Source organism: Topomyia yanbarensis, chromosome 1, assembly GCF_030247195.1.
Source record: "Topomyia yanbarensis strain Yona2022 chromosome 1, ASM3024719v1, whole genome shotgun sequence".
Classification (NCBI taxonomy): domain Eukaryota; kingdom Metazoa; phylum Arthropoda; class Insecta; order Diptera; family Culicidae; genus Topomyia; species Topomyia yanbarensis.
In genome coordinates, this window is record NC_080670.1 from 99,254,055 (window position 1) to 99,326,143 (window position 72,089).

At 37.7% G+C, this 72,089-nt stretch overlaps 1 protein-coding gene and 1 long non-coding RNA gene across 2 annotated transcripts; one reads left to right on the top strand and one right to left on the bottom strand.

Moving 5' to 3' along the window:
* Positions 1–14,350: 14,350 nt before the first annotated feature.
* LOC131696416 (uncharacterized) lies at positions 14,351–19,257 on the top strand. Its single transcript, XM_058984959.1, has 2 exons — positions 14,351–14,909; positions 14,954–19,257. The coding sequence occupies exons 1-2, from the start codon at positions 14,351–14,353 to the stop codon at positions 19,255–19,257; spliced, it is 4,863 nt and encodes a 1,620-aa protein (XP_058840942.1).
* Positions 19,258–47,010: 27,753 nt separating this feature from the next.
* LOC131676347 (uncharacterized) lies at positions 47,011–47,673 on the bottom strand. The gene is made up of 3 exons (XR_009303144.1): positions 47,610–47,673; positions 47,413–47,538; positions 47,011–47,277 (listed from the first exon to the last, which is right to left on the bottom strand). It is a non-coding gene; the product is annotated as an uncharacterized LOC131676347 (long non-coding RNA).
* Positions 47,674–72,089: the final 24,416 nt, after the last annotated feature.

A 72,089-nucleotide genomic window follows, 5' to 3' on the forward strand; every position in this document is an offset into this window, starting at 1 on the left:
TACTAAATATTCAGAAATTGAAAAAGTTCAATAAGGTCAAAGATTCAAAAATTCAAGAATATGAATTTTTTAGAAATTTCAATAACCAAAAATTCAATATTTTGAAAATTCAACCATTCAAAAATTCTAATGTCTAAAATTAAAAACCTCGAAAATTTATAAAAATCCGATATTGAAAAATTCTTAAGTTCAAAAATTCAAATTTCAGAAAAAAAACGTTTTTAATCCACCTAACAGTGTGATGAGACATTTCTTATAACTCTTATCACTCTCTTCGGATATTATATCGTTTGAGAACATTTAGAACTTGATGCTTCGCGATGTTTTTGATAACACATACTACATGGGATAGTGGCAGGACTCAGAGAATCGTTCAAATCAGCATATGACAGCATCAGTGCTAGAAATCTCAAACCAAATCAATGGGAAAGCGAAAAAATGCCCCAAAAAATAGACATACAAACGAATTATTGCTAATGCTCTGTTAATAAAATATCTAAATTCCTCAATCAATGCATTGTGGTGGGAAAACTGAATTTTCCTAAAGGGGTTATGTATATTGTACTGAGCCAAAAAAATCGAATTTTTCTTTGAATCGATTTGAAATTTATACTTTACTCAAATTTCCAACGCGACTGAGAACTAAGAAATCAACGCTTTTTCTTGAAAAAAGCGATACTAGCAGTAATACCATTCAAAGAAAATCAACAGTGAATATTTCCAGACTTGGTTTTATTTCCTATTTAAGAACTATTGTGTTTTTACATCCTAGATTGCATGATTCAGTGATCGAAACCCAAAACTTCATGAAGTATCTGAAATTATTAAATTAAAATTTGTGTTTGCTATTGAAATTGACAATATGATAGTATCGCCCCTTTGGCGATTGTTTACTTTTTCGGTACCACCTATCAGCATTCAAGTATCTCCCTTACGTTTTTTTTTTTCAATACCAATTTTACAGTTGGTGGGGGTTTGGTGAAAATCGATCTTACTGTCCAAACGGCATAATTCCGAAACCGTAATTTTTGAAGTTTTAAATTTATGCAGAATTATTTTTGAGAAAATAGTAACAGAGTTCGTGTCTTTATCGAATTTGTTGAGACTTTATTGTAGTCATGAATATTAACCTGAGAAAATTCACCATAAATACTTCTTGGATGGTATACCGTCAAAATTATTTTATTAAATGGTGCGCTGTTTAACGTTTGTAAAACTCATCGAAGATACTAAACCTCCGAAATTGGCGGTTTCAAAATGATGTTATCTTGACCTTAAATTACTGTTTTTGAACATTTGACCTATACATATAATTGGTCATACAACAAAAATCAAATGCTCATCAAAATCGATCAGGACCTGCTAGAGTCGAATGGAAATCGTCATTTTTCATAAATTTGTCTCTACATTCGGAAAGTGTTATCCTCGTTATTAATCATATTACGTTTTCGTCTCAACTCGACGCATTCCCAAAATAAAAACCTGTTTTAATCTACCTAGTGGTGTAATTGTGCTTTTCTCATTTTTCCAGACTACGATTCCATGGCTGGTTATGTTCAATACAATGGTGGAAATGAATATTACATGTTCAGTACGATTTGCACATACGTACAATGGATCGACAGCCACGATCTTGAGATACTATGTGATACTGAAACATCGCTTAAAACTAGCGGCGGATCATGGAGAAAGATCCGGGAGGTCCGGGTCCTGCCGAAAATTTTTAACTTGTTAAGAAATTTTAAACTAGTTTTAATTTTAAAGTAGCAACCCCTCACTGCATACTCCCTCCGGGCCGGTATGATTGACGATTTTTAGAGTGATTGCATAACCTTTCTATATGAGAAAGGCAAAAATGTACCAAAGTCCAAAAAAGTCAATTTTTGTCAAACATTATTTTTTTCGAGTTTACATCAAATCGCAATGTTTCATGCATTATAAAGTCATTTGGCATCAAAAATACAAATTTGATTCTGAAAATTTTTCATTTCATTTGTGAACATCGATCCTGCCACCTCTGATTAACAGAGGTCACATTTTTTTCCACATACACACATACACACATACATACACAAACAGACATTTTCCGATATCGACGAACTGAGTCGATTGGCATATGACACTCGGCCCTGCCGGTCGGGATTAGATTGACGAATTTTAGAGTGAATGAGAAAGGCAAAAACATTTTTAACAAATGTTGAAAGTTATGCATTTTTTTTTTGGTGAGCAGTTCTATGTTTCATAGACATTAAATCAATTTTAACTTCGCTTCCTATTAAATAAAGACCCTTATTACAGTACATCTCTACAAAAACGAGCTCGATTTGAAAATAAATCTGAGGATTATCATTGATTACAGAACTCTGAAATTTTCTATTGGAATGTTTTCAGGCAGGAATTTGATATTGATGCTATTAGACAACTGTGAAATCAAGACCAATAGATCAGTTACATATCAGGACCCCATTCCGACAATTTATCAAAAGTCCTCATGATGTTTACAACAACAGGTTATCAATCTACGGATCAGATAATTGTTATTGTAATATTGAATTAAATCAGTCAGCATCAATAAATTATCAACTTCAATCCAATATTTTTTTGGCTGATGCGGGGGGGGGGGGTTGTATGGTGTTAAACCCCAAAACCTTCTCTTGGCTACACCGTTTCTTGGAGTTATTTACTTCGCTTTCATTTTCCGATATGTTTCAGATCGATCCGATGGTTATAAGTTTGAAAAATTGCAGTCAGAAGGTTCGTACAAAGTTCCTTCCAGACAACTTGGAAGGGTTCGGCGATTATTTCTAGCGGTTGTAGATAGAAAAATGAAATACAAAATTCGTTTTATCGTAATAATATTTGGCTTATTTCAATGCATTATTACTATATTGAACAAAAAAATAGGCGACAAAGAGTAATCCACAAACAACAAGCCATAACTTTTAAAGTATTCAAAATAGATATTTGAAGTCTTCACTAAAGTTATTCGCAAAAGTAAGAGCTACAAATTTGCTGAAGGCATCATTTCGATATAATCACTTCCAAGAAAATTTGTTAAAATATCTCACTCATAGGAGGATTAATCTGAAAAAGCACAATACCAAAAGAAAGGGCATATTGCCTCCATTATATTCTCCGAAGATACTATTGACCTAAAATAAGCCGTTTTGGCGTTAATAATAGATTACATGTTTTTGGTCATATTTCTGGCAATGGGAAATGATAAAAATCTTTCGTCCGCATTTAATGTTAAATATCTCTTTTGATAATGGTCCGATTTCAACAATCTATAGCTTGTTCGAAAGGTATTCGTTAAAGCTGTCTAAAAACATATACATTGTTAATCTATGTTGTCAATTTCGACAGATAATTCAAAAAAACTGCAAAAACGCCATTTTTACGCATTCAAACATTCATATCTTGGAAACTAAACATCAGAATCAAAAACAAATTAATAGCATTCATAGTGTTTTTTAGTTCTTTCATTTAAAATTGGTTTGGATAAGATCGGTTCAGCCATTGCTGAGAAACACGAATGAGAATTTGTCCGTTACATACACACACACACACAGACACACACACACAGACATTGTCCCAAATCGTCGAGCTGAATCGATTGGTATATAAGACTCGGCCCTCCGGGCCTCGGAAAATTTTTGAAAGTTTGAGCGAATTCTATACATTTCTTTTATAAGAAATGTAAAAACAAAATATATAAATCCAGAAATTCAAAAACACAATAATGCAAACATACTAAAATACAGAAATACTAAAATTCTAAGAACATAAAAATTTCAAAAATACAAGAATCCATAAACACAAAAAATATAAAAATACAGGGATACAAAAAGTACAAAAATGCTAAAAATACAAAAATATTCAAATACAGAAATACAACAATCCAACAATGAGTAAAGCCATGTCAAGTGATCCTCGATTTTTTCGCAAAATCACCGATCTTCTTAAGGTATATTTTATTGTATAGGGATTATGGTGAATAGCTTTTGGTATTAATATTTCGTTACAATTCCTTTTTTTCTTTAAGATATTAACCCTTAAACTTTATTGCATGATAAAATTGAAAATTTTATATCTCAAAAACTACTAAAGATAATTCAATGAATTTTTGCACACTTATGGCATGATATTTGCACTATCTTATAAAAATATTTTTACTGTATAATTGCATCTATTTAAAATTTTCAATTGTATTTTTTCTTGTGTTCTTCACGCTAAAAAATTTCAAAACGTATGTTAAGTTATGCGGCAATCTTTCACCTTCAATAATCTGTATTTATAATTTTTCATTTTTGTTCCTATCGAGAGTTATGGAGGATTTTGTAACAGTGCGCTGTTTCAACGCACGGCCCACTTTGATGCAGCCCGCGAGAACGTTCATATTGGCAACGTCGCACGTCACTACGTCAGAAAGCGCATCGTGTAGGAAGTGCGCATCGCATGACTAAAAGAAACCATATCTCTCGATTAGCGCAAAAGGGCAAACTTTTCAATACGAATTATCGAAGGTAATTTTTTCCGGATATTTTGAGATGCGTTAAATTTTTTTGACTGAAGTGCAACGAAAATTATAGTTGTTAAATATATTTTTTATTATTATAATTTAACGCTACTAACGATTAACATCTTTAAAAACACTTTTGTTAGTCAAAATACATCTACGTTATATCCAAATTCTTTTTTAGTCTACAACATTACTATATGAAAGTGGAAAATCTTATGCCAACAGCATTTTATTTCACGTTTTTATTTTCACCGAGTGAACAACGATGTGTCTTTTGAAAAAAGTTTACGTAAAATCTGTTGTTCAATCGCATCGATGTTGGGGTTTTTTATCACTATTGTTTCTGTTAATTCTGTTGATTGGTGGTTCTCCAAGTTCTGGCACGATATTATTTATTTTTGTCGAATTTCAATTATTCATCAACGATCTTTATTTCAAAATCCTCGTTACAGTTTTCCGCATGTACTTGTTGAGTCATCGAATATTCCAGTTCCATTACTTTGGCAAACACTATAAGAAGAAAAATTAAACGCGTAAATTTTCCTATATTTTAAACGCGTTATATTATTCCAGTTCCATTACTTTGGCAAACACTATAAGAAGAAAAATTAAACGCGTAAATTTTCCTATATTTTAAACGCGTTATAGAGGATAAACATTGGATGTAAAATCGAAAATTTAAGGAAAATTGTGTTTTGTTCATGTCCATATTTATTTTCGTTGTATTTTTTGCGCCCATTACGACATATGCTACACATGTGTTGACCAATATAATTTTTAAATTTATCACTCCACATGGATGCCATAAAAACAAGATACGACGAATATATTTATGATTTTTTTTAACGGAATACATCATTCGTGTGATCGACCCATATTTATAACATAAATCAATCGAATGTTTTTTTGAGCAAATATTGTATATCTTGAGATAATATAGCATTTCGTCCAGTTCTCTCTATATGGGAAACACCCAAGTGCGATCGAAACAAAAACAAACGTCAAAACGTTTTCTCACTCGCACTGATGCAAATTAAATGAGCGCGTAATTTAACGCACGACCCGATGACGCATGGCTGAAAAGGAGCTATGTGGATTTAAGAAAAGATTCACAATCTACCTCTTAGACAGAACCAAGTGAAAATAAAACGTGGTGAAGTATGTCAATTTGTGAAAAATATGCTAACGCAGATTAAAACATGCCCACTGCTCAACTTTGCTCATCGGCTGGCAATAACCGAGCGCACTTGTCCGAGGTATTGAGTGACAGAAAATTAAATAACTCTTGAACAATATAATAACGCTAAAGAGCATGCAAATTACTCAGAAAAAAATCACTTTCAATTATCCATAAAGAAAAGCTTGTCTTTTTGCTTTAATCTCAGAGATGCCATTTTTGAACATGAGATACGCTCCTTCAAAGCGATGCGCATTAGGACGTTGCGACGTGCGGCATTGCCAATAGGTACGTTCTCGCGGGTTGCATCAAAATGAGCCATGCGTTGAAACAGCGCACAGTTACAAAATCCTCTATAACTCTCGATAGGAACAAAAATGAAAAATCATAAATACAGATTATTGAAGGTAAAAGATTTTCGCATAATTTGACATAAGTTTTGAAAATTTTTAGCGTGAAGAACACAAGAAGAAATACAACTGAAAACTTTAAATAGATGCAAAGTACCGTTATTTACACAATTATAAACCAAAAACATTTTTATAAGATAGTGCAAATATCATTCCATAAGTGTGCAAAAATTCATTGAATTATCTTCAGTAGTTTTTGAGATACAAAATTTTCAATTTTATCATGCAATAAAGTTTAAGGGTTAATATCTTAAAGAAAAAAAGGAATTGTAACGAAATATTTATACCAAAAGCTAATCACCATAATCCCTATACAATAAATTATACCTCATGAAGATCGGTGATTTTGCGAAAAATTCGAGGATCACTTGACATGGCTTTACTCCAATACAAAATTACTAAAATTCAAAAATGAAACAATACAGAAATACAAAAACCCATACAAAAATATAAATAAAAAATAGAAAAACTCAAAAATACCATGGTACAAAAATACTGAAACACAAAAATACAAAAGCACAAAAATACGAAAATGTAGAAATACAACAGATAGATAAATACTACAATATAAAAAAATCAAAAATTCGAAAGTACGAAAATATTGTGTATTTACTCGAAAGCTGAAAGCAAATATGTATTTGGCTGAAAGTAAGTGTTCGAATACAGGGGATGTGTGAATGGTGTCTGCTGTTTCGCGCTGTATGAGGTATTGAATCATTACAATTCACATATATGCCTGTAGAAAAAGCAATACTTTCAAAATGCTTACAATGAAATTTAATGTGAATATAATTTATTTCCTAGAATAATGCTTTTATTGATGCTTCTCATAATTGCCGGTATTGTCACCCCCGTGCGGTAGAAGTCAAACCACTGGCGGCTGTTTCATTCATTTCGTATAGTCTAATTCATGCGTGGTTGTGTTAGTGCGACAGTTGAGGTTAAATGTTGTTGGACCTTGGGGGTTGAGGTTAAGTTAGCTGAAGGATAACATACTCATTCCACGCTTTTATGCATTATATCTGTGTGCAATTCACAGACAGTGAATGACTCGATTAATTTTTGACAAACTGGTTGACAATGAAGTGTCAGCGACTATTCTCGCGACTACTCGACCGAACGAATACTTTAACCGTCCGTGTTCAGAAAGAGATTAAACGCACAATACAAAGATTCAAAAATACAGGAATACTAGAATACAAAAAATGCAAAATACAAAAATACAAGAATACTATACCACAAAAATACAAAAATACAAAAACACAACAATACAAAAACACAATAATATAAAAATACGAGAACACAAAAATACCAAAATACAAAAATACAAGAGCATAAAAATATAAAAATACAAAAAATTCAATGATACAAAAAAACTAAAATACTAAAAATATAAGAATACAAAAATACTCAAATACAGAAATACTGAAATCCAACAATACAAAAATACACATATATATAAATACGAAAGTGCTAAAATAGGCAAATACAAAAATTTTAAAATACAAAAATAAGAAAATGCAAAAATACAAGAATGCAATAATAGAACACATACAAAAACACAAAGATACAAAATCACAAAAATATAAAAACTCTAAATTACAAAAATACCAAAATACAAAAAACAAAAGAGTAAAAAAACGGAAATACAAATATACGAAAATACAAAAATACGATATTACTAAAAATGCAAAAATACCAGAATACAAAAATACTGAAACACAAAAAAACGAAATGCAAAAATACGAAAATATGAAAATACAAAAATTCAATAATGCAAAAATACAAGATTACAACAATACAAAATGCTAAAAATCCAAGAATAAAATAATGCAAAAATACTCAAATACAGAAATACAACAATCCAACAATACATCAATTTAATAATACAAAAATACCAAAATACGAATATACTAAAATACAAAACTACGAATACGAAAATACAAAACTTAAAAAATACAAAAATACAAGAATAGAAAAATTCAACATACTGAAACCCAAAAATACAAGAACACAAAGATACAAAAACACAAGAATATAAAAATACAAAAACACAAAAATTCATAAATGCAAAAGTTCAAAGGATCAATAAATAAAAAATCAAGAGATGAAAATATCAAATATTCAAAAATCCATAAATTAAATTATTTAGGAATTCAAAAAGTTAGATTCAAAAATTCAATATTTCAAAAATTCATGAATTTTAGAATTTTAGAAATTTCAAAAATTCAATAATTCGAAAGTTCTAACATTCAATCATTTAAAAAATTAAATATACAAAAATTTCAAAATTCAAAAATAAAAATTTCAGAAATTCACCACAATAAAATACAATAAAAATAAAAATTCAAATTTGAAATGCAGAAATACAAAAATGCAAAAATTAAAAATACAAAAATATGAAGAAACAATAATACAAAAATACAAAAATTCTATAATACAGACAAAAAATCCAAAATTACAAAAATATAATAACAAAAATGCAATAATTCGGAAAGGTAGAAATACAGAAATACAAAATTTAAAAATACAAAAGTACGAAAACACAAAAATATAATAATACAAAAATAGGAAAACACAAAAATGCAATAAAACCTGTTTCAATCCACCTAGTGGTGTAATTGTGTCTTTCTCATTTATCAAAGCTGGTTACGTTCAGTATAACATTGAGGAAATGGCTATTACATTCTTATTACACTTGGTAAGTATATATGAGTGCACGACTGCTACGAACCTGATGAGCAACGTGTCGACGCTGACACACTTGAGACAAACAAAAATATAATATTTAATTAGCTTAACAGCGCGAGTTCAATTTTGTCTTTACTTTAACATATTTTGAAATGCGCAGTGGTGGGAAAGGGTAGGGGAATAATTAGTGGGAGGGGGGATGGATGGGAAAAACCTAACATATTTGGGGTGAAGGGAATGCAGGTGTGAAGTTGGTCAAAGAGAGGGGGAGGGGGGTGAAGGTAAGAGAGTTGGAAAGGGGTGTGAGAGGAAGGAGGGGTAGATGGGGGGTGCAACTTCATACTATGCCTTCCATTTGAGACTAGGTTAGTGAAAATTGGTTCAGTCATCACCGAAGTGGCTTTAGTTCTGAAATATGTCCGGAACCCGGGACTTCCGGAATTATCGATAGTGGACAATATATTCCAAGAATCTAGGCCAGCGAATCGAAGTATTTTGATGTTCATTTCAATAGATTTTTAAACTATGAGGTGTTACGATTGTACCGGTTTATATGAGAAATTCCTTTGTAACCGCAATAACCAAACTGTAACTCCGGAACCAAAAATCAAGACTGAATGAAATTCAATGGCAGTCAATGGAAGTATTGTGTCTTTAATTTGAAATCAAGTTTGTTAAAATCGGTTAAGAGTTCGCTGGAAACTAGGGGGATATTAGCTTAGGAACTTGGCGGGCTCCCCGGGGGCATCAATAACCGTCATAGGTGGCCAATGTGGTCAAAACTACTTTGATTGGTTATTGATATAGAACCGGAAATCCAAGTAATGTTGAACCTATTTGAATATGTATTATATCATTCGGGCATCATGGTGTTACCAGTTTATAAGGGAATTTGCTGTGTGACCGTACTCTTCAATTCGTAACTCCGGAACCGGAAGTCGGATCAACTCAAATTTATATAGCAGCTTATGGGAGCATTATACCGTTTATTTGAAACTAAGTTCATGTAAATCGGTTTAGCCATCTCTGAGAGAATTGAGTTAAATTATTTGACACACACATATATACACATACGCAGACATTTTGCTATCTCGAACTGAATCGAATGGTATAAAAGACTCGGCCCTGCTGGCCTCGTTTAATAGGTCGAAGTTCCGACCGATTGCATAACCTTTCTATATACAAAAATTCTAAATACAAAAATATACAAATACAAAAATACAGCAATACAAAAATTCAATAATGCAAAAATACAACAATACGAAAATTTGAAAATACAAGAATGCAAAAATAGAAAAATATAAAAATGCAAGAATACAAAAATACAAATATACTAATATACAAAAATATAAAAATACCAAAATACAAAAATGCAAAAATACGAAAATAGGAAAACACAAACATACAAAAATGTAGTAATACAAAAATACAAAATAACAAAAATGCGATAATACCATAATACAAAATGGTAAAGTACACAAATACAAAAACACAATTATGTGTTATTAATTACTAAAATATAAAAGATACGAAAATGCAAAAGTCCAAGAAAACAAAAAAATTAGAAATACAAAAATACAAATTGATAAAAATTTAGAAAAAGCAAAATTTTCAAAAAAAACAAAAATTCAAAAATTTTAAAATCAAAGAGTTTTAAGCAAAAACTCTGAATACAAATATTCAAAAATACGCAAATAAATTGAAAATTTCCAAAATTCAACAGCTCGAAATATCAGAAATTGAAGCTTTTAAAAATTTTAATACTCAAAAAAATTTAAAATGATGGATTCAAAAATTCCTTACATTATTATATTTTCAAATTCTTGAATTTTTAAACTTTTAAATATTTTTTCTTAAATTTTTAAATTCCTGATAAAATGTTCACAAATTTTTAAATTTTTAAATGCTTAAATTTTCAAGATTTGAAGCGTTTAAATTTTTAAATTATTAAACTAGTACCTTTTTAAATTTTTGAAATTTTTTTTTAAATGTTCGCATTTTAAAATTCTTGAATTTTTAAATTTAAAATTTCTTAAATTACTTAATTTTTAAATATTAAAATTTATGAATTTTTAATGTTTTAAACTTTTAATTCTTAAATTTTTAAATTCTAATTTGAAATTTTTTAATGTTGAAATCTTTAAATTTCAAAATATTTTGATATTCAAATTTCTTAAATATTTGTTTTTAAACCTCTACATTTTTGCATTCCTTAATATTGAAATCTTTTAATTATTAAATATTTAAATTTTTAGATGTTTAAACTATTAAATTTTTAAAATTTTTAGGTTTCTCAATCTTTAAATCTTAAAATTTTTAAATTTTCGAATATATAAATTTTTAGATTTTTGAATTTTTAAATTTTTAGTATCCTTAAACTTTTTAAATTCAAATTTTTTTGTATTTTTGGATTTTTTTACTTTTTAATTTTTTAATATTTAAACTTCAAATTTTTTAAATTCATAATTTTTTTATTTTTTGATCCTCAAATTCTTTTAAATTTTGATTTTTTCTAACTTTTAAATCTTTGTTTTTGAAATTACCTTTAAATTCAAAAATTTCAAAAAATTTAAGTTTCGAAATTTTAAACATTAAAATCTTTAAATTTCTAAACTTTTAAATTAAAAAAAAAATTAATTTCAAAAGTTTGAATAGTTAAATTTTTACATTCCAAAATTTTAAAATTTTTGAATTCCCAAATTTTTGAATTCCTAAGTTTTTAAATTTCTAAACCTGTAAATTTTTCCAATCCTCAAATTTTTGCATCTCTAAATTTTTAGGTTTTCAAATTAATAAATTTTCAAATCTAAAAATTTTTGAATCGGTAAATTTTTAGATTCACATATTTTTAAATTTATGAAACTGAATATTTCCAAATTTTTAAATTGATTGATTTGAAAATTTCCAAATTTTTAGATTCTTAATTTTTTTTTGCCGAGTTTCTATGTACGCATTTGAGTAGAATACGTGAGTATGGAATTTAAGGAAGTCGCAATAATTGGGATTGGTTCTGATAGTCATTTGCATAAGTACCTGGTAATGAGTATGTATTAGGTTTGGATTCTCCTTAATTATGTGATGCTACTTAACACTTACAAATACTTCATCACATGTGTATGTGTCACAATTCTTCTTATCGTTTGATTTGCCTTGAAGCGGAGAGTACTATGCAATATTAGGAAGCTTTTCCTCCTGACAATTCTGATAAACTATTTCACAATTGTACATGAAACCCTTCACCTTGACTAGGACAAAAAAAATATTAGATTTGTTGCACTACACGAAAGTTGCTCCGGAGCAAAACATACTTACTCCTTTTTACTCCGGTTTGCTAGCAGAAGAAGAAAAAAGAGAAAAGTAGTTGTCTAGTTTAGTGACTATAGTGATAGAGGTCCATTTCAATGAGGTTTTTTGCCAATAGGGTGTATTTTAGCCTGAATAAACCGAATCCGAGAGCGGAAATGTGAAATTTTTAACCAATGTTCAATAAACTGAAAAAATAAGTTGTGATTAATAACACTCATAACAATAACAGTGCTTAAACAAGTGAGCTTATACAGTGGAGCTAGTGTGATATGGCTTGGTCGCATACCCGAGGCGAAGGATCCGAAGAGGCGCAAAGCCACTGAGAATCCGCCGGACGAGGAATTGATTAACCCGTTGCTGGAATTGCAAGCAAACCTGTGATCCTCTCGTTTGACAGGTTTACTCAAACATAGGGGCTATAGTTAGTTGAAAGCTCGTACACCAGAAAGTGATGTGGCATAGCCACATTAGTCAGTATTCGGTTGACTAATGTGGCTACCCCACATTGTATTCTGGTGTATTGTCAAACTTCGCTGCCGCTCAGTCGGCTTTAAACTACCTACAACCAAATACAAATTATTTTGTATTTGCTATAACCCTTATGTTTAAGTAAACCGGACAAACGAGATGATCACAGGTTTGCTTACAAATCCCAGCAACGGGTTAATCAATTTCTCGTACGGCGGATCCTCAGCGGCTTTGAGCCGCTTCGGATCCTTCGCCTCGGGCATGCGACCAGGCCGCATCACACTAGCTCCGCTGTGTATGCTCACTTGTTAAAGAACTGCTATTGTTAAGACTGTTATTAAGCACAACTTATTTCTTCAGTTTATTTAACTACGGTTGAAAATTTCACATTTACGCTCTCGAATTCGGTTTATTTAGATTGAAATACATTCTTTTGGCAAAAAACCTCATTAAAATTGGACATCTTTCACTTTCTAAACTAGATAATTATCAAGAGAAAGAAGAGACTACAGGAACGACTTTCTCATTGTTTCCTCCGGAGTACTTCAAGTTTCTCTTGGCATTGGAACAAACCTAAGACTTTCTACGCAATATTACTCACCGGACAAAAAGGCGTGAAACGAGAAATTTCCACAATACATCGTGCAGCACCTCCAGCGAGGGTTGCTGATGTACGAAGCAGCGCGGTGGAACAGTCCACCCTCCGGGTACTAGATCACAAATCCTCAAGGTGAATATTTGAGAGCAAAGCATATGACAAACGAATGCAATAATCAGTGGATACAATTTAGTTTGCAACACTCCGTGAACTAGCAAGTCCCTAGTAACTAGTAAAGTCCCATAACAAAAAAATCGAAAAAAACTATGTCCCGAAAAAACACAAGTCCCGAAAAAACCGCGAAAACGGCTAAGTGTCAGCCGTCGATGAAAAAAATACAAGTCCCAAAAGCTGGCTGCGCTATTACAATGTTCGCCCGCCGTTTACCTGGCCATGGCGGACGAAATCAAAATTTCATTAGCCATCATGCCTCAGCAGAAAGTGGGCACTGTTAGCGCCTCAAACGCTAATCAACGGTAGGCAAGTTAATATACTAGTAAAATCGCGCAGCATCACAAACGATCAAGAACATTCCCGCATTATATATTTTGCGCGTATGGTCATAACACATAGGTAAGCAAGCAGCAGTAGCAGCAATAGCAATAATAGCAGCAGCAGCAATACATGATGTGCGGTATTGCATCATCGTCAACAAGCGTGAACGAGCCAAATATACAATCACTCGATGCGGAAAGGAGACGAAAAACAATTGATGTGTGACATGGCATCGACAAGCATCGCGGATGAGCCACGCGTTTCTAGAACGTGTGGCTTGTAATATAAATACGCGCGTTCTGCGCATCGCAGCAATCAGTTTTATTTCAACAAGTGTGAAGTACAAGTGAAGAGTGAAAATAAAAGAGTAAAGTGTGAAATGCAAAAAGTGTTTTTCCTTCCAATAAATCACATCCAGTTGCAAGTGGTTTTCCTAAATACAGTCATCATAAGTTGTTTGCGGTTTGTTTTGAGTGGTCCATCCAAGAGTTTTATTTGTCTGCGGACAAGTGTAAACATAACCAGCCACCAACAGCAAGCTGCAAATTTTCTACACCAAGGGCCACCCCTAGGCCCAAACATTGGTCCGTAGAACCGGATATTAGGTCCATCGTTCCTATTGCCACCGTGACTTCTGCTGTGATTACTGAGTGATTAGTGATAATCAGTGATAAACAGCCAAAATGCCGCCCAAGAGAACTCCAGTGAAAAATGCTGATGTTGATAGTGATGAAGATGTCAGTGCGCTCATTCACTTCCGCGAAATGGCGCAAGCAAAAGTGCTCCGGATTGAATCCATACTGCAGAATGCCAGAGTGGAGCAAACCGAGCTCACTCTTCCACAAATAAAAACATTTGTGAAGAAGTTAGAAGCAGCCTACGCCGAGTTCACTAGCAATCATCAGCGAATCATTGAAAGTATTCCTGCAGCCAAAAGAAAGGAACACAGTCAGTGCTATCTGCAATTTGAGGATCTTCACGACAGTGTATCCATTTTGCTCGAAACATGGCTCGAGGAAATTTCCAAGACACCAGTAGTTCCGCCACCCTCACAGTCCATCGTCAATCAGCAGCTGGTGATTGTCCCACAGCCACTCCCACGTGCTATACCTACATTCGATGGAAAATATGAGCACTGGGAGAGATTCAAGATGATGTTCCGGGATGTGGTGGACCAATCCAACGAATCCAACCGCATCAAACTGTATCATCTTGAAAAAGCACTCATCGGAGATGCTGCAGGTATAATAGACGCAAAAACTATCAACGATGGAAACGCTTCGAAGATAAAAGAAGCATAGTTCATCTACACATTGGAGGTCTCATTAACACGAAGAAGTTGTCCAAGGGGAGCTACGATGAATTACGAACGCTCGTCGAGTCTTTTGTCAGCCATGTGGAGAACCTCAAAGTTCTTGGCCAGGATTTCACTGGAGTTTCAGAGCAGATGCTGATTTATATACTGGCTAGAGCGCTGGATGACGAAACCAAGATACACTGGGAGTCAACAATCAAGCGTGGGGAACTGCCTACCTATGACGAAACCATTGCATTCCTGAAGCACCGTGTTTCCATTCTAGAGCGATGCCAAAGCAGACCACCACGCAACGAAACTCCGATAAAGCAACAACGCGGCAATCCTCTTCCAGCAACCATCAGGACATCGTTTCATAGAGCCAATGCAGTTACAGCACCACCACAGACGCCTCAGTGTGACTTCAGCAACAAGAATCATCTTACCTTCAAGTGTCCGACATTCAGAAACTTGTCAATCTCCCAGCGATTCACACTGGTGAAAGACAAAAACATTTGTTTCAATTGCCTCCGAGTTGGACATCGATCGACAGAATGCAACTGCGAAAAAACGTGTTTGAAATGCAAAATGAAACATCATACCATGCTGCACGATGAAACTTTGAAACAGAATCTAACAGAGCAGGAAAATTGTGTGAGTCGTCCAAACAACACGTCGATGGTGCCCAGACCAATCAACGAGTCTTCTTCGACCAGCAGCGAACAATCCCGTAATAAGCTTGCGTGTAACCATTCCCAGGCAATTAAAACTGTCATGCTTCTTACGGCTGTCGTCAATGTGCGAGATCGCAATGGAAGTGTTCTTCCTTGTCGAACCTTGCTGGATAACGGTTCCCAGGTAAATTTGATATCAGAATCAATGGTGAACCGTTTGGGTCTGGAACGAAAGCCAGTATGTATTCCTATTACTGGTATAGGGTCATCCAAAACATATGCCAGAGACATCATCCTCGCGGAAGTGCGATCCAGAATCAACAATTTCACCATGGAGATAGAATGCTTGGTCGTTCCCAAAGTAACTGGAATTATTCCCACAACAAAAATCGATACATCATCTTGGCCGATACCAGCAGATTTTCAAATGGCAGATCCGCAATTCAACATACCAAACCACATTGATATGCTAATTGGTGTATCCAAATTCTTTCGTTTACTAAAATCGGGATTCTTTCAAATAGCCGACGACTTGCCGGACCTTCAAGAGACTCACTTTGGGTGGGTAGTCGCTGGTGATGTAAGAGATTCCTTTTCTGGTCAGCAGTTTGCGCATTCTGTAACGATTGATCAAATCCTTGAAACAATCCAACGATTCTGGGCGCTGGAGGAAGTCCAACCAGAATCATCCCTCGATAGCGAACAGGAAGAGTGTGAAGCATTATTCCGGTCCACTCATCAAAGAGACAATTCGGGGAAGTACATCGTAGAACTTCCGTTTCGTGAGTCAGTAACCGAGATTGGCGATAATCGTTCGCTAGCTCTACGACGATTTTTATCTCTGGAAAGGCGTCTAAAAAAAGATCCAGAATTGAAGTCGGAGTACACAAAGTTCATCGAAGAATATGAAGCAATGGGGCATTGCAAGGAAATCAACGAGCGCAATGATTTACCTGACCAACGTGTTTACTACATACCGCATCACGCTATCCTACGTCCATCGAGCACCAGTACCAAACTAAGGGTGGTATTCGATGCATCGGCGAAATCGCACCCATCACAAATTTCGCTAAATGAAGCATTGAAAGTTGGACCTACTGTGCAAAGTGACCTCTTCGAGATTCACATCCGATTTCGCCAGCACAGGGTGGTTTTCACGGCCGATGTAACAAAAATGTACCGGCAAATCTGGATTGCGCCGTTCCAGACGTGCTTTCTTCGAATTTTTTGGAGAACCAACTCAGCTGACCCTCTGCGCGTACTTGAATTGACAACCGTCACGTATGGTACTGCCTCCGCTCCATTTCTAGCTACACGATGCTTGGTTCAGCTTTGTGAAGATGAAGGTGCAAAGTTTCCAATGGCAGCTCAAATTATTCTAGAAGATTGTTACGTTGACGACATCCTATCTGGAACCGACAGTTCAGAAAAGGCTATTGATTGCATCAACCAAATACAAGGCTTACTACGATGTGGAGGATTTCCTGTTCATAAGTGGTGTTGCAACGATCCGACTGTATTACAACACATTCCTGATTGCGATCGTGAGGAACTAGTATATCTCGATCCATCATCCGATGATGGAGTGATTAAAGCGCTGGGAATAATTTGGAGTCCTGAAGAAGATGAATTCCGATTTCAAGCCATTCAATATACTGAACAAAACATCACAAAGCGTCGTGTGCTGTCCGAAATAGGAAAACTGTTCGATCCACTAGGACTCCTATCATCGGTAATAGTGATTGCAAAACTGTTAATGCAGCAGCTGTGGGCCGCTGGTGTTTCTTGGGATGATAACCTCAATGGAGATTTGCTTTCTTCCTGGCTACAATTTCAGCGATCTCTGCCGGAAGTAAGAAATATTGCAATACCACGTAACGTTTTTTTCTCAGAATCCATTGCTCTCGAAGTCCATGGATTTTGTGACGCTTCGACTGTGGCTTATGGTGCTGCTGTATACGTTCGAAATATTCTTTCGAATAATACTGCTATTCTCAGGCTTTGGTGCAGTAAATCCAAAGTTGCTCCAATGAAAGAATTGAGTATTCCACGCAAGGAATTGCTCGCCGCCAGATTGCTTTCCAAGCTCATCGTCAAAGTTCTTCAAGCATCCAAACGTCAATTTCGAGAAGTAGTCCTTTGGTCAGACAATCAAATTGTGTTAGCCTGGCTCAAAAAACCGTTGGCCATGCTTCAAGTTTTTGTTCGCAATCGCGTAGCTGAAATTCTGCAAGAGACGGGAAGATTTCAATGGAAGTATGTGCCATCAAAGGACAACCCCGCAGATATTATATCACGTGGACAGTTTCCAGCAGCATTGAAAATCAACGATTTGTGGTGGACTGCTCCAGCATTTTTGCGAGTAGTGGACTATCAAATTGAAACACCTGATGAGTTACCAGATAGTCACATTCCTGAGTTAAAGCAGAGTAAAATACCACGAGCATACCACATTGAAAATCTTCATGTTGGGCCATCTATGCTACTAGCGACCTTGCGGACAAAATTTTGGTTACTTGATGGCCGGTCTTCCATCCGCAAGATAACAAGAACTTGTGTCACCTGTTTCCGTGCCAGACCAAAGCAATCAAGTCAGCAAATGGGTCAACTACCCGCCTGTCGAGTTGTACCATCACACCCATTCGAGGTTACCGGCGTCGACTATGCGGGACCAATTCTGGTGAAATACGGCACCCGAAAACCGCAAATTAAAAAAGCTTATTTTGCAGTCTTTGTTTGCATGACAACGAAAGCCATCCACCTAGAGCTAGTGTCGGATATGACAACTGCAGCATTTTTAGCAGCTCTTCATCGTTTCGTCAGTCGGAGAGGATTACCACGAGAGATCCATTCCGATAATGGATCCAACTTCAAAGGAGCAAGGTCTGAACTTCATGAGCTGTTTCTACTGTTTAATGACCGAACCACCGTCAGTCAGATCGCCGAGTATTGTCAACCGAGAGAGATATCTTGGAATTTCATTCCTCCTGAAGCTCCCAACTTTGGTGGCCTTTGGGAGGCAGCAGTCAAGAGTACCAAGTATTATCTAAAGCGTACCTTGAAAAACGCTTTGCTTACCTTTGAGGAGTACGCAACAGTCTTAAGCCAAGTGGAAGCTGTATTGAACTCTAGACCGTTATTTACACAGTCAACAAACCCAAATGATCCAGAGGTTCTAACACCGGGTCATTTTTTGATTGGTCGACCACTGGTTGCAGTCCCACAGCAGTCTTCCGAGGGAGTAGCTATCAATAGACTATCACGATGGCAATATTTGCAACGATTACGAGATGATTTCTGGAAGGTATGGAAGCGAGACTACCTTTTAGGCCTTCAACCAAGAGGAAAGAACCGTAATTCTTCTCCGAACATTCAACCTGTAATGGTGGTAATTTTAGAAGACAAAGATTCTCCACCTCAATCCTGGAAACTTGGACGCGTAATGCGAACTTATCCTGGACCGGACGGGTTAGTGAGAACTGAGGACATTAAGTTAGGAGATTCGATTTTGAGACGTCCCACATCGAAGCTATCCATTCTCCCGATTGAGGACAACCGATTTGCTTATCCTGAACATCAAAATAATTCTGGGAGTTCATCCCAGCCCGGGGGAATATGTTAGCGCCTCAAACGCTAATCAACGGTAGGCAAGTTAATATACTAGTAAAATCGCGCAGCATCACAAACGATCAAGAACATTCCCGCATTATATATTTTGCGCGTATGGTCATAACACATAGGTAAGCAAGCAGCAGTAGCAGCAATAGCAATAATAGCAGCAGCAGCAATACATGATGTGCGGTATTGCATCATCGTCAACAAGCGTGAACGAGCCAAATATACAATCACTCGATGCGGAAAGGAGACGAAAAACAATTGATGTGTGACATGGCATCGACAAGCATCGCGGATGAGCCACGCGTTTCTAGAACGTGTGGCTTGTAATATAAATACGCGCGTTCTGCGCATCGCAGCAATCAGTTTTATTTCAACAAGTGTGAAGTACAAGTGAAGAGTGAAAATAAAAGAGTAAAGTGTGAAGTGCAAAAAGTGTTTTTCCTTCCAATAAATCACATCCAGTTGCAAGTGGTTTTCCTAAATACAGTCCACATAAGTTGTTTGCGGTTTGTTTTGAGTGGTCCATCCAAGAGTTTTATTTGTCTGCGGACAAGTGTAAACATAACCAGCCACCAACAGCAAGCTGCAAATTTTCTACACCAAGGGCCACCCCTAGGCCCAAACAGGCACAATCTGACCTTATGGCGATTCTAAGAAAACAATAGAATTCGAGTAATGGGGCTCAGAGTGTCATTGTTTACATCTGCAATAACTGCTTCGATTTCTTTGACAGAACGTATGGGTTAACACACAAAGCGTTGAATTTGATTCTACATATGCCCAGCCACAATCTGACCTTATGGCGATTCCAAGAAAATAGAATTCGAGTAATGGGGCTCAGAGTGTCATTGTTTACATCTGCAATAACTACTTCGATTTCTTTGACAGAACGTATAGGCTACCACACAAAGCGTTGAATTTTATTAGCTAGATTGGTTCTACATATGTCCAGCCACAATCTGACCTTATGGCGATTCCAAGAAAATAGAATTCGAGTAAGGGGGCTCAGAGTGTCATTGTTTACATCTGCAATAACTACTTCGATTTCTTTGACAAAACGTATAGGCTACAATACGAAGTATTGAATTTTGTTAGCTAGACTGATTCTACATATGCCCAGCCACAATCTGACCTTATGGCGATTCCAAGAAAACAATAGAATTCGAGTAATGGGGCTCAGAGTGTCATTATTTACATCTGCAATAACTGCTTCGATATCTTTGACAGAACGTATGGGCTAACACACAAAGCGTTGAATTTGATTCTACATATGCCCAGCCACAATCTGCCCTATTGGCGCTTCCAAGAAAATGGAATTCGAGTACTGGGGCTCAGAGTGTCATTGTTTACATCTGCAATAACTACTTCGATTTCTTTGACAGAACGTATAGGCTACCACACAAAGCGTTGAATTTTATTAGCTAGATTGATTCTACATATGTCAAGCCACAATCTGACCTTATGGAGATTCCAAGAAAATAGAATTCGAGTAAGGGGTCTCAGAGTGTCATTGTTTACATCTGCAATAACTACTTCGATTTCTTTGACAGAACGTATAGACTACCACACGAAGTGTTGAATTTTATTAGCTAGACTGATTCTACATATGCCCAGCCACAATCTGACCTTATGGCGATTCCAAGAAAACAATAGAATTCGAGTAATGGGGCTCAGAGTGTCCGTGTTTACATCTGCAATAACTGTTTTGATTTCTTTGACAGAACGTATGGGCTACCACACAAAGCGTTGAATTTTATTAACTAGACTGATTCTACATATGCCCAACCACAATCTAGCTAGTGGAACTGGAATGAGTTGAGCATAAATCCTTCAACAAGGATCAAGTGGAGGGCAAGTCTGGTGCCAGCAGCCGCGGTAATTCCAGCTCCAAAAGCGTATATTAAAATTATTGCGGTTAAAACGTTCGAAGTTTAGTCTTGTCCAACACGGGTGCTACTCCTAATAGTGGTAGTAAGTCACTGGATTGTTGCGACTATAAGACTGGATGTGCGGCCGCGCGGCCCCCCGGGTTCGTGTGTGTCATTGTGGCGTCTGTTGCCTTTTATCGGGTGCTGGCGTTTCCCACAAGCCCAGCTGCTATTATCTTGACCAAATTAGAGTGCCCTAAGCAGGCTATCACTATGGCCGAGAATAATCTTGCATGGAATAATGGAATATGACCTCGGTCAAGAGGTAATGATTAACAGAAGTAGTTGGGGGCATTAGTATTACGGCGCGAGAGGTTAAATTCGTAGACCGCCGTAAGACTAACTAAAGCGAAAGCATTTGCCATGGTTGCTTTCATTAATCAAGAACGAAAGTTAGAGGATCGCTGGCGATTAGATACCGCCCTAGTTCTAACCGTGAACTATGCCAATTAGCAATTGGGAGACGCTACATTATGGTGCTCTCAGTAGCTTCCGGGAAACCAAAATTAGGTTCCGGGGGAAGTATGGTTGCAAAGTTGAAACTTAAAGGAATTGACGGAAGGGCACCACCAGGAGTGGAGCCTGCGGCTTAATTTGACTCAACACGGGAGAACTTACCAGGTCCGAATTTATTGAGGTAAGACAGATTAATAGCTCTTTCTCAAAATTAAGGGTAGTGGTGCCTGGCCGTTCTTAGTTCGTGGAATGATTTGTCTGGTTAATTCCGATAACGAACGTGACTCAATCAAATTAAATAGAACGCTATCAGCAGTCAAATGATGATACCGCTCGGTTGGCGGCCGGTGTGGCTCGTGTGGGTCGCTGTGGCGGTGGGTTAACCCCCACGCGGTTGCAGTGTCTGCCCCTGTTCGCCGGTTCCGTCCGGCCGGCGGTGTAGTGTGACCTGATAATACGTCAACTCATCGAGGTTGACTTCTGCTTAATAGGACAATTTGTGTTCAGCAAAATGAGATTGAGCGATAACAGGTCCGTGATGCCCTTAGATGTTCTGGGCTGCACGCGCGCTACAATGTGAGCAGCAGCGTGTACCCTATTCCGAAAGGAACGGGAAATCACTGAAATGCTCATTTAGTCGGGATTATGGATTGAAATGGTCCATATGAACCTGGAATTCCCAGTAAGTGCTGGTCATTAGCTAGCGTTGATTACGTCCCTGCCCTTTGTACACACCGCCCGTCGCTACTACCGATGGATTATTTAGTGAGGTCTTTGAAGGTAAACATTTGCTAGTCCTTCCGAAGGATTAAGTTTGAATCGCTGAAGTTGACCGAACTTGATGAATTAGAGGAAGTAAAAGTCGTAACAAGGTATACATAAACGTGTTCGATGAGGTTCGATGACGAGGGGATCCACAGTGATTGGATCAGCACATACCCTAGGTAACGTTTTTAATTTTTTTTATTATTTAGGGCGAGTTCAAAGCTATTCCACGAATGACTAGATTTTTCGATAGCGCGCGAAAAGAACTTTCCTTGGCCGTATATGTAATATACGTAACCACAAGTAAAATTTGTTTTTTTTGTTTGTTTACTTCGGAATTTCACCTGAAAAATTTCGAAAATTTAGCTTTTGAATACAAATTGTGCGCCGAAATTAAAATGCAGGAGCATTGAGGCTGAAAAATAATAACGAGTATCATTGATTTGTAGTTTTATTCAAAAAACATCCCACGCGATCCTTACTTTATCATCAAAAGTGGCCAGGTGGCATCATTGTGCGTATAGTCGTAAATTGGCGAGATTTCCGCGTCACATATTTAAAATTAGGTAATGCAGACAACAGTCCGCTCTTTTATGCAACGCATTCGCTTTTACACGATCTTCTTAAATTAAAAACATAAAACATGATAAGTGAAACCATCGCCAGCAGACCCTGGACTCCCCTACTATAAATTAGAAGTCAATAATTAAACAACCAAAACACTAGAGAAATACTCCTCACAGTTTAGGTATTTAGCGTTCTGATGGAGTCCAAAATATAAGAAACAATCTGTATTCGCTTATGTTGAGGTAACTAGAAGAAAAAAAAGTTTTTGTTTTTTATTCGCCCAGGTGCCCAACACCGCCTCTACAACTATGTCGAAGACAGCCAAGCGCTATCTCTTTCGGTTCAAAAGTTAATTTTTTTGTAGCCTACTGTGATCAACTTTTTAAAAAAATAATATTGCCAAAAGATGGCGATTTTTACACACACAAACATTGTAGAATATGTGAAATCGCTAATATGGACAGTTTTGACTCCAATGAATTATGTACCTCAAAACGCTGTTTTGAGCCACTGTGCCATGTCATCATCGGTACTGCTTTCTTGCTGTTCACGGTCAGAGGTTCTTATATGTTTCTTGTTCCTGTTGTTTCTTGCTGGGGTCTGCTCGGGATATGTGATCAGCGTTGTTTGCTTATAGGCCATCCTTCGGTGCTTTGCATTCGATAGTCATGTAAGAAGGGATTGGTTTAGTCGCTAGCATCATCACAATACGAATACCGGTGACAATATTTCTCAAAGTGTCATTCGTAATAGATTCCATTTCTCCGTATTGCGACATAATTCGTTTGATGTAACCTACTTTAGTGCGCGTCCCAAATCATGAATACGAACGACGTTTCCCATATACACGGGGATCTTGATTTTGGCTTGTTTCATTGGTACATCTAAAACACGAACCGTATGATTTACGTGCGACTAAGCATGATTCTAATGAGAGTTTTGCATTGTAACTGGTATAAAGCGATATTGATCCGGGACAAAAATGCATGAAATGGTGATTACGCCGTAGAAACATACACAAACCCACAATTGGGAATATATTCGTGAATTCAGCTATATCGGAGTATTAGTTAGAGTTAGAATCAAAAACAAATTAATAGCGTTATGTCTGGGTGATAGACCTTTCATTTGCAATTAGTTTGGATAAGATCGGTTCAGCCATTGCTGATAAACACGAATGAGAGTTTGTCCGTTACATACACACATACAAACACACACAGATGTCCCAAATCGTTCAGCTAAATCGATTGGTATATAAAACTCGGCCCTCCAGGTCTCTAAAAAAATCTTGAAAGTTTGAGCGAATTCTATACATTTATTTATAAGAAATGTAAAAATCGTTCTAGTCATAGGGTTAAATCTCAACCATTGCAGAGTTATTGAACTCTTTCTTCTCGAACGCCTCCCCTTCAAATACAATCAATTATTTGTCTGTTAACGCAGTACGATGCGAATGACTTGTAAATAAAATGGTTTTATAAAATAGATTTGCCCTGTTTTTCTACTTCTCAGAATGGCTAAATCACGGAAGTTGAAGGAATGTCAAAAGCAGCGTTTTATTGGCCACTTTTCTAAGAAATTTGGAAAAGAATGGCTAAACCGAGAATACACTAATAATGCCGAATAATTCAAAATTTTGGGTATAAATTTCAACCCTTTGAATCGTTTTAAACTGTACAATTTCATTAAGAAATTGAGACAAAATGCTTCGGCCCCATCGGCAAGTAGAATAACAGAGATTTGTGATAATACCACAATGATCAACAATTCTGTTAGCAAGCAACAGAATATAATATACCCCGAACCGGCCACTCTTGAAAATTTGACCTCAAAGAGCATTGAGATTGGTTTCATAGTGAAAGAAAACATGCAACAAATTGGCGATCTAAAGGAACAGCAGCAACTGATCACTGTGTCAATCGCTGAGCATGATAACGTGGATGTCAGTAACGATGATGCTAAGACAGTACAGAATATTACTGCAATTGGCTCGCGACACGATTATGTAGTGGAAGTGGATAAAAACATGCAACAAATTGGCGATCTAAAGGAACAGCAGCAACTGATCACTGTGTCAATCGCAGAGCATGATAACGTGGATGTCAGTAACGATGATGCTAAGACAGTACAGAATATTACTGCAATTGGCTCACGACACGATTATGTAGTTTTATATAATGAGGATTTTGAGGACGAGTTTTCTCTGGAAAATAGAATACCCATAATGATAATGATCAACAGATTGGCGGGTTGCAGGATGAGCAGATACGGAAAAATGATGTACAGATATCTATTAATCCAACGGTGGTTCACACAGAAAACAACCGTACAGACGAAAATACTAACAATCTAAATCATGCACAAGACTATATAGTTTTGTATGAACAAGATTTTGAAGAACAATTTACGCTAGAACATAGGACACCCGTTAAAGAAGATGATCATCAGCAAATTGACGACTTGCAAAAACGAAATGTACCGGACCCGGCAGTGGAGGAAGTGACCAGTATTTCAAGGGATAACAGAAAAATTCCATACAATACAACAGACTTTTTCGACTCCGGAGAGAGGCGCTATTGGAGTCGAGAACAATTGCAAAAAGTCCTGAATAAAGAGACACATAAATTAATACGGTATAAGGAGGGACATAATCAAAGAATTGCTCATAAAACCCTCGAAGAACAAAAAGCGTTTACAACATACTACGATTTGATCCGTCAACCCAATGCAACATGCAAAGCGTATTTCAAAGACATAAAAGATTATGTACCCACCAAAAAATCGGTACGAACTGAGGGATGATTCCATGAGAAACCGGCCGACCGCAAAATATGACCATATGTAGATTCGAACGAAACTTTGCAGGTGTGTTCGGTGTATGAATCTCCATGATATTCTCTGGCAATTGGAATATTTTGATACAAGAGCAATTTTTCAAAAGGGCGTAAACGTTTCTACGTGTATAAATTTCAATTTTTTTGTTCGTTCACTGTATTTTATACAGCAAAACTATCTGAGAACGAGTTACAAGGTATAAATACTTCTATCCAAAAAAAATATGCATTGAAAAAAATGTGTCATTTAAAAAAAAAACAAAAATTTATGATAAAAATTTAAATTGCGAAAAAACCCATTTTTTTAAAATTTTCTTGTTTGTCTGCGAAAACCTAAAGAGAAAAGAAACATTTTGAATGTGATTGCATGATGGAGAACTTATCGGTAAAAAAGTTTTTCTAACAATAACTTCATACATGTTTTAAAATTTTATACTAATGGACATACAAAATTGTAATTTTATTACAGAATATAATTCTAAGAATCATTTAAAATCAAAATGTATTCAACAAAAATCTTCCAAAATCCGATAGTTTTCGAGATATTTGGAATTTTGCTCCATCAAAAACAATCAATTCCTGTAATTATGCTCTTTTCAAAAGTTATTCGCGTTACCCCATCATAAAATGTCAAAAATCTAATGTTTATCGTTTTAAAGACGTAAAAGCAAATTTTTAGTGTATTTGGAGCATGGAGAAGCTTTCAATAAAAAAGTTTACTTAACAACAACTTTTGACATATTTTTATAATTCATACTATTTGCAGTCAAAAATACAATTTTCTTTTTGAATATGATTCTAAACGCCTTTTTAAATCGAAATGCTCATAACAAAAATTTTCTGAAATGTAGTATTTCTCGAGATATTTTAGCTTTTGTTTTAACAACACAATTATTTTGTTTTATTACGACCATTTCATAAGTTATTCGCGTTTCTCCATCAACAATAATAGGTTTTTCAAAAGGCCCATAAACTTTCCTACAACTTTTCCTTTGACATCAAGGCGATATTGTAAACCATTTGAAAGCTACATGAAAGTAACCAAAATATTATTTAACCATAGGGTCTGATGATTAAACTATATAGTTTTTTTTTCAATTTGTTTATTTGATAAGGCACGTATGCGTTAGCTTAAAGGTGCCATTTTTTCATTGTTTTACATTTTGAATTTCTTAAAACTAGAGGGTTACACATTTCAATATTATTTTGTTTTATATAATGAAACTAAAAAATAAACTTTACAGCTAACTAATACATATAAAAGAGGGTATAATATAATATTCGTAAGATTAGGGGGACGGGTCATTTTGTGTGTTCTTTGTATAGTAATTCACTTTATGATTTTTAGAAGGGAGATTGTAGGAGAAATTAATTATTAACTAAGCGGAACATTTTACAAGCTTATTAACTAGAAATAACTAGAAAGAGTGGTTCAAGATTAAGGGGAATTAATTAGGGCTATTTTAAAGTAGTGGTACTGTTGGGCATTTCTTAACGAGATTAAATATTGATCAACTAAAACTAAGCACTTAAGTTTTGGGAATATATTCAAGGGTAGAAGGGGGTGAAGTCATACAGCTGTGTATCAGAGACATGGGAGGGAGAGCGGACAAGGCTGAAGGGGGGGGGGGGGTGAGATATAAACTTTCAGTTTCCGGCATCAGGAATTAACGGCCAGGATTACAGATTCGAACGGATTGATCAACTAACACTAGAAGATAGGGGGGCACATAAGTTTTGGGAAGATATTCAAGGGGAGAAGCGGTGAAGTCATACATCTGTGTATCAGAGACATGGGAGAGAGGGTGGACAAGGCTGAACGGGGGGGGGGATATAAACTTTCAGTTTCCGGCATCAGGAATCAACGACCAGGATTACAAATTCGAACGGATGTATCAAGTATTGGGACGCCGGGCGGTTTTCCTCGAGCCGGCAGGGGTTCCTCCAGACGATTACGTAGTACGGCTCAGATACGGATCGGAAACACACCGCGCTGCGTGTGTGATGTTGTACTGTAGATCTCGTGTTGTTGGTTCATTCGACAGATGTTTTGTCTCGTCTTGGAGTCGTATCAAACCATCGTTGGGGTACGGTAGGCGGAAGAGGGCACTTCTGGGAATAATAAGAGAAAAGATAGGGGCATTTAAATTTGGATATTGATGGTTTTGAGGAACGTGTATATAAGGGACATGTAGAGAATATCGCGGCTTGCTAGTACATCTCGAACCGGGACATTGGGTGATCTTCCTCGGGCCCGAAGGGAATCGAATAGTTGAGATCTGGCAGAACAGTACTCGGCGCATGCCCAGACAACATGTTCGATTTCGTGATAACCGTTGCCACAAGCGCAGATACCGCTATCCACGAGCCCAATACGCCGGAGATGTGCGTCCAGCGTGTAGTGATTGGACATGAGCCGAGACATCACGCGAATGAAATCCCGACCCACATCCATCCCTCTGAACCAAGGCTTCGTCGATACCTTAGGGATTATCGAATGTAGCCACCTTCCCAGTTCACCATTGCTCCATGAAGTTTGCCAACTTTCGAGGGTTCTCTGATGAGTGATACTGAAAAATTCGCTGAAGCTAATTGGTCTTTCATATATGTCACCTTTTAAAGCGCCCGCCTTAGCTAAAGAGTCCGCTTCTTCATTACCTGGAATGGAGCAATGCGAGGGAACCCAAACTAAGGTAATCTTGTACGATCTTACAGACAAAGCACGCAGGCGCTCCCAGATTTTCCCCAGAAAATATGGAATGTGCTTTCTAGGTTTCATTGAACGGAGAGCCTCGATTGAGCTGAGGCTTTCCGAGACAATAAAGTAATGATCGGTGGGCAAAGTATCAATGATCCCAAGGGTATACTGAATAGCAGCAAGTTCTGCGACGTAAACTGAAGCAGGATCATTGAGTTTGAATGAGGCGGTGAGGTTTTGATTGAATATACCGAAGCCAGTGGAGCCGTCGATGCTTGACCCGTCGGTGTAAAACATGTTGTTGCAGTCGACTTCTCGAAATTTACTATGAAAGATGCTTGGGATCACTTGCGGACGTATGTGATCCGGGATTCCACGAATCTCGTCTTTCATGGATGTGTCGAAGAATACAGTTGAATCAGAAGCATGAAAGAGATTGACACGGTTGGGATAGTATGAAGAAGGATTGATATTTTGTGCCATGTAATCGAAGTACAAGGACATAAATCGGGTTTGAGAATTGAGCTCGACAAGCCTTTCGAAATTTGCAATTACTAACGGGTTCAAGATATCGCATCGGATGAGCAATCGATATGAGAGTTCCCAAAATCGATTTTTCAGCGGAAGGACGCCCGCCAGCACTTCTAAACTCATCGTATGTGTCGAGTGCATGCAACCCAAAGCAATACGCAAACAACAATATTGGATTCGCTTTAGTTTGATGAAATGTATGTTCGCAGCGGAGCGGAAACAGAAACTCCCGTACTCCATCACCGACAATATTGTTGTTTGGTACAACCTGATCAGATCTCCTGGGTGGGCACCCCACCATGTTCCGGTTATTGTACGGAGAAAGTTGATCCTTTGCTGGCACTTCTGTTTCAGATACCTAATGTGACATCCCCAGGTTCCTTTAGAGTCGAACCAGACCCCGAGATATTTGAAAGTTGAAACCTGAGCAATAGTTTGACCCATTAATTGAAGCTGTAGTTGCGCTGGTTCACGCTTCCTTGAAAATACGACTAGCTCAGTTTTCTCCGTGGAGAACTCGATACCTAGCTGGAGGGCCCAAGCAGACAAATTGTCCAAGGTATCTTGCAATGGTCCTTGCAGATCGACGGCTTTGGGACCTGTAATAGAGACCACACCGTCATCTGCAAGCTGTCTTAGCGTGCAGGAATTGACAAGACATTCGTCAATGTCATTCACGTAAAAGTTATAGAGAAGGGGGCTTAGACATGAGCCCTGGGGAAGACCCATGTAGTTAATTCGTGATGTCGATAAATCACCATGCGAAAAATGCATATGTTTTTCAGATAGCAAGTTTAGCAAAAAGTTGTTTAGAGTCGGTGAAAGACCATGCTGGTGCAGCTTCTCAGAAAGAATTTTGATAGAAACTGAATCAAAAGCCCCCTTTATATCTAGGAAAACTGATGCCATCTGCTCTTTGCTAGCATAAGCCATTTGAATTTCTGTTGAGAGCAACGCAAGACAATCGTTCGTTCCTTTGCCTTTGCGGAAACCAAATTGTGTATCTGACAGTAAGCCATTTGCTTCAACCCAATTATCGAGGCGAAACAAGATCATTTTCTCGAACACTTTTCGGATACAGGACAGCATTGCAATCAGTCGATACGAGTTGTGGTCGGAGGCTGGTTTTCCTGGTTTTTGAATGGCGATGACCTTCACTTGCCTCCAGTCATGAGGGACAATATTACCCTCAAGAAACTTATTAAATAAATTCAACAAGCGTCTCTTGGCAGAGTCTGGCAGATTCTTTAACAAGTTAAATTTGATTCTGTCTGGCCCTGGGGCTTTATTGTTACATGATAAGAGAGCAAGTGAGAACTCCACCATCGAAAACGGTGTTTCGTTCGCGTTATTGTGAGGGGACGCGGCGCGGTAGATCTTCTGTGCCGGGGCGGAATCCGGACAAACCTTCTTGGCAAAATCGAATATCCAACGGTTTGAATATTCCACGCTCTCATTGGTACTGTTTCGGTTTCGTAAGCGCCGGGCCGTACTCCAAAGAGTGCTCATCGATGTTTCTCTCGTTAGTCCGTCGACGAACCGGCGCCAGTAGCTACGTTTTTTGGCTTTTATCAAACTCTTCATGCGCGTTTCCGCCATCGCGTACTGTCGGTAGCTAGCTGGCAGCCCGTCGTCCCGGAAGGTCTTATACGCAGCGGCCTTCTCCGCGTACACGTCTGAGCACTCTTTGTCCCACCATGGATTGGGAGGACGCCCGCGTGAATTCGCGTCTGGTACGCGTTTAGTCTGAGCTTGAATCGCGGTATCGAGAATCAAGCCAGCCAGGAACCCGTACTCTTCCTCCGGAGGAAGCTCTTGTGTCGATTCTACTTTTTCGGATATCGCGGACGCGTAGCTCTTCCAATCAATATTTCGTGTGAGGTCATACGAAACATTGATTGTATTCGGTGGCCCTGAACCGTTAGCAATATTAATTACGATTGGCAGATGGTCGCTGCCGTGGGGATCAGAGACTACCTTCCACATGCAATCTAACCGCAGCGATGTCGAGCAGAGGGACAGATCTAAGGCGCTCGGTCGCGCTGGAGGGGCAGGAATCCGTGTCATTTCACCCGTATTCAAAATAGTCATATTGAAGTTGTCGCAAAGCTCATGGAGTAGAGTAGATCGATTATCGTCATGAAGGCAACCCCATGCCGTGCCGTGGGAGTTGAAGTCACCTAAAACTAGCCTCGGTGCGGGGAAGAGTTCCGCAATATCGCAAAGCCGTCGGTGGCTAACTGAGGCTCTAGGGGGGGGATGTAGGTGGAAGCAATGCAAAGGTCTTTGCCTTTAATTCTGGTTTGGCAAGCGACAACTTCAATGCCTGGTGTCGAGGGGAGGTCGATCCGATTGAAAGAATAGCACTTTTTGATCCCCAAAAGTACTCCTCCGTAAGAGTCTTCTCGATCCAAGCGAATAATATTAAAATCGTGAAAGTGTAGGGTTATTTCTGAAGTGAGCCATGCGTCGCATAGGGCAAATGCATCGCATTTCAAATTATTTAGTAAGATTTTAAACGAATCGATTTTCGGGATAATACTTCTGCAATTCCACTGTAGAACAGTGATTAAATCCTTGACCTCGTTCGATGAATTAGCCATCGAAGGATACAATCGCTGAAAGGAGGGGCCATTTCGCAGTGAACTGCATCAAGAATGTTTTTACTGCGGGGAGAAAGCTTATCAAGATACTTTTAAGGGGGTCAGAAATGTTCAACGCTGTAAGAATACGGTCCACAATGTCAGAGAAATTTATTAAGTCAGCACTGTTTTCTTTCTCTGGCTGAGATATGGAAACACTTGGGGTTTTTGATGTTCCTGGAAGTGCTGGGAACTCCTTTTCTGAGCTCAGATTACTGAGACCGGGAGCGACTTGCTTCGGTTTTACGACAGTACTTCCTTGAGTAGTTATTTTAGGGGGACCATGAAGAGACACCTTATGGCCTTTACGACGAAGCTTGGAAGAGGAAATGTTCTTCCTTTTTCTACTACTTCTAGGCACAGCAGAAGATGTTCCCTCCTGGGGTTCATCACAGTCGCCTTCGTCAGTAGACAAGTTGGTAAAGATGTTCGTAGAGACAGGTGGCGTAGCTATCTTAAGCATTTCTGCAAAAGATCGCTTAGAGCGTCCCTGAAAGGAACGCTTAAGATTTTCCTCGCGCTGTTTGTACGCGGGACATGAAGGGAGATCATGTGGGTTTCCCCCACAGTAGAGACACTTTTCGACATCTCTACCACAGGAATCATCCGCATGATTCCCACCGCATTTCCCACAGCGGGCTTTATTGCTACAATGGGAGGCTGTGTGTCCCAATTGTTTGCAATTAGTACAGTTCATGACCCGCGGCACAAAGAGGCGAACAGGTAGACGAACCTTGTCAAAGAGGAGGTAATTGGGCAGGGCAGGGCCGGCGAAGGTCACCCGATAAGAGTCTGAGTTGACGTATGTTTTCTTCCCGTCAGCTGCGACTGATGCTGAATGCAAACGTTTGCATTCCAGTATCTTCACTGGCTTAAGCATGGGGTCTTTGATACAGCCAGTCCCATATTTTAGCAGGTCCTCGCAATTCAGACTCGAATCGGAAACGACCCCACTGACTTCAACCCTGCTAGCTGGAATAGACACCCTGTACTCTCTCGTAAAGGGCTCGTAGCCAGCAATATCATTTGCCTGAGTTGAACTGTTAACAACCACCCGAAGCTTATCAGGGCGAATTTTCGATATTTCTGTCACGGCCGAATACCGGTCTGTCAGAACGCGAGAAATCTGCAACAGATTCAAACACTTTTTCTTTGGTCCGAAAGAAGATCACAAATGGCCCGGTGGCCGAGCTCGGATATACTTTGAGCCGGGGAGCCGATTTTATTTCGACGTCCATCTCACCTTGAGATGAACCGCCGTCAGGGGAAGTCATTTTTGCACGGGCCTATTGCCCAGTGCACGTTATTAAGACAACCAAGAAGGGGAAACGAAAACTAATACTTAGCTTGTGTAGGTAACGGTATCCAGACGGCTTACTAGAAGAACACTGCTTCACTTCACTGACCGGCTAACGGTACAGAAACAGAAAAACAAAAGAAGGGAAAAAATACTGAAACCTCAACTAGGCGTAGAGTGTGCAAATAACCTTGAACGCGGATTAACACTATTTGTCGCTATAGAGTGTACGGACCGATGACAAAAGACTTCTATCTCGACTGAGTGCTCGATAACGAATGTTAAACTATATAGTTGAATCATATTTTGGTTGCTTTCATGTAACTTTCAAAAGATTTACAATATCGTCAAAGAAAAAGTTGCAGGAAAGTTTATGGGCCTTTTTAAAAACCTATTATTGTTGATGGAGAAACGCGAATAACTTATGAAAAGATCGTAATAAAACAAAATAATTGTGTTGTTAAAACAAAAGTTAAAATATCTCGAGAACTACTACATTTCAGAAATTTTTTGTTATGAGCATTTCAAATTAAAATGGCGTATAGAACCATATTCAAAAAGAAAATTGTATTTTTGACTGCAAATAGTATAAATTATAAAAATATGTCAAAAGTTGTTGTTAGGAAAACTTTTTTATTGAAAGCTTCTCCATGATCCAAATACACTGAAAAAGTTACATTTACGTTTTTAAAACGATAAACATTAGATTTCTGAGATTTTATGATTGGGTAACGCGAATAACTTTTAAAAAGAGCATAATTACACGAATTAATTGTTTTTGATGGAGCAATATTCCAAATATCTCGAAAACTATCACATTTTGGAAGATTTTTGTTAAATGCATTTTGATTTTAAATTATGCTTATAATTATAAAATTACAGTTTTGTATGTCAATTAGTAGGAAATGTAAAAACATGTTTGAAGTTATTCTTAGAAAAACTGTTTTACCGAATTTTTCTCCATCATGCAATCACCTTCAAAATGTTTTCTTTCTCTTTAGGTTTTTGTTGACAAAATATAAAAATTTAAAAAAATGGGTTTTTTCGCAATTTAATTTTTTAACAGAAATTTTTATTTTGTTGAAAAATGACACAACATTTTTTTCAGTATATATTTTTTCGGACAGAAGTATTCATTCCCTGTAACTCGTTCTCAGATAGTTTTGCTGTATAAAATACGGTAATCGAACAAAAAAAATTTAAATGCATACACGTGGGAACGTTTACGCCCTTTTGAAAAGTTGCTCTTGAGTCAAAATAATCTTATTACCTGTGGAAAATGTTTAGTCTTCCATGCCGGTGAAATGTGTAAAGTTTCATCGGAATCTAAGATGGTCGGTCACGATTTTAAAGATTTTCGGACGGATCTTCGTGGAATTCCTCAACTATCAAAATATTTTGTCGATGCATGTTTCATACGAGCAAGCGATTTGTATTTATCGCTACCTTCGATATGACAGCAAGAGATGATATCGAATTCAAAATTCTTCATGATATGAAAGAATTCAAACATTTGGACAAATTGGTATCTCAAATGCGAGGAAAAGAACGCATAACTGTTCAAGAGCAGATATTAAAAACAGTTCCTCGCTTATTCATCCGAGAACAGGTACGAGATCTGTCAAACAACATTAAAACTTTCGACATAGACAAACATTTAAGAAAACGTGTTTCCGATGGAACTGCAAGACAGATTGTAAGTTAGGCTAGAAACAAATTGCAAGAAGATCATGATGTGTTTACAGCACTCATGAAAATAGCAGACAAGCCCGATAGTTCTATAATAAACTTGTGTTATCAACCATTCAACGTCATCATTATGCAAAAAGAACAACTTGATTTGATATTACAGATAACAAAACGCGATGTACCGTTAGATTTCCATTTAGATGCAACTGGAACTCGATGGTTGAACGTTAAGAAAAGTGTTGTGCTGCTATACAGTATGGTGGCGGACATCAAAATCGTGGATACGGATAATACTATGAAACCGTTTCCAATAGCAAGCTTTTTCACTGACAATCACTATACAGCTAACATAGAACTAAACCTGAGATCAATTGTCAGATACTGCACTGACCGAACTCAACGAAAGTTAGCATCAATGTTTAGAACAATAACTACAGATTTTTCATTAGCAGAGATAAACTCTGTAGTACTATCATTCAACATGATGACTTTAATACAATATCTCAAGCAATGTGACATTTGGATTGCCGATTTAAAAAGTAATATACCGATTGCTCAAGTCATAATAAAATTTTGTAGTTCGCATTTAACTAAATTAATATATAAAGATGTAGAAAAATGCATTCCAAAAACACAACCTGGCAATCAAATATGTAAAATTGTCCTGGCAGCGCTATTTAATATCAAAGATACGGATGTGGTGTATTACTTATTGAGGTTGCTCTTTCAGTATCTAGAAGTTATTACTAGAGATAAAAAAAAATAAAAGCATATAATCATTTAAATATGCAAATTGATTTCACGAGGGACCCGATATTTGAAGAATATGTTGAACCAAATATTGAGGAAAGCAATTTGCCGCAACCCGCCAAGGATAAAAAAGAATGCAAAACAATATATGAATCTAGTCCTTTTTACAAGAGAGGCTCTTTGAGTATAATGCACTATTAATCAAAGAGCAAGTAGATGTTGATAATTTAACAACGGAAGCCTTTGCAATTCATGTATTCATTCAAACTATTTAAAAAAAATACATAGCTTATCTTCCTATGTGGACACCTATATTGACATACAGAGAATTCAAAGGAGTTACTGAACACCAAGATGTGCGAAAATGCAATAGTTCAAATAATGGTGTAATTGAGGGATATCACAGAATCATCAAAAAAGGAATTGATGAATGCAAATTTGTCGGTGACACAGCCAGAGTTCGAATTGAAGATTACATTATTCATGTTCATGATGAATTCATCAAAGACGCTTTATTACAATTTAAATTGCAAATACCTTCCAGCTGTAATACAAAAGCTGATAAAGGACTACGAAGCTCAGCTAAATCTAATAAAGATTCTCATTTAAAGGCAACGTCAACACCAAATAAGCGAAAACGAAAGATATCCGATGCTAATGAGAAAGCAGAAAACAAGCAACAGAACACACCAACATTCATATCCAGCAAAATATGGGGCACACCGAAATCTTGGAAAAACGGACGTCTTTCAGGAGCGAAATCCCCTAGTACTATGTCAAGTCAAAGCTCGGGAAATGGTACTGTAAAACCATGGAAGCTTTCAGATATAAAGAAAGCAAAAGAAACATTTAAAAAAGGAAAAAGCAGAAGAAAGTTCCCTTTTTGCGATAAACAGTTAAAATCCATAGATGTGATGGATGCACATTGGTTGAATGACAAAAACTTGAATCCTCAACCCAACAATTGTGCATTAAGCGTAATATACGAGATAGAGGAATTGGAATCAGTTAATGCGAAAGAACCAATGAATGTTACATTTTGGAACACTCAAGCAGTAACAAAAGAATCATTGTGTCTTGGATTTGACTCCACAATTATGAGAGGGTTTAACGATAATAGAAATGACACTCCTCGTGATAGTACAGAACAAGTGTCTAGAACAACGTTGTCTTTAACTAATAAAAAATCTGAGGAATCTGAGATTGCATTTAGAGGATTTAGAAAATTGGAGAATGGACTTTTGAATGATTTCACCCAGGAGCGGATCCAGAAAAAAAATTTGGGAGGGGTCCGAAATTTTTTATTTTGGAATGTACATTGTACAATAAATTATACGTCAAAAACTAATTTAATGAAAATCAGTTTTGGTGGTAAAATTTGGTTTCAAATGATTTTATGTTTAAAACTAGTATAAAATTAAAACTAATTTAAAATTTCTCAAAAGGTTAAAAAATTTCGGAGGGGGTCCGAACCCCCAGGACCCTCCCCTTGGATCCGCCACTGATTTCACCTATTATACGTTGCAAAGAAACGAGCAATGCGACCAAGTAATAGCGGTAAGCTTGAAGCTAGTTGGTACCGCCGCACGGTACTATCTTTCATTTTAGGCCTGAGTTTAGTCCGGTCTAAGACGTTAGTACCTGTCATCGCAGAAATGGCTGCATCCTGAAGCCAAATGAAAACAGTGTAAAGGGACGCCATATTCTTCTTGCATACATCTCAATAATTTGAATCAACTTTTCGATCTTTATGTGCAATATTATGGCCCATGTTGCACACAAACCATATGAAGGCAAGTAAGCAAGTTTTATCCAGTACGAAAAAACAGGTATAATCGAGTTTTAAATCCATTTTTTTATATTCTTCATCGTCCTATCCACCCAGTAAAGTTCAGCCGGAAATGAACCGGAATTCTGGCTGGTTCCAGTTCGTATTCCGGCTCCAGTGACACAACCGATTCTAACTAGAATCGGTTGTGTCACTGGAGCCGGATTGCGAACGGAAACCAGCCAGAATTCCGATTCATTTTCGGCTGAGCTTAACTGGGCATAAGGTGCTGCACGCTTATTTGAAAATGTCATGTCGAAGAGTTATATTGCAGGTTAGCAGAAGTCGAATCATTTTGAAACTAATCGTCGAACGAAATTTTATAACTAGATGCAGAGCTGCATTAAATAAAAATTGTTTTCGTTTGTTAGTTTACTTATGGCTATCAAAATGAGTGAAGCTGTTTAATTTACCCACAATATTTTTTAGTTAGTTTAACTCAACCCTCCCGCAACTTGACGTTTAACCTAAGTTGCTTGAAACCACCGTGTTTCGAATGATGTCGCCACCATAGAACGCCGTCCACTAATTGCGATACTGTAAATTTCTATGCGAGAAAATAATTTCGTGACGTCTTTTACGAACTTGTTTTCTTTATTTACATTCGGAAGAGATAATCAAGATGATCATTTCAAAACAGCGTAATAATTTAAGATAAATACAAACAAGTTAAGGATTACAAATTGTGCCGAATGTAAAATATAAAATGTATGATTTGATTTAATTTCTAGTGTGGACTTTTTCCTCTCCCATTGCCCTTGAAATATCTTTCGCATATGACAATTCTCGAAAGTTTGTCGTTAATCTTTAAATACATTTAGCTTTGTGAGTATCATTTTTCACTTCGCATTTAACAAAGGCAGGATTGACTTCGACTGTTTATTTCTGAAGGTAGAGCATCTAACTGATAGGTGCTGCGACATGTACGGTGCAAAGGTTTCTACGAAATTCAGAAGTGATGACAGTTCATTTTTTATCGGAGAGGGAGCAAAACAGTCCAGTATCATTGTGTGTGTTTTTTACATTGCAATATAAATATTACTACCTAATATCTTAAGACTAAATAAAGTTGCTCACAAACTAGTATAAGCGCCGCTTGTTTGTATGCTGATGATTCCAAAAAATCATGAATCATTTAAAAATAATGCATCGGAACAAAGATGCATTTTTATAACAAAACAACACCAAACGTCCAAAAAGTCTTCAAAAATGAATTATCGAAAGTAAAAAAAAAATTGAACAAAAAAATTTTCACTGTGAACAAGTTTACGCTTTTTTTAGAAATTGTTCTTGAATAAAAATTGATCCGCCATTTTAGACCCACAGACCCAAATAAAGTGGTTTCAACGATTTGTATAGGAGCTGTCAAGTTGTTCCCCCTCTGGTTTAATTAGAGGAAAAGAAAAGAATATATAATCACAATGTGTACCCTTTTCTACTTATATCTTCTCACAAAGAACATAATAACCAAGTGGGAGTTTTCTTATATTTTTACTGCTTTCGAAAGAATCCAAACTAAGATTTAATAAAAGATTATAAATAAAGCCATGCCATACAACCTACGTAACACTATGACGGCAAACAATCTGCTACAAATATTTTCATTTTGATCGTTATTTAAATAATGTCGAAGCTTGCTTATATTGTTTCACTATTTATAATTTTCCATCAGATGTTGGACGAATAGCATTTCCGCTGTAGAACAAATTGTCGTTTATTCAGGGCCGTGCCACTAGCAATTAATTTTTAATTCATTATGGATTCGCCAATAGATAACTCACGGTCCCTCGAAATGTCAAATCTAATCATGACGTTTCACTGACATCAAAACACGGGCACTCATTTTTCTTTCAACGAAAGGTATCTAAGCAAAAAGTAACAGACTAAAATGTATCTATGGAAAAAAGCAACTGAACAAGAAATAAACAAATCATAAAAAAGAAGCGGTTTGCGTCGTGCAAAGCAGTAAAATACGATAAAAATTCCAATGATGACGAAACGAAAATAACAGTCGTGATAAAATCTCAATAAAAAGTATTCCTAAACTGTGCGTAATGCGGAATAGTCGCAGCAAATGACCGGAATATTTAAGTTACTAAAGAAATAAAAAGTGGAACATGATCTACTCCGTAGAACAACAAAGGGATCTGGCTCAGGGCTGGAAACGTGACTTTTTTTATGAACGTCATAAGCTTACAAACTTTCACGCTGCTGCCCGAGCAGGAAAGTCATAGACGAATTTCATGGTTGGTGTACGTATGAATGTCGTTCAATGAATGTAATCTCTTTGGTGTGTGTGAATGCCGCCACACAGCAGTTTTGTTTCCCACCACCAAGGCTGGAAGAAGTCATTTCGAATTTCATTTTAATGCGAAAGTTCGGGAAAAAACCAATACGACAGCACCGATGCTAGTTTGACTTCGGCTGCTGTGCATGTAAACGGACGAGAGAAAAGCAAAAACGTTCGTGCTGCTGATCGTGCATGTTACATGTTCGTGAAAGTTCGGTTATTCGGCTTGCTGCCGTAGTTGGGTTTCGTTCGCTAGCTGTTGCGAATGTATGTGAATGGCCCGTGTGTTTTACTTGCATCATCCGTTGCGTTGGAACTGTTGCAAATAAATTTCATAGCAGCGGCTCAAAATGAATGTAGTGAACGACATTCATGGCTCATATTTGCAAGATTGGAATGTGCGGCAGTTCGTTTTTCGCTTGCTATAGGAAAGGACTGCAAGCAAAATGTTAGCGGTCACATAGTATCGTTGAAAGGAAAGTTGTTGGCCATTGAAAATCTATAGTTTTGTATATTTACAATTCGCTGATGCGTCAAAATGGAAATGTTTTCAACTTTTTAGTAATGAGTTTATATTGAAGGAGAAGTTGTTGGCCGTTGAAAATCAGTAGTTTTGTACATTTACAATGCGCAGGGGGTCTGCCGATGCGTGAAAATGGAAATGTTTTCAGCTTTTTGGTAATGAGTTTTATATTGAAGGGGAATTCGTTGGCCGTTGAAAATCAATAGTTTTGACATTTAAAATGCGCAGGGGGGTCCGCCGATGCGTGAAAATGGAAATGTATTCAGCTTTTTAGTAATGAGTTTTATATTGAAGGGGAATTCGTTGGCCGTTGAAAATCAATAGTTTTGAACATTTACAATGCGCAGGGGGGTCCGCCGATGCGTCAAAATGTAAATGTTTTCAAGTTTTCAGTAATGAGTTTTACATTGAAGGGAAAATTGTTGACCGTTGAAAATCAATAGTTTTGACATTTAAAATGCGCAGGGGGGTCCGCCGATGCGTGAAAATGGAAATGTTTTAAACTTTTTAGTAATAAGTTTTATATTGAAGGGGAATTCGTTGGCCGTTCAAAATCAATAGTTTTGAACATGTACAATGCGCAGGGGAGTCCGCCGATGCGTCAAAATGGAAATGTTTTCAGCTTTTTGGTAATGAGTTTTATATTGAAGGAGAAATTATTGGCCGTTGAAAATCAATAGTTTTGTACATTTCCAATGCGCATGGGAGTTCGCCGATGCGTCAAAATGGAGAAGTTTTAAACTTTTTAGTAATGAGTTTTATATTGAAAGGGAAATTGTTGGCCATTCAAAATCAATAGTTAGGAAATAATAGTTAAATTATGCGTAAATAACCACAAAACTGCTTTTTAGTTGAACAACAGTCTAACTAGTGGAGGTCTAACTAAAACACGGTCCAGTCAAAGAGTTACGAACCAGAGAATAAACCCCAATAAAAAAATTATACACAAACTTTAACCCAGTCCAACGATTCCACATATTGTTTGGATGATACCCTGAACAGGCCGTTAGGCTCTTGGATCATTAGATGTTTATTAGGGAAGACTGTACAGATTTTTTTATTAGGATGCACATTTCCAACAAAGCTATCTGACAGCTCTGGAAAATTTTAATATGGAATCAAGATGTAAATGTTAGAAAGGTGTGAACATTGTCGCGTCTGGGTCAGGGTTACCATATTCACAGATTTTTCTGTAATGTCACAGATTTTTTTCACAATTTTTGATCACAGATTCTTTTTCACAGATGACAGATTTTTGGCATTTTGTCATCACAGATGGTAAAAAGATTTTTTCGCCGAAACACAGATGTCAATGTGGCATCCCTGGTCTGGGTGTGTTTCTTGATAGCCAAATTGTTCGATGTTAGGTCAACACTAAGACAAGACGTGACAATCGGCTTCTTATTTTTCCTTCGATATTCTTCTTTTCGCGCATTTTCTTCCTGCCATCTTCCGAACAGTGTTGCTATTTTTATTAATGAAAATGAAGGCATGTTAATTTATTTTATGCCGGCAATATTTTGTATCTTGAATCCACTATATTGATGAATGGCACCGTTTTTCTATATCATGGGTGTTTAGTAAGGTTTGATGAAGCCATTTTCTGAAAATTTTAGATTATATTGTGGTTTCTGTCTTATTTTTGTTAAAGATAATCAACCACGTATACGGTAAATGCATGATAAATACTTGTTTCACTTTGCCGTACAATTTCTTTTCAATTTAGTCATTTTTTCGTCTTTAACGATAATAATTTTATTTGTCAAAAGTAATGACAATCTTTTCTATAAATATTGCAACACTGCCAAACATCATTTCTACATTCCAAACTAAAAAATAGTTAAACACAAAAACAAGAATAAAATACCACTGAACAGAGAAAAAACAAAAAAAGTAACCAAAGATGAAAAGTTATCGAAACTGTATCACTTAATTTGTATACTATACAGAAATGTAACAAAAATGAAACAATAAATATTTAACGTTAAAAAAAACATCATTTCGCTATCTCTGCAGTAACATTGCGTACGGTAAAAAAGTCAGAATCAACCAATCAGGAGCTGGACCATTCTGACGTAAAATTGGGACAAAACGCCCCCCTATTGTCATGTCACGTGTTATTGAATCGTGTGAACGCTGTGACATCGAGATATTACAAATTTACATATATACAGTTTTAAATTTTAGCGAACTCTGTGTTCACGAAGGACTATCCTCCAATGATCATTCTCTTGCATAGACCGTTTACAATATTAAATTATAGTCTCGTCAAACAGCAAGTGGCATAAACCCCAATATTATAACGGATAAGATTTTTACATATGTGACGCCAGTGTTTTGATTTTACATCCGACAGGATTGGGATGGCGTAAATACTACATCATTCTAAAAAACAAATCATTAATTGGAACATCAAAAATTGGAAATCAATTGAATATAACAATTTAGCATTTTCAAGTTTTCTGAGTTTTTCAGAGTTTGCCACCAATAATCTTATTATACACATGCCTACACCTTATGATGATTACCTTGAAACGACTTTGTGTTTGTCAAATTGGTCACTCTTCGCATTTTTCTTTTGATACGCAATTCTCACTTCGACATAGATCTTTCATGAGGGCCTAAATCAGTGATGCCGCAAGTCCAGATTTATGTAGAAAGGTACAGATTTCTGAAGCATTTTTGGCACAGATTCTGTACGGTACCCGAATAAACATCTAATGATCCAAGAGCCTAACGACCTGTTCAGGGTATCATTCATACATTATGTGGAATCGTTGGACTATGTGGGTTAAAGTTTGTGTATAATTTTTTTTATTAGGGTACACATTACAGATTTTTGTAAAAAAGTACAGATTGGTACAGATTTTTTACATGACAGCAAGGTAAAATAATTTAACCCTGCGATGCATCCCAGTAAACAGTTGAGTTAGGCAGCAGTGATGGCAAGAATCTGAAGTGGAGCTGGTACTGATTGAGCTTGAACTGAAGCTGACATTATAATGCAATATGCGAGAAACATGCTTCTAGCAAATCAAAGGGATGATGTCTAATAAAAGCTGAGCGAATCTTCTCGGAGTGCATACGTTTACTCTGACGTACTCCATTTTAATTCCTGCAAGCCGGTTTCTCGCATCTTATTGATATTTCCAACCCCATCTCAGCTTCTCGCCGCTACTCTGTTGGCCACCATTGGTTGGTAAACAAAGTGGCAGTGAAAATTTGAGCTGGAGCTGATATTGACATTACCCAGTCAAACTCATCCAGAATTCTAACTGATTTCCCACACTACTTTTACAGTGAACGGCAAGTTACGGCGCCGCCTTTTAGTTTACTGGGTTCTTGCGGAATTCCAGCTCAAATAAAACAACCGAGTCAGAATGTCTGGTTTGATTTCCCCGAATGGAAAATATGTAGAAGAAAAAAGATTTTTTTTAACAACCTCGTTATTGTTTGGGTACATAATCCGGTCCTTCTTTCGATAGAAGAGTGCAGATAGAAAGGATCCCGGTACAGTTTTAATTGTGGCAATACTGGCCTAAAGCGCCAATGTAAGCAAACCGAGTTTTCGCTACTATGATATTATGCGACTAAAATACTGCAAGGTAGCGGTAAAAATGATCGAAAACATTTCCTTTTGAGATTTCCACTATCGAAATATGCCAAAATGTAATGGTGGATTATGAAAAAAGAATCTTTTTGTTCGTTTAATTGTTTCTTATGTATTGGCACAAAATTATTAATGAAACGATTTATTTTCCTGGTGAAAGGAGAAAAATAATGAAAATTTTGTCTTGCAATACCATCATTCTGTAACTTGATTATGCTACTACCGCATAAAAAAGTTTCCATTATGTCACATTGGCGGTTGCCCGTGTGTATTGTAAATGTCCAAAACTATTGATTTTTAACGGCCAACAACTTCTATTCATTTTCAATGGCCAACAATTTCCCCTTCACTATAAAACTCATTACTCATTACGGCGGACCCCCCTGCGCATTATAAATGTCAAAACTATTGATTTTCAACGGTCAACAATTTCCCCTTCAATATAAAACTCATTACTGAAAACTTGAAAACATTTTCATTTTGACGCATCGGCGGACCCCCCTGCGCATTGGAAATGTACAAAACTATTGATTTTCAACGGCCAACAATTTCTCCTTCAATATAAAACTCATTACCAAAAAGCTCACAACATTTCCATTTTAACCCCCCCCCCCCCCCTGCGCATTGTAAATGTACAAAACTATTGATTTTCAGCAGCCAACGAATTCCCCTTCAATATGAAACTCATTACTAAAAAGTTTAAAACATTTCCATTTTCACGCATCGGCGGACACCCCTGCGCATTGTAAATGTCAAAACTATTGATTTTCAACGGCCAACAATTTCTCCTTCAATATAAAACTCATTACCAAAAAGCTGAAAACATTTCCATTTTGACGCATCGGCGGACCCCCCTGCGCATTGTACATGTTCAAAACTATTGATTTTGAACGGCCAACGAATTCCCCTTCAATATAAAACTTATTACTAAAAAGTTTAAAACATTTCCATTTTCACGCATCGGCGGACTCCCCTGCGCATTTTAAATGTCAAAACTATTGATTTTCAACGGTCAACAATTTTCCCTTCAATGTAAAACTCATTACTGAAAACTTGAAAACATTTACATTTTGACGCATCGGCGGACCCCCCTGCGCATTGTAAATGTTCAAAACTATTGATTTTGAACGGCCAACGAATTCCATTTCAATATAAAACTCATTACTAAAAAGCTGAATACATTTCCATTTTCACGCATCGGCGGACCCCCCTGCGCATTTTAAATGTCAAAACTATTGATTTTCAACGGTCAACGAATTCCCCTTCAATATAAAACTCATTACCAAAAAGCTGAAAATATTTCCATTTTCACGCATCGGCAGACCCCCTGCGCATTGTAAATGTACAAAACTACTGATTTTCAACGGCCAACAACTTCTCCTTCAATATAAAACTCATTACTAAAAAGTTGAAAATATTTCCATTTTGACGCATCAGCGAATTGTAAATATACAAAACTATAGATTTTCAATGGCCAACAACTTTCCTTTCAACGATACTATGTGACCGCTAACATTTTGCTTGCAGTCCTTTCCTATAGCAAGCGAAAAACGAACTGCCGCACATTCCAATCTTGCAAATATGAGCCATGAATGTCGTTCACTACATTCATTTTGAGCCGCTGCTATGAAATTTATTTGCAACAGTTCCAACGCAACGGATGATGCAAGTAAAACACACGGGCCATTCACATACATTCGCAACAGCTAGCGAACGAAACCCAACTACGGCAGCAAGCCGAATAACCGAACCTTCACGAACATGTAACAGGCACGATCAGCAGCACGAACGTTTTTGCTTTTCTCTCGTCCGTTTACATGCACAGCAGTCGAAGTCAAACTAGCAGCGGTGCTGTCGTATTGGTTTTTTCCCGAACTTTCGCTTAAAAATGTCATTTGAAATGACTTCTTCCAGCCTTGATCTGGCTTCATTTACTAAAATCTGAAATTGAAGCCCGCATTGTTGGCAGCCTCTGCTGTAGCGGAGAATATTACGACGCTAGATAGTTTGTGTTTGTTGCGAGGAACAAGCACTAGCAGGTTTGAAAGCGTCGTATTGAAAATACCAACGTATTTTGAGTACAATAAAATTAAATAATGATAGTATTTAAAAATACTTCTGTTGTACGTAATAAAGTACTTACTGTAATTAATATCGATGTGTACGCATTTAAAGTACGAAGGAGCCGTACTTGAAATCGTTTCAGTAATTAAAGTGCAAGTACTTTGGCGTGCACTTTTTTAAATCTTTGTGGTACTTACTTAAAGTAACAAATTATGTAAGACTTTTGGCTCTGTGTCGTATTGAAGATTTAGAGCTTATCCCTCAAGAACTGAGTCTGAGCGCAGCTTCGTTCATCACAATACGACAATAGCAGCTAATCGGACATTTTGGTGATTAATTGCAACAGAACCTGCGGTGTTTTCGAGGGACACGCAAATATGGGCTTAAATAGCACTGAGGGAAATCGAATAATATTCCAACAGCACAATGGCGGAGTTACGCACTGGACCGAGTTCGATTTCCAGCGGTTTGCTGATGTACCATCGCATTATCACTTCGAGTCGGACTTAATCCATTTTTGGTTGGGAAGGTCACATCTGTTCTCGGGACATACATTTCTCCTTATTAAATGTATTTCGGTTTTTTTTTATTTTCAATCAAATAGTGAACAAAGTAAAACAGGGATTTAATTTGACAAGTACTTCGCACAGACTACGGAAGAGTGAAATGCAAGAATACGTTTCACCAATGCTAAACTTAGGAAATGGACAACTTCAACATCATCACGCAATAAATCAGCATCGTTATAAAAAAAACTACAGGCACTACATAATTTCCAACAGTGTTATTTGACCGCAATGAATGATTTTAACCTTGAACACGATGGATGTGTATAACTCGCACGAATGTGAACTCTGCCCAACGTCCAAGTTCGACCTGACAAATTCGTCAGCATTGTTATGAACGATGGCGCCGTGCTTAGCTATCACAACTCAGTCAATAAGCGCAAGCTGCTGGAGTAGCAAGTATTGATTAACTACAACCTGTTGGGCCGATTTGTCGCAACGGTAGAATTGTTTTCCAATGAGTTCAAATTGACCGAAGAAAAATAATTCCAAAATTACTGAACACTTCGGGTCAGACATCTGCCCAGATATTGGATGGTGCATGACAAACCTCCGACTACTCAATTATCAGTTCATCTTCGTGATAACAGGCGCCTCGTGCGATGTGTTAACAATCCTAATTGAAGTAATTTTCACGCAATCTATGAATAAGTTATTGTGTTTACAATGATCTTATATTTATTTATTTAAATAGTCATGTTAATAGATTCATTGCTACCTATCTAAAATGTAAAACAATATTATTTCTAAAGAAGTATTTACTCTACTCTACCTCCAGATATGATCATGAACATTGAAATGTGCCATCTATCGTACCCAATAGGTGCTTTGCTGTCCAGAGTGTAGTCTGTCTAAAATACCGCCTTGTGTGGTGGATGCTTCAGGCTGTATTCGAGTCACCTGCTCATTAGTTTTAATCTTCGCCGTTTCGTTCAAACTCGGAATAGTCTTCGTTTTCAATAAGATAATGTATATAATCGTTTTGACTATATACCACCAGGTCCGATGTAGATGTGGCAATTCATTGTAGATGCGTGTATAGAATGGATTCAAATTAATAATTTGTTCGGCTGAACTTAAAGCATTTATTCAACTTCTCATAGGAACATCGCACTACCTACATGGTTCGTGTTGGTTTGACTTCCAGCAACACACCGGGTGCATGCAATTGCTCAACCACGTAGAATTTGTGAAACTCGTCAGCATTTGGCGCAAACTATACGATCTATACGATGAAATTCGTTAAGCTGAAAGAATAGCGAAAACTTCAATACTGGAAGGAAAAAAGAATACGATATGCCAACAAAATATCACTTACGGAGAACCAAAAATGCTTGGCGCATAATTTCCTCAGCGTTCTCATCTGACAGCGTCATCCTTGGAGATAAAACATTGTTTAGATGTATTTATCTGTATCCTGGCCTACGTTGATGATTTTCTTCTTTCGCAGCACACTCTCAACATCAGAAACATCAAACTCGAGCGCCATCTAGCGGTGAGAGCGGTCAAATCTGAAGGGACCAGAGTCACTCGTTCAAAATTGTAAATTGAGCCACAAATTTTGTAGACTTTCTTCGTACGATTCATGTCTTTATTATTTGTCTTTCGTTTAATTCTGAGTGATAGAACAGAAATGCACAGGGTTTGAAAGAAGTTGGGAAAGTTGAGACTAGTTATCCTCTAGTAAGAGATATGCGGAGACGCCATCTTGAGCCAGCGAAACTGTCAAATTCTTGAGCCAGCCGAGCCAATGTTGTTGTTTAAGCCTAAGAGAAGAGACGACAACAGGCTTCTTGCTCTTCCTAATTTTCTCGACTTGGCCCTGCCGTAAATCTGAAGACAACAAGTGTTCATCGTTGCCAGATTCCCTTTGAATGCTTTTTACAATTGCCGAAAATAATTGTACCTAAAAGATCGCACCTCTACCAAGGATTTACAATGCTAGCTGCATTTAAAAATTAAATTAAATATTTATTCATGTCTCTCTTAACAATACACGTAACTATATCGTCATTCAGGTATTTTATTCAATTTGCACGAAATGTTAATGTGTATGAAAAATAGCCAGAATAGATTCAGCAGCACTGTTTTCCATCCCGATTGTAAATATAATGAACGCTCATGACTGGCAAAATGACCAATCAGAAGCTGGTTCAATATTGAGGTTAGGACTGGATCAAATTAGCTACGCGATTGTCCTCTCTTCTCTTAGGTTTAAGCTAAATCGAGGATTCCAAAATTATTTTAAAAATATAAATACATCAGACTATTAAATGGCATAAACAGTGAATTTTCTATAAACCTCATTCTACAGTTTTTAACATTGCCGTGTATTGCAGATCAGAAGCAGTAATGCAAATGGCAGCATCATGTTACCGGAAAAAGACAAAAATATGACATGCTCCTCTTGCGCATACTTCGCTATTTTCAATCCTCTCTTCGGCATTCTTCTGGATCAATATGGCTCTCTTTGCTCGCAATAAAGATGGCAATAAATAAGCCAGTTTTAACAGGCAGAAAAGACAAGCGCCGTCGAACTATATTTACCTGTATTTTTGATTTCTCTGTTCTTTCCCTCTCTGTACACGCTTGATTCCAATTGCTTATCGAAGTGTTACAGGAGAGCACATTTGGATAAATCGAGCTTGAGCTTGAGCTTGTGAACAGGCTTGCACATTTGGATAAATCGAATCGATTATCGCATATTCAGATCAAAGTTGTTTTTGCGAATTCGAATCAAAACTGCAATAAGAATTGCTTTGATTATTTTCTTTTACTTATCGTTGTGAGAATAAGTGGGATCATTTTATTCCTTAATATTAATCAATAACATATTATCACGAATTATTACCCATATATCTGTCGTATCTCACATTAAAAGAAAGTGAATAACGAAAAAAATAGTTTTTTTTTCATTGGATAGATCCAAATAAATGACAATCAGATGTAGATCGTAAATACCACTATTTTATAAATTTTCTTATTTTTACTACCAGTTCACAAATTGAATCAGAATGTTAACTGCTTACAAAATAACTCCATAAATACCCTAAGCAAAGATTAAATAAATGATTTTAAATATACGCATTTTTCCTATATGAATAAACTCACATAAAACATCCAAATAAAAATATTTTATAATTGATTGCGAACGCAACGGCGATCAATATATTTGTTCGTAAAAATATATTACTATGATGCTCAAAACTTTCATTCATTTATAAAATCGTAGAAATTTTGTTAGCAAATAAAATCGTTCCAATCTGCATTCATGCATTACAGAAATTTGCAATCAACAATTTGAAATATAACACTTGTGATCATTCTGTCAAAGTTTATTTTTTTGTTTGACCTTTGTTTACTTTTTATTTAAGCTTCGCTAAAAAAACGTGTGCAATTTTAATTCGCAGAGTGTGATAGTAACCTTTATTTATAATTGATATTTATTCCAAACTTGTGAAAATTTGCTTGAAACGAATATAAATATCCTCCTCTCGTGTCGACAGGTATCGTGTTCAATTAGAATGATATTCACAGTTTATTTTGAATTCAAATTGAAATATTTCAACCAACTTTTTAATCAAAGTTTAAAATAACTATCATGGCACCAGTTACAAACGATGGTTCAACCACTTCAAACTTATTTTCTTTTGTGCATTAAATATTATGTCACTACAAAATGCTGTACATCATCGGCCAACTATAAACTATCCACCAAGTTAAAGTTCTAAGTTCAGAAACATATCAGTTACATGTTGACAAAATTGTTCACACACGCTATGGAACGAGACATATGACGAAGATAAACTATTTTACTGCAAGAAAATATCGGAATGAAAAACAATTCTCCATGTTGTCTGATTTACTCATTGTCTTTAACATGAATTTGTTCTTTTTTAACATTGTCGTGTATCGCAGATCATAACGCAGCCATATAAATGACAGCATCGTTTGGTTAAAGCTTACCAAATAGTTTAGGCCGGTTTAAAAGTTAGTCCGGTTTAAATATAGTTAGTACGCGTTTGAGCTTACGGTTATAAGAGTAGCTTTGCTAGATGGAATCTGTTTAGAGTACGCCGATTTCAAAACGTTGTTCGATGGCGATGGAAATAGTTGTTTGACTAATTTCTTATTAGATTATTGAGTCAATTTGCTATCCAAATTATACTATCCTAATGCTTTCACATTGTGTTGTAACTTTACGCCAGTACTATTTGGAATGCAATCTGCTGAACATATTAATCTTGAGAGAGTGTGCACAAAAATTATAAAATCAAATATTACCATCTTGCTTATTCTAAATGATTATAATTTTACTGTAGGTTTAATAAACGCCGGCAGAAATGAATTTATTTATTTGGATTCGAAACATAACTCATCGTCTACTGATATGCATAAGAAGTTTATAGCTTCACTACTTTCCTTAGAAAGTAAGAGATGTGAAAAAGAAATAGAAATAATCAAAAAACAATACACTTTATGAGTAATTTGAATCTGGTTGAAAAAAATGTAACTTTCAGTTAGATGATACTAACTGCGGTATTCATGTTTTGAATAACATTTCACATGAGCTTACTATTGGGGAAGTATTTGATGTGAAATTCAATCCACAATCAGCAAGAAAATACTTCCTTCAATTGATAATTAACTATTCTGAAATGTTCAGAACATGTGCGCTGGATGTGGTGTTATTGAAAATAACACTAGTTTCACCTCACATTCCGATACCTCACGATCCTGCACAAAAGAAATGTGGGTATTATGTGAGGGTTGCGAAAGGTGGTGGCATACAAGGTGTGCAAAGGTTAATAATAATGGTATAGAAGATGTCGTATTTTTATGTACCATGTGTGATCATATTAATTACGATTTCAAAAAATAATCACTATGCTCGAATTCGAAAAAAAAGCTCACAAAACATTCAACAAAAAAAACTCAACTTTTAAAACTGATCAAAATATTTAAAAGCTTAGACGCAAAAATCGCAGGAGCTGATTATCATATCAACAGAAGCATGCTACTTGAAAATGCCATTCAAAAATATGTTTTTGAATGGCATTTTTGCTACTTAATTTTCTGTTGTTGTGATAATGTAATAAAATCAAATCCTCATCGATGGATTTAATGTCCAAAATAACATGAGCATAGAATGCATTATAAGGCATCTAACCAAACGCAATGCACGAGATCAAGTGTTGAGTTAAAACCCTGTTTGCTCCTGCTTAAACAAAAAAAACAGGTTTTCATTTGAAATAGTCTTCAGTTTTCGACATTTATTGAACATTTTTGTTTTTTCTTTGTTTCGTAAACTTTAAATGATGGCTAAATTCGAATACTAATACTATAATGTGAGCTTTAAGCGCAAGAGTAGTTAAGTTTAAATCTGCCAGTAGCATCAGAAAAAAACATTTCTCAATAGACCATGAATAGTCAGGATAATGTCTTTGGGATAATAATCCTCATCTGGATGTAAACATTCGTCAAAATTGTGCATAACAACCACACCAACCGATACGTGATGATATAAATTAATGGTCTTCTATTGAGGAGGTATTTTTCAATTACTACTGATGGTCCCAAGCCCATTGAAAGATGAGGGAACATAACCTACTCAAAAAACTATAAGGACAGCCCTGTGGGTAATATAATGACTAACAACATTAATCACGCCCTTTCTGTTTTTAATTTTTATCTCTATTAACTCGACTGCATCCAATACATCTAAAACACAAACAGTGCGTTAACAGCATCAAAACAGGAAAGAAAGATGATTTCAGGACTGTAATCCGCACACCAAAAACACAAACCCAAGAAATCAACAACCTTTGGAGAACAAATTTCTATCTTGGGATAGCAGCAGTGATGACAGTGTGGATGAAAGCGACATCCAAGGAAACGTACTGATTGACCCTCAGGCGTTATCGGGCGACGCTGAAAATGCTCTTTCTCTTCTTACTTTCGATATCAGCTCATCCATCCAAGCGTTTGCATGCGGAGATCAATCTAGTGACTGAGCTCGCGGATACTGTTGAGCCACTTCCAATGGTTTGTATCACCGATAACAACTTTTCGCTTTCTTTATTTTTGCTACCACATTTAACAACTAGCACCCGTTGGCTTAGCGACTGGCCATAGTTTATGAACTTTAAGTTACTTTAAGTATCATTAAGTACCATGAATTACATAAAGTACCGCAAATATTTAAAAAAGTACGCGTCAAATTCCTTGTACTTTAATTACAGAAAAACAATTTAAGTACAGCGCCTTCGTCTTTTAAATACGCAAAATACATTAAGTACCTCATTAAATACAACAGAAGTATTTTTAAATACTTTTATTATTTACTTGACTTATATTCAAAATACGTTGGTATTTTCAATACGACGCGCTCAAAAAATAAGTATGTAAGATCTGACGGCGATTATGGGTCAGCCTAGCACAGCGGCTACGAGTGAAAACGCCATTAGTAACATAGCTGATTTCTGGTGTTATTTACACCGAAGTACAACACCAATTAAATTTAAATGATCTGATTCGTACCTTTATAGCCATTCAGAATGATCGTTGTGAGTCATATTGTGCTTTTCACCGAAGGTTAGCATGCGACGGAATCAATTCAAAATAGCGAAAGAATTCAAAATATACCCTGTTAGCTTCATCCGCCCAGTTTAGAACAAACATCTAGCAATATATAGGCCCTGTTAGTCAGGTATCGGACGGTCATAAATTGACATTTCATGGATTTATTCATCCCTTCGCTACCTGTTGAGCAAAAATCGGAAATTATTTGTTACTATTTTTGGTACCCATTTAATTTATTGTTTAGTGTGCCTTTTTGATTCCTAACTCGATTCGTTTGCAGCCTCCTAAGCATTTCCTTGGTTCAAGACCAATAGTCGCACGAACACTTCATATAAAAATCAACTCAAATTACATTGTTGTAGCCTTGCAGAATTGAAAATGTTAAATCTTAAAAATGGCGGTTTCGCAATCTTGTTGCTATCTTGTTTTTCGCTATTTTTGCTAATTCCAGTGATAACCACAATAGCTCATAATGAACTGCTATCAACGGCACCTCAATATCAAGACGATATTGTAAACCATTTGTTAACACCATGAAAACAACAAAAATATGATTCAACTATATAGTTTAAACATCAGACTCTATGGTTGAATAATATTTTGATTGTTTTCGTATAGCTTTCAAATGGTTTACAATATCGCCTTAATATCAAAGGAAACATTTTATGGGCCTCTGGAAAAACCTGTTGTTGATGTTGATGGATTTTTGTTAAATGCATTTTGATTTGAAATGATACTTAGAATTATATTATGTAATAAATTTACCGTTTTGTATGTCTAGGGGGGAAGGGGAAGAGTTGCTTCTCTAATCTTCCGGTCATCACATCACATGCTTTGGTATTCTTAGTATGTATGACAATCATGAAGATGTGACACAAGGCGCCAAGAGCGCACTAAAATCCTGTCAATTCTATTTTTCATTGGATTGTCTGCTCTAAATATATCACCAAGGGACCATTCATAAATGATATCGAATATTGACAATAGGGGAAGAGCGTCACGTAACGAGATAAAAACTAAAAATGTTTTTTAGACGTATCAGCGAATTAGGGATAAAAACGAACAACATTGTTTATGAATGGCCCCCAAACAAAGAATATTCCATAACGAATATCACGTAACATCTGCGACAGAGCATTGGGATCAAGGCCAAGTTCCCCCTGGGTCACGCAAAACTGAGAAGCAACATCAATTTAGGCACAGATAGCAGACGTCCATTTATTTTCATTTTTTTGTCTTTTCATTTATTTCTCTTGTTACAATATGTGCGGCTCGAGCGTGACGGCCAAGGAAACGGAAAGCCAGTGGCCCAAACAGATCAGGAACAGGAGGGAGGACTACGAACAAGGGAACAAACAACAGATGAGAAATCGTTTACTTATTTATTATAACTACGATACTAATCACAATTATTTTGCTTTTCTTGTTTCGTTTCAGCAAACCAAAATCTATACGGACTAGCACATACGAACAGTTAGGCTTTGTAGGTTCTCATCTTGACAGAGTCTAGATGGGCGGATGAACGTCTGCCAGGGGTGGGCTGAGAAATGACAATGACACTGTACGAGATGGCGCTGGGCCTGTGGCCTTCGACTGGCATGGTCCATTCTCATTGATTCGGAAGTCTTTTTGGCTGGTTGGTAGATATGTGCTCCTACTTGCAAGTTGATCAATTCGTTTGGGTGGGGGACATGTGGATCCTACTAGTTGTTGACTCTTTTGATCGTGAGTATGAGGCTAGTTCAGGAAAGGAGTGCAGGACTGGCACCTAAGAGATAGTTAATTATTCAGGACTCGTTCTTATGATTATTAAACTCGACCAAGCACACCGGCTCTCAGAAATGATAAGCAACCCTTTCGGGTCGGTGTGGTCTTATCGAGTCGAACCAGGCGGACATTCGGTTCGAGCAAACTTTATGTGGATAAATATTGCTTACGCCTTTATTGGCAGAGATCCTAAAATACCTTCACTGGTATAGCTACTCAGGATAATAATAATAGAAAAATTAAAGGTTTGCCTGGTCCATAATGTAATGAATATGTATATTGACTAGAACAGGGATAATCGAGTTATGTTATAAGATAGAGAAGAAACAGCACAGTTGTAGGAAAAGAATTCGCGAGTAAGGGTGAATACTGCTAGTTTGTTTACCGTTTCAATTAATAGTCGATTGATCCGCTTCGGACCTAGGAGACAAAAAGAAGATTAGGAAGATACAGAAGCGGATTCAATGCGAAATTTGCCAATATGACGTTGACCCCAAGGCGATGGTAGGATGATTTTCCATAGGATGACAGACTAGATGACACGACATTACACGCTCTAAACTTGCACCAAATAGTTTGTATGTATGTATGAATGTAAGCCCGTATGTATGCCTGTATGCATGGATGTGTATAGGACCAATGTATCCCTGAGCAACATGGAAGGAAACCTCTGAGCCGCCAGAACGCTCATGGGAAGCCGGGTGCGCGGTCGTAGGTGTGACCATAAAGCACTGCATACACTGTCAAGTGCAACGGAGAGACGGTAGGTGTACAGTTAATACAGATAGGTTGCAAAAATAGGTTGTTGAGACAGCCCGATTGCACACTGATAAATAACAATAACAAATTTACCGTTTTGTATGTCAATTAGTATGAACTTTATAAACATGTATAAAGTTATTGTTAGGAAAACTTATTTACCGATAAGTTCTCCATCATGCAATCAAATTCAAAATGTTTCTTTTCTCTACAGGTGTTTGTTGACAAATTATGAAAAGAATTTAAAAAATGGGCTTTTTTGCAATTTAAAATTTTTCCATTATTTTTTTGTTTTGTGAAAAATGAAAACACTTTTTTCAGCGCATATTTTTTTTCGTACAGAAGTATTCATTCCATGTAACTCGTTCTCAGATAATTTTGTTGTATAAATTACGGTCATCGCAAAATTTTTCGAAAAGGCTACATGTAGAAACTTTTACACTCTTTTAAAAAAATGCTCTTGAATTAAAGTTGACTTATTGACTGTCGAAAATGTTTAGTCTTCCATGCCGGTGAAACGAGTAAAGTTTCACCTTTTTTATTTCAATTATAGAGGTTTTAACCTTAAGGTCATTCGCCTCTTCGGGTTAGAAAAATTTCTAACCCTATGTGCGGGGTCGGGACTCGAACCCAGGTGCGCTGCGTACAAGGCTATCGAAGTTTCACCTTAATCTAAGATGGTCCGTCACGATATTAGAGATTTTTAGACGGATCTTCATTCCTCTATTACAGTGGTTCTCAACCTTTTTCGTACCACGGACTCCTTAAAAATCACCCTGGGTTGCTGCGGACTCCCACGGATAAACATCTATTTTTTATGCTATCGATATGTTATTTTGAGTTTGTTAGGAAACAAGACTTGAAGTTTCAATATGCACTCGGAAAATATATTTTGCTTCGCGGACCCCCAACAACGACTTCACGGCCCCCTAGAGGTCCGCGGAGAATCACTGCTCTATTGCAACGCAATGTTACAAACGCTCTATTTCATTACTCCACTACGGAAGGCTTTTCTTACGCACTACAGTTCGAGGGAATTCTGTTTGGCATGCGAAGTTGGCTTTCTGTTTCATATATTGGATGCTGGAACATCAAATCTAACCTGCCAAGCCATCAATTTTCATCGATCGTTCCGGAAGCAGCTGCCCTTGGGCTGATACTTTCTTCGGATCGAAGCAACAATGCTAACATGAATCTGATCAGTCTAAGTCAAAACTGGAATCGATTTATTCTACACCAGATGCACTACGAACTGTTGGATGCTATGAAGAAGAAGGAAAGTTTAATCCCCTGCGATACGGTTAGTGGTATGCGAATAATTCAACTATCCGTTTCACTATGACTGTTCGTTCGGGGGGCGGAGATGCATATGCACCACCCGAAAGATCATCAGGAATGCTTGGACAGCTAAGCTCAGCAGTATGATGCTAACAATGAAAAGTTTCAATTCTTAGTGGCTTGTAGTGGTAAGTTGGGTAGTTTCTTTAAAATTTAAATTAATTAACCCTCCGAAATGGCCCACTGATCGAGCAGTCGCAGGTGATCTAAGACAATTTCACCAGATTTTAAGAGCAGCGTGCACTCAGTATACTAGAGCACTGCCGGAAGGTAATTTATTCTCTTACAATATAATCTCTTCTCGTTAGATTACGATCCGACCAAGGGGCAAGCACTAAATCTTCAATACGACTCAGTGCCAAAAGTCTTACAGAATTAGTTACTTTAAGTACCATAAATTACATTAAGTACCGCAAGGATTTGAAAAAGTACGCGTCAGATTCAGTGTACTTTAATTACTTCGTACTTTAAATATGCAAAATATTTTAATTACAGTCAAGATGTACTTTAAATACTTTAAGTACGTACACATCGACATTAATTACATAAGGTTCCTTATTAGGTACAACAGTAGTATTTTTAAATATTTTTATTACTTACTTTAAGTATATTCAAAATACGTTGTATTTTCAATACGACGCACGCAAACCTGCTAGTGCTTGCCCCGAGCGGTGGACTCCAGACTACAATGTTTTATGCTTAGAGATTTGAAGCTTGGAGACCTTGGATTCTGGTGGTCCTTAGAAGCTAATAGCATCACGGCGCGTGGTTCAGGTGGTGGATAGAAGCAAGGGATAGCCTGAAGACTGGCATTGAATTATTTTTGCTGTCAATTCAACTAGATCCAGACCGATGCGGTATCCTATGGTTATTGGTTTATTACATATAATCTAAATTAAATATCATTCTCTCTAGCATTAAAACTTTTTTTATCCCTTTATGGGCAGCTAGGGCCGAGGGTGGTGGCTAGCGGGTTTCATACATCCTTGACCTGACGGACGAAGCTATGGTGCCTTGAACACAGGCAACGCAGATCCAAGGCCATCAATGAAATGATAAGTTCTGCGTTTGAGGTGCACTTCCCTTGGTTGTCAGACGAATACCTGCAATTGTAGCGTGCGACTTTGTATTTATGAGTCTAATTGTGATTCTTGTGGTGCTGTGTGTGGAAGGTGTGAGTTTTAGCGTTCGATTGTAAATTTATAGGTGCTGAAACGTTCATTTAATGTTGGCGACAATACGGGCGTAAGTATGTGTGGATGATTTAAATTGTATGTTCGCGTTTGTGACCCGATTTGTGTTATCGCGAAGGCCACGTTTGTACGTTTGGAGTGAGACAGAATGTGAGTGTAACTGATACAATAAGCAATTTCTTGTATTAGTGAGTGTTAGTATGAATCTACTTTTAGATATAGTAATAAAAGGAAAAATAACATGCCGAATAAAGAAAGAAATTAAGTAGAAGCGTATAAATTGATCGATATTGTTTTGGTACATTTGAGTAGTGAAAAAGCAAGCTACTAGAAGTAGAACAAAACAGACTAATCAAGTAGAAGAAAATAACACATGTAACATGCAATCAACCCACTTGAACTCGTCTAAACGCCAGCAAATGACACTTATTTACCGATGATTCACGTGCTTCGGTTAGTTAATCGTACTTTAATTGATCCAGTTCGATCTTCCCGAATGAATCGAATCGCATGCATGAAGTGAACACCGGATAAAGTGACCAACGAATCCTAGAAAGGATTACCCTCTATTCTATCATATACGCCATTTCTGCATCCATTCCCTGGCCCAGCTGTCACAAATCCTCAGACAAACTCATACACAGAAGACATACGACTACCACATGGTGGTTGTTAAATCAGACCGAACTAAGTGACAATTTATTGATTTCGAGAAAAACGAGTTTAAAGTTTGAATCGCAGCATCCTTTACAATATAATCGGAAATTAATTTACGCCATAACTCTTGCTTATTGTTACATATTTCAATTCTGGCATTCTCATTTTTTGATGTTTTGAGACTTAGTCCGGTCTGACTTAACACCGACCACATAACAATTGTACACTATTATTAAAAACTACAATTTGTACAACGCACAACTAATAGAATTCTCTCTACACCTCTATTAATTAGGTTGTGCACGATGGCAAAGCCGCCCGATAAATCGACCCATAATGACCCCCATTGCGAACTGTGTCAACAAACACTGCTATTAAACTGTTGAACAATGTTTGCAAACACAGCCCACAGAAAAAAGCAATGCACGGCGACCCACCAGTTGGCCACGCCAGCGCGCACAGGCTAACGGTTGAACGTTAGTTAGGGCTGGCGCAGAGTGTGAAAGAACACAAAACAAAAAAGGCCTATACGCCCTCTCGCTCTCCTCGAAGCGCCACTATCGCGGCGTAATGCAATAACCATCTTAAAGCACTTTATTGTCAGAAGTTCATTAGCACAGATGCACGCAATATGTTTGATGATGTTTGCAATACCGTCAAACTCCTAAACCTAGCAGAGGAATTTGCACATTGCATTAAAACTTAAGTGAATTAGCCAAAGTATTGGGATCATACCAATTCAAACCCAAATCTAAAGTAGTCATAACAGTTTTTGCCTTCGCCTTGAAAGGTTGTGTTTGCTGATTGGCTGTAGCAACCAGGGCTGTGCAAGCCGTGAATAGGCTAGAAGTTTGTGTACCGTGTCAGTGTTTGATGCTGTGTTGGTGCGGAGACAGGCAGGATTGTTGGCTGCGAGAGCGGTCGTTTGTTGGTGGTACCACGCGATAAGCGAGTGTTGGTGCGAAGGCAACGAAGTCTCAGGTAAGCGGCGCCCCACTTTGGTGGTGGTAGTGGTTGCGCTGCATATAACCGGCGCTTGCGACGGAGTGAGACAGAGCTGCATCTGGTTGGTGAATCGGCTCGCTTCATCATCACTCATTCATCCGTATTAGTGCAGATACGGAATTTTGAGTATTTGTGTACCTAGCCACGCTGCGTGGAATACCTCTGGACCCACAGGTAAGCGGCGACTCCACCTTATGGTGGTAGTGCTTGCGCTGCATACAGTCGACGCTTGTGACGACGTGAGACAGAGCTGCATCTTGTTGGTGAAGCGTCTCGCTTCATCATCACTTATTCATCTGCACTAGTGCAGATACGGGCTTTTGTGTATTTGTGTACCTAGCCACGCTACGTAGTACGGAAATACCCCTGGACCCACAGGTAAGCAGCGGCTCCATCTTGGTAGTGGTGGTTACGCTGTGTTCAACCCGAGCGTGTGACAGAGGGAGACAGCGTGAAGCTACAACTCTTCGAAGGACAAGTAGATTTTAGTATAATTGTGCTAGTATAAGTATTTAATTAACTTACTGTGTATGGTAGGTGAGATGGAGGATAGTGAGATGGAATCCTCCATTTCACAAGAGCAAAATTATTCTGATCCCCCTCCCTCAACTCCCCCTAGAATAAAATTATACCCTCAAGGGTCTTCTGGACCTTGGCAGGTTTTCTTCAGGCGGAAAGGAAAGCCATTAAACCTTGTGCAAATTGCACGGGATCTGACTTCACGATTTTCTGCTGTAACAGAGATCGTGAAAGTAAATAAAGCCAAACTTCGAGTTAGCGTTGATAACATTAGACAAGCTAACGAGATAGTAGCCTGCGAACTCTTCACGTGTGAATATAAAGTTTATATACTTTCGCGCGATATAGAATGCGATGGAGTCATCTCCGAAGCCAGCCTCACTGCCGAGGATATACTTAAGCATGGTGTTGGTTGTTTCAAGAACACCCTGCTTAACACAGTTGAAATACTCGGTTGCAAACAATTGTACTCAGTATCACTTGAAGAAGACAAAAAAGTTTACCGACCATCCTATTCATTTCGTGTAACTTTCGCTGGGTCTGCTTTGCCTAGCCATGTTCTTATTAATAAAATTCGTCTCCCCGTTCGCCTTTTCATTCCTCGTGTGATGAATTGCCTCAATTGTAAACAGCTTGGCTAAACAGCCACTTACTGTTCCAATAAGGTACGGTGTGGCAAATGTGGGGGGCCTCATCAAGAGGATACATGCAATAAAAACTTAGAAAAATGTTTACATTGCGGAGAAAATTCACACGACCTCCTTGCATGTCCCATGTATAAATTGCGGGAGAATAAAATTAAACGATCCTTGAAGGAGAGGTCTAAGCGCTCTTATGCAGAAATACTGAAAAATGCTACTCCTGAACCCACGGTCTCAGAAAACAGATACGCTATTCTATTGCCGAAAGAGTCTGACTCTGACGAAGCGTCCGAAGGTACATCATTTCTTTTACCTAGAGGATCCAGGAAAAGAAAAAAATCCTCTTTTCCTAAACTGCCAATCAAGGGCCTTGAAATTTCTCCTCCAATAAATAAATTGCGACCAAAGCTAAATAATTCCGATGCAATACCGAAGCCAGTCCCTCCCGGTTTTGGTAATGTATAATCCAAACAGAACACCATTACTGGTAATAATAAAACTTCAACTTCCTCCGAGCCTCAACCGGGGATAGGTTTATTGAAATTTTCTGAAATTGTTGATTGGATTTTCAAAGCATTCAATATTTCTGAACCACTAAAAAGTATACTTTCAGCGTTCCTCTCAACAATTAGAACATTTTTAGAGCAGCTGATTGCTCAATGGCCCATCCTTGCAGAGATTGTATCTTTCGATGGATAATTCACTTTCTCCAGTGAAAGATCCCATCACTATTTTACAGTGGAATTGCAGAAGTATCATACCTAAAATTGATTCCTTAAAAATTTTGCTGCATAATTTGAAATGCGATGCTTTTGCTTTATGTGAAACATGGCTTACCTCAAACATTAATTTCAACTTGAATGATTTCAACATTATTCGCCTAGAATGAGACACCCCGTATGGAGGAGTGCTTCTAGGAATTAAAAAGTCCTATTCTTTCTATAGAATTAACATCCCCTTGTTTGCGGGCATTGAGGCTGTAGCTGTCCAAACGAACATTAAAGGCAAAGACATGTCTATCGCTTCTATATATATACCTCTCAAAGCTCAAATTGGACAACGTCAGATTTTCGAGGTAGTGGAATCCATGGCTGCTCCGCGGTTGATACTGGGAGACTTCAACTCGCACGGAATATTGTGGGGTTCCCTGTTCAATGATAATCGATCCTCTTTGATATACAATGTTTGTGACGAGCTCAATATGGCAGTTTTAAATACAGGCGAAGCAACACGCATTCCCAGACCACCCGCACGACCAAGTGCATTAGATCTATCTCTATGCTCGACATCACTTCGGTTAGATTGCACGTGGAAGGATGTACCTGATCCTCACGGTAGCGATCATTTGCCAGTCGTTATTTCAATTTACAGTGAATTAGGCCTCACGAATTCAATCAATGTCCCTTATGACTTGACACGAAATATTGATTGGAAAAAATACCAATCTTTAATTTCCACTTCTCTTGTTTCTACGGAAGAGCTACCACCTACCGAAGAATATGAATTTCTAGCGGGTTTGATTATTGAAGCAGCAGAACAAACTCAAACGAAATGCAATCCTGGCATGATAATGAACAGCCGGCCTCCTAATCCCTGGTGGGACAAAGAGTGCTCGGATGCATATGAAGCTAAACAAGTTGCTTACAAAGTAATTATGAAACGGAAAGGGTGTACACGTGCGAACTTTGAAAATTATTCGATTTTACAAAACAAATTTGACAGTCTCCGTCGTGCCAAAAAGTCTAGTTATTGGAGACGCTTCGTTGATGGCTTGTCAAGAGAAACATCAATGAGTACTCTTTGGAACACAGCCAGAAGAATGAGGAATCGAAACGTAACTAATGAAAGCGAAGATTTTTCGAATCGCTGGATATTTAATTTTGCCAAGAAAGTTTGTCCAGATTCTGCTCCTGCGCAGAAAATCATTCGCGATGCTCCCACAAGTAACGATTCCATAGATTCGCCTTTGACAATGATGGAATTTTCAATTGCACTCCTTTCATGCAACAATAATGCTCCGGGTCCAGACAGAATTAAATTCAACTTGGTGAAGAATCTGCCTGACCTAGCAAAAAGACGCTTGTTGAATTTATTCAATAAGCTTCTTAAGCAGAACATTGTCCCGCACGACTGGAGACAAGTGAGAGTTATCGCTATTCCAAAACAGGGAAAACCAGCCTCCGACCATAACTCGTATCGACCGATTGCAATGCTATCCTGCATCAGGAAATTATTGGAAAAAATTATCCTACGACGTCTCGACAATTGGGTTGAGGCGAACGGCTTGCTCTCAGATACCCAGTTTGGTTTTCGGGGAGGAAAGGGAATGAATGATTGCCTGGCGCTACTTTCGTCAGAAATCCAACTCGCTTACGCAAAAAAAGAACAAATGGCGTCTGTGTTCTTAGACATAAAAGGAGCATTCGACTCTGTTTCCATTCATGTTCTCTCAGAGAAACTACATCAATGTGGTCTTTCACCAATGTTAAATAATTATTTATACAACTTATTGTCAGAAAAGCACATGCATTTTTCATATGGCGATTTGGCAACATTCAGAATAAGTTACATGGGTCTCCCACAAGGTTCTTGTTCTCTACAATTTTTACGTGAATGACATTGATAATTGTATTGTCAGCCCATGCACTCTAAGGCAACTTGCAGATGATGGCGTGGTTTCTGTTACAGGACCAAAAGCCATAAATTTACAACAACCACTGCAAGATAGTTTGGATAATTTATCAAGTTGGGCATTGAAGCTAGGCATCGATTTCTCTACGGAGAAAACAGAGTTGGTTGTTTTTTCAAGGAAGCGTGATCCAGCTCAGCTACAGCTTCAGTTGGTTGGTAGAACGATAGCCCAAGTAATGACCTTTAAATATCTCGGAATTTGGTTCGATTCTAAAGGTACATGGGGAGGCCACATTAGGTATCTGATAAAGAAGTGCCAACAAAGGATAAATTTTCTCCGAACAATAACCGGATCTTGGTGGGGTGCTCATCCAAGTGACGTGATAAGATTGTATCAAACAACGATACTTTCAGTAATGGAATATGGGTGCTTCTGTTTCCGTTCAGCTGCAAACACTCACATTATTAAATTGGAACGAATACAGTATCGTTGTTTACGAATCGCCTTAGGTTCCATGCAATCGACACATACGATGAGTCTTGAAGTACTAGCGGGAGTTCTTCCCTTAAAAGATCGATTCTGGGATCTCTCCCAGAATTTACTTATACGATGTGAGGTTACGAATCCATTGGTAATTGAAAATTTTGAAAGACTTGTCGAGCTTCAATCCCAAACCAGATTCATGACAGTGTACTTCAATCACATGTCACAAGAAATAACGACTTCTAGTTATGTTATGACATGTGTTAATATACTAGATACTCCCGATTCCACTTTATTTTTCGACACGTCCATGCAAGAGGAAATTCGTGGAATCCCACATCACCTGCGCTCTCTGGAGATCCCAAAAATATTCATAATTAAATACCAACACATTGACAGCCATAAAATGTTCTACACTGATGGGTCACGAATCAATGAGGCCACTGGCTTCGGTATTTTCAACAATAACACCTCGATCGCTTTAAAGCTTGCAGAACCTGCCTCTGTTTACACAGCCGAACTAGCAGCAGTTCACTATAGTCTGGAAATCATTGATACTTTACATCCGAGCCATTATTTCATTCTCACAGATAGCCTCAGCACAATTAAGGCACTACGCTCATTAAAGCTTGACAATCACGCTCCGTTCTTTTTGAAGAAGATACGAGAATACTTAACTAAATTAACAAATAAATCTTATCAAATTACCTTAGTGTGGATTCCCGCTCATTGCTCCATACCGGGTAATGAGAGAGCGGAAAATTTAGCCAAAATAGGAGCACTGGACGGTGACATCTATGAAAGACCTATTGCCTTCAATGAATTTTATAGCGCCTCTCGTCAGAGGACGCTTACTAGTTGGCAAACATCATGGGACAATGGAGATCTGGGACGGTGGTTGCACTCAATTATCCCTAAAGTATCAACGAAGGCATGGTTCAAAGGGTTGGATGTAAGTCGAAACTTCATTCGTGTGATGTCTAGGCTCATGTCCAACCATTATACGTTGAATGCGCATCTCCGCCGTATTGGGATCGCAGAAGATAATCAATGTGCTTGCGGAGAGGGTTACGAAGACATTGAACATATTGTTTGGTCTTGCACTGAATATCGTGAAGCCAGATCCCAATTAATAGACTTCTTACGAGCCAGAAGAAAACCACCCTATGTTCCTGTTCGTGATATCCTCGCTTTACGAGATCTTACATACATGGGCCATATTTATCATTTCCTGAAAACAATAAATATTCAAATATAATTATCCCCACAATGTTTCTAGTTTTTTTCCCTTGCTACCCACAAACAATTTAGATTTCTTCGCAGTTAGTTAAGCTAGATAAAACGATATAAATAAAGAAAAAAATAAACAAAAATTACAGAAAAACTATCAATAGGTTTACAATAAAATTCAAGAAAACAGAGTGTAAATAAAAATATTCAAAATGATGATTATCCTCAGTGTTAGCATTAGAAAGTGAACTTTTATTATAACGTGATAGTCTTAAGAACTTTTGTAGCATGTTATGTAAAAAAAACCCCGGCGTAAAAAAGCTTTTGCAAATGCCGTGTCAAATAAACGTTTTATGAAGAAAAAAAAATCTAAAGTAAACATCATTCAATTGCACAATGTATTAAATTTAAAATTTAAGTGAACTATCCAAAGTATTGGGACCTTATCAATTCAAATGTTCAAAATTTGCCTAGTAATATTGAAGAACCATCATCCACGCGAACCAAACCGCCGAATAAAGTGGCTATGTTTCCAAATATAAGCAACTTTCTTTTCTTCTACTTCATTGGTCTGTGTTTGTTTTACTTCTATAAGTTTGCTTTCTACTACTCATGTATACCAAAAATATATCAATCAATTTATACGCTTCTACTTTATCTCCTTTTCATATTTTTTCTTTAAATTCGGCATGTTATTTTTCCTTTTATTACTATTAAGTTAGATTCATAATAATACACATTAACACAATCAAATGCATATTCTTCCATATACACTCACAATTTCTCTCATTCAAAACGTACAAACACCCCTAGCTATCACGATAACACAAGCCGAATCACAAACGCGAAAATGCAATTGCTATCATCCACACATACTTACACCCGCGATCTTGCCAACATAAAAACATCTCGGTAATTAAATGAACGTTTTAGAACTCATAAATTTACAAACGCGATCTCAAGCATTAACCCACCGCTGGCGCGATCGTGAATCAGTCACGTCCAGTAGTGCCTGTCCTCGTTCTTAACAGCCCAGATTCATGCCTTCAGTTGGACCAATAAAAAATGACAGTTATATCCACTAGAAAACACAACATGATTGGAAAAGCCAGTGATATCGGGGGACTCTCTTCTAGAATCTGAACCGCACATCAAAAATTAAGTACCGTAAACCGGGGTGACATTGATCACTTTTCGAAGTAATCATTACATATTTTTAGACGCAATACATTTTTTTCAAGTTTAACATTTTTAAACCATGTACTGATGTATGGAGTAACAATATTGGATGGTTATACCTAAAATTCTTCGCTTCCAGCTATTTTCTCAAAAATGATTTCAAATTGAAGTCCGTTTTCGTATTCCGGGGTGACTTTGAAAACCTGCATGTTCACTCACATAAAGTTATTGATGCCAATGTTTTTCATTCAAATGTTTGTTTAAACTAACTCTGGAAGATACTCATTGTTAAATAGGTGTTAATTAGTATTATACAAAGTATTTCAATATACTGTAAAATTCGAGTAACCAAAATTCGTATAATTTGTGTCCAACTAGAATAAAAGATTCTGAAAATCTTTAAAACTGCTTAAATTGTTTTATTTCAGTGCTGTACAAAAAGTTTCATCTATTTTAACACGTTGGACTGTTAGACAATAAAAAATATTGCGAATTTTAGCTTGAAATAATTTGAAATAATTGCCGACTAGTTTCACAAAAAATTGTATTTAAAATAAGCAAACTCTTAAAAATATATTTGACACATCCCACTCTAAAGAAAAATAAAAACTCGCTTGTAATTTATTACTCTTGCTCAAATCTGAGATTAATTTGTTTTATAAAAATAGACACTTTACGAAGCTTCGTAAAAATAAGGTAAAGTCAAATTTCGGTTTTTTGTAGTTTTTGTACCCAAAAACCGAACAATATACTCAAAAAGTATAACAAATCAGTATTTTATAAGTTTAGAGTAAAAATCATTTTAAATGAAAATGTTTCGGTAGACTATTCTGGTTTAAGAAGCGATCTACGAAAAAAGTTTCGAGTGATCAAAGTCACCCCGATGATCAAAGTCACCCCGGTTTACAGTATCATATTCACCGGCCGCGCGATCATTCTAGAACACACACAAATATGCAAATTATATACGCGAATTCACATTCGCGCTAGGACCCGTGACAAACACGTTACCATACGGAGGATTCACAGATTGACATACTATATGACTTGTCACTACGATCGAATAACCTTTCAAACCCTCCCTCGCCCATCAATCTTTTTTTTCCAATGGAGTGGATGTCATCCGCATGGACCAGCTCAGCCATTACCAAAGCTATCCACCTGACCCGTATCAGGACTGACTTAACTAAAACTGCGCTACCTGGTTTCGAAGAAAAATAAACAAGAAATATAGATCGTATCCAGCTCGAAAAATGAATACCAAAGTGAAATTCATGCATTTAAGCGTTAAATCATATGATGTTTATTAGGGATACCTGCTAAGTAAAATAAGAATGTATTAAACATCTCTATAATTATATTGAATATAATCAGCCATTGAATCATCGCACTATTAGGTGGATTCAAATAGGTTTTTATTTTAATTAAATACTCTAAATCCCTCTGGATAAAAACTCATTACTCATGCGCGTATAATCATCATGTGTAAATGCTATCTTTCTGATAAACTTTTGACACAGATTTTTCAATAGAAATAACATAAATGTAATACAAAAAAAAATAAGACACGTGTATGATTATTCTGAATAATAAAGTGTTGCATTATTTCCCAAATCCAAGCATCAAATAAACATTCAAGTCTCTTGTAGGATAAAGAAAATACTGATATCACTATTTCTCAGCACGGAACATCGTCCTCCGTCGTTAATCCGGTACTTTCCAGTGCAACATCTTGCCGAAATCGTACAAGTTCGACAGCGCTATTGTAAACTCATCCTTAGCTTTCAGTTGGAGATAGTGCTTGTACGGCAAAAGCGCTGTCCGGGCATCCTCGATTGAATCGTGTGTCTCGGATTGGATTTTGACCCCAAGAAACCGCCAATGCAGGAAGCGAAGTGACACCATGCGATAATGGGGGAAATGGAACAGGTAAACCGTGTCAACGATTTGCTCCGGTGGAACAATTATATTGATCACGCGAAAATCGTTCATGAATCCATGTCCGATGAAGATGACACTGAGTCAAACATTCCGCGAAAATCGTTCATGAATCCATGTCCGATGAAGATGACACTGAGTCAAACATTCCTTGTTCTCTCCTTGTTCGTTCTTGAGTGCTGTACTGGAGTAAAATAGAACGCATGGAACCTTCCAGTCCAGTGTAAACCAAATCGCTTCCTGCACGGACACCAGGGAAATACTAAAATCATTGATATGTACCAGTTCCCGTGAGTGAAACCGGAAGTTGACGAGCCATCTCCTCCGCTTCGAAACTCAACTTTGTTTCTTTCCGAGCTGAGCTTCCGAGCGAACTAAAGGACACTGCACTCGAAGCGTCTACTTGGCCGACTGGAGTTTTCGTTCGGGAATTTAATTTCGACCAGCCAAAGCCGGATAGATTTCGCTAATGGGATACCGAGATGCACCGCAGCTTGTATTATGGAAGCCCTCGATCCCCCCGCCACAGTCCAGCTACTGCAGCCAACGTTCACCAGTCGTCTCGGTCCTGTGTGCGGGAGTGGAGAAAGGGTCTTCCAAACTTCCCCCTGCGGCAAGTACCCATCCTTTTTGAATAATTCAAGCGCCGAAATGTTCCCCGATTCCAGTTCTCCTTTAATTGCACCGCATCAACACCAGATGCCGTTCTTCTTGCATGCGAACCGCAGCTGTTTACGAGAGACACCTAGTCCAGCTGCATTGCATACATCTCACGTTATGTCGTCTCTTAGGTCACCGGGACGCACACTTGCCGCCAGCCATGAGGAAGCCCTTAGTCCCCCCACCACAGTCGAGCCCTTCCTGCCAGCGACCTGCAGCCGTCCCGGTCCTGTAGTGGAGATGGGACGAGGGGTCTTCCGCAAACCTACCTCAGCCAAGTACAATGCATCTGTGAGCTCTTCCTTGCCTCAAAGCTCTTCGATTTCCAGCATTGGTCAACGACGGGCTAAGCTGCTGCTATATTACCAAAATGTTGGTGGTATTAATTTAATCGTTGAGCAATATCGTCTTGCAGTCTCCGATAACAGTTTTGACATCATTGTCTTCGTCGAAACATGGTTGAACGATGACACGCTTTCCAGTCAGGTGCTCGGTACTGAATACGAGGTGTTTCGCTGTGACAGGAGCCCTTGCAATAGCCGAAAATTCACCGGAGGCGGCGTATTAGTAGCGGTTAAAACCAGCTTGAAGGCAAGAATCGTCGAGAACACTTCTTGGGTTTGTCGAGAGCAGGTTTGGACAATTATCGAGCTTGGCGGCCGTAAGTTGTACTTGTGCGCTTTGTATGTTCCACCCGACCGCGCTCGTGATACCGAATACGTTGAAGCACACTGCAGCTCAGTTTTTACTATCCTCGAAGATGCTAACGCTGTTGATGAGATCATGGTACTAGGAGATTTTAATCTTCCTACCATTTCATGGAAATCTTCCCCTAATGGATTTCTTTATCCGGATTCTGACCATTCCGTTCTCCACCCATGTGCAGTGAGGCTACTTGACAGCTATAGCTCATCCACGTTACTACAAATCAATCCTATTGCCAATGAGAATAGCCGCCATCTCGATCTTTGTTTTGTCAGCGATCAGGTTTCTGCCACATCAATAGTGACGGTTCCCTCTCCCCAGTAAAACCAGTGGCACATCATCCTCCACTGATCGCCACGATTGATAGCTCTGTTGTGCATTACTTCGATATATTACCGCTTTCTGTCTCCTACAATTTCCGTAAAGCTGATTATCGCAGTATCGCAGACCTTCTTTCCACCATCGATTGAGAAAATATTCTGGACCCCGAAGATGTCGAAATCGCAGTTCAAACCTTTTCAAACGTTCTGGTGTATGCTATTGACAGGCACGTTCCAAAGAAAGTTCACCATCAACAAACCGGCCCTCCATGGCGAACGAGTACACTGCGACGGCTGAAGTCTATAAAGAGAGCTGCCCTGCGGAGGTTTACCAAGTATCGCACAATATCATTCAGAGACTATTACGTCAGTCTCAACCATGCGTACAAACGAACCAGTCAACACTGTTTCTATCGATACCAGCAAAATATTCAGCGTAATCTCAAGTCGCATCCTAAACGTTTCTGGAAATATGTGAACGAGCAGGGCAAGGAATCAGGCCTGCCGTCGTCTATGACTTTCAATGGGAATACAGCTACCACATCTCGAGACATATGTGCACTTTTTTCGGAAAAATTCGCGAATGTATTCAAAGATGAGGCACTAACTACTGAGCAAATCGAAATCGCCGCCAACAGAGCTCCACTTGTAGGCCAAGCTTTGGGTGCTATCGATGTCGATGCAACGATGATTACCAGAGCTTCCTCTCGGCTTAAGTCATCTTTCAATCCGGGACCCGACGGGTTCCCCTCCGTTATCCTGAAAAGGCACATTGAAGCTTTGATTACTCCGCTTCTTCATATTTTTCGAGCATCTATTGCTAGAGGAGTTTTCCCGTCTTGCTGGAAATACGCGTACATGTTCCCAGTCCACAAGAAGGGTAACAAGCGAGACGTCAATAATTACCGTGGAATAACTTCATTGAGTGCAGTTTCGAAGTTGTTCGAGCTGGTGATTATGGAACCTCTTCAGGCTCATTGTAAGCAGTACCTAAGTGATGATCAACACGGCTTCACGTCCGGGAGGTCAACAGCGTCTAACCTGCTGTGTTTAACATCCTACATAATCGAGAGTATGGAACATCGTGCTCAAACCGACGTTGTTTACACCGACTTATCTGCCGCTTTCGATAAGATAAATCACGTTATCGCAATCGCAAAAATGAAGAGATTTGGAATAAATGGTAGTGTTTTGCAGTTGTTTCGATCCTACCTCACAGACCGAGAGATAGCGGTTGTCATAGGAGATTGTCAGGCCCCCACCTTCATTTCTACGTCAGGAATACCTCAAGGAAGCCACTTGGGACCGTTGATGTATCTGCTATACTTCAATGATGTACATCTAGTTCTGAATACTCCACGATTGTCCTTCGCAGATGACCTCAAGATATTCCGCCTAATTCGGTCAATTGAAGATTGCAGATTTCTCCAACAGCAGCTTGATGTCTTTGCTGATTGGTGTAACACGAACCGCATGTGCGTGAGCCCGAAGAAGTATTCGGTAATATCGTTTTCACGGAAAAATAATTCGATTCATTTTAACTACCGTCTACTAGAAACAGACATTAAACGCGTCAGTCACGTTAAAGATCTGGGAGTGATTCTGGATCCTCAACTTACGTTTAAACAGCACGTCTCCTATGCAGTTGGTAAAGCATCTCGAGCACTGGGATGCATCTTCAGAATAGCCAAAAATTTTACGGATATCTATTGTCTCAAATCGCTCTACTGTTCTTTATCGCGATCAATTCTAGAATATTGCTCTGAAGTTTGGAGTCCAAACTACAATAATGGCGTTAAGAGAATAGAGTCTGTTCAGTGTTGCTTTTTACGTTTCGCGCTTCGTAGATTGCCGTGGAGAGATCCTTCCCGACTACCTCGCTATGAAAACCGGTGTCAGCTAATTCAACTAGAGCCCCTACATGTTCGAAGGAGCACTGCAAGAGCCTTGTTCATCGCTGACACTTTGCAAGGTCGTATAGATGCCCCAGCTATTCTGGAACAAATCATCATAAACGTCGCTCCTCGATCACTACGCAACAAAATTATGTTCAGATTACCATTCCGACGCACTAACTATAGTATGTATGGAGCCATCACTGGTCTGCAACGAATTTTTAACCAGGCAGCTACGGCATTTGATTTCAACGTTTCTCGACAAAATCTGCGTATACGTTTTTCCAGACTATTT

What these genes read in the sequence shown, in the direction of transcription:
- LOC131696416 (XM_058984959.1), top strand. Translation starts at nt 14,351, where the DNA reads ATGCCGCCCAAGAGAACTCCAGTGAAAAATGCTGATGTTGATAGTGAT. An exon ending in ACTCATCGGAGATGCTGCAG is followed by an intron (nt 14,910 to 14,953) that starts GTATAATAGACG and finishes AACGCTTCGAAG; the next exon opens with ATAAAAGAAGCATAGTTCAT.